Below are 72,089 nucleotides of genomic sequence, written 5' to 3'. Positions count from 1 at the left end.
TGCTTATGGTCATATGACCGCAAGAGTAGCTTCTTGTCTCTGTTACTAACAACATTTTACTTTTACATTAAACATGATCTTAAGGGAAAAAATCTACTTAAGGAACATCTCTTGGCTGTTGCTGTTCTGAACATAGTTTAACACCAAAAGAAAGCATTTGTGGGCTGTTTATAGTTGCTGTGTCAGAAGAATGCTCTTTATCACAGTAATTTGGAGAGTGTAAGATGGTGGCCCCTGGGAAAATTTGACTCAAAATAAATCTTTGAGAGCATATATCAAAGGTGCTTGGAAAGACTATCTCTGAACAACTGGTTAAGTGTCAGATTTTTTTCCCCCCTCAGATGAACTTTGAGGGTAAAATGCCTGAAAGAACAAGCATAGTCTAGATTTAATTCTACACTAGTGATGTTCCCTCAGGAGATAATGAATAGTGAATAGTGAAGTTCTAACTCCATTTCCAGAGCTTTCAGTGAAAGGCTAAACTGTCTTTTTTTTCCAATATCCACATTAGCATCTTCAAAAGTACCCTAAAATATGGACACTATGCCCCAAAAGAAATTTTTCCCCCCTAATACTGCCTATAATAAGCATCAGACTGCTTGGCTGTTCTTTCTCAATAAATTCCAAAGCTTGCACCTGGCTGAAAATAGGTAACAAAGGCCTGGGGGACCTGGGAAGGACTCCAAATATTATCTGCAAAGCAAATTAATACTGTATGTTTCATAGTAATCCGTTTTAATGTGGCAAGAGATTTCCCCTCCCAAATCGCAGTACTTAAGCATTGCCACAAGAGGGAACCATTGTTTAAATGTTGGAAGGATTGGGCCTTAAGGGATTCATCCAGTTCAAATCTCTCTTTAATATAAGAACCTGGTCCAAAGGGTTGAACAAAAAAGTAAAGGGACAGATACAATCATCGATGCAATTCTGTTTTTGAGACCTGAAGTATCTCAGCTTTTAAACATTCAAACAATCAAAGGGACTCCCAGGGCGGTAACCTGGTTAACAGAAACCCAAGTCCAGAGTCAAGCACCTGATAGAAATTCATGTAATCCAGAAAGCACTGACGAGTCTTTATTTTTACTACGAACAAGGCAAACTTTTTTGGATGCAAACAGAGAATATCGGAATATAAGGACACAAAGACAAATCCAAACCTTTCGCTCCAAGTATTGTGTATTAAATAGCAAATAATAACCGTGATGGATAACTAGAAAAGGGGAACATATGTTGTAAAGAATTCTTGCTTACAGTCTTTTGAACCAGCACAGTTGTGAAATCCAGATTAATGTGATAAAAGACATATAGAATGGCCTCTTGGAGTTCGCATGGCCCCAGGCTGGCCCTGGTCCAGTTTCTGCACCAACAGAACTGCAAAACAAACTGGAAAATATTTGATGCCAGTAGGGCTCTTATAGGAAAACAGATGACAGCTGAGATTATTAATCTTGACAGTTTCCTGATTTATTAGGACGTTGTCATCCTCTTCTTTTGTATAATTTGGCAAATGATCACAGTGTTAGACTTGGTGGAAGCAGAGCTAAGGGTTTCCCCCTCTAACAGTGGCAGCAGGTATAAAACATTAGGGCTTGGGTTGAGGCAAGACGTGGATGAAATGAATTTTCCATTACATACCGTCATTCGAGAAGCACTCAATCGGTGTTTCCTAATGACTGTCAACCTAGATATAGCTATGTAACTAAAATGCAGGAATTATCTCAGAGAAATAAACCTGCTTATTTGGTAAATCTGAAGCAAGGGTGACTAAATTTAAAACCAAGGTCTCTGGCAGTCAGGAATTATTATTGTTTACCAGGCAGGCAAGGAAAAACAAAGACAACAATTAGAAAATAGTAGTCATCTTTAAAAGCCATTCTTCTAAATTGTGATACTCTGCAAAACAAAACGGTATGGAATTTCTCACTCTGAATCATTCATGCGAAATCACTAAAACAATCTTGGGTGACTTCATAATAGACTCAAAATTAGAAAGCGTTGGCATATTTTATTAGTGATCTCCTTCGCCAAGATATCTTTACATTCTGTTTTTCATAATACCTTGCATTTAAAATAACTGCAACAGAAATTAAGCCTCAATAAAATACATCACAATTATAGATATTTCCAACTAAACGATGTTATCCTCACGACAGTTTTATCAAAATATAAAATCCCAAACTTGAAATGCTATAATTGAACACTTTTTTTATTAAGAAAAGCCATGTCTGCACCTATGTTTCAAGACTGACATATTGTGCAATAAACAGCAATCAGCCTAAAGATGCTATATTAAACAAACCAAGTTTTGTTTTGCTAAACTAAGCAAAATTAGTTGAATGCCCTAAGTAATAGTTGCTGGTATTTTTTTTTCTAAATTATTTCTCCACTTGTTTTTGTGTCTATGCATAAATTAAAAATCTGCTGAAATTTATTATTCATCTGAGATGTAATTAATATGCAAAATTATGCAAATTAAGATGCAATTAGGCTTCAATTCTCTAGTGGAATTTTCCATTATAATTTAATACAAAGTAATAGAGTAATTGGTGTCACGTGTAATTACGGTTACTCACGTGTACTTGCAGACGTGCAAATGATGTGGTATATGTTAGTTATCCTATGCAAATGGTTCATGCAATCTCTTCATACTTGGGAATGAAGTAAACAAAGATGGATCTTCAAAAAAAAGGGGAGAGGGACCCCTCTTTCTTTTCATGTGCTACCATTTTGAAGAACTATGTGAATAATTGTAACTAATTTCCCTGCATTTATTTCTAAGAATTTTTAAGTTGGTGTTATGCAGTGTATTGTTTATTACTTTAGAGAAATTATTTCCAATAAAAATGAATCTTTAAACAGAGACCTAATAGCGATTCAGATGCCACATGGGTGAATAATCCAGGACGAGAGCCGGCAAACCAAAGCACTGTTGAACCCGGCAGAGACTGTTTTTGCATCAGGCTCAAAAGGTCTTGTCTTTAAAAGAAATAACATAGCCGGCTTTGCCAAAGAAATCATTGTAACAATGTTGTCTTATTTCCTGATTACAAAGTTGATCAAATTTGCTGCCCGGTCTCTTCAGAAGCCAGGCAGTTTGATTTTTCCAAACCAAAATTTCTTCCCTCCTACTTTTCAGAATTCTAGGAGAATTCTATGTCATTTCTTTCTGAATGAATAAAGCACTGAGCAAATTAAACGATATAATTCCCTCCGTCACTAACTCTGCCATTTGGTTCAAGGGACTCAGCCGCTAACTACGGAGTGTCTCCTTGTGTCTCCCTGGAGAAATGAAAAGAACGAGTCTCCCATGTGCTTGTCCTGAGCCTGGAGCTGCAGCTTATAATTTCTCCATGAGAAATGATTACCACTTGTTTTAAAACACCCATGCTGTGTTGAATCCTGCACAGAAAACATTATGATCTCGACACTTTCCTTCTCGTAACTGAAGCACACACTTTAAGACGAGTATTTTATATTCTCAGCTCCAATTAACCTGAAGTGTTTCTTTTCCCCATGTCTCCCCCTCACCCTTACCCCCCTCACCTGAGCCTGTGCCTCTATCCTTTTGTAACAGATTTTTCTGAGGGGGGAGGGGATATGTGATATACTTGGTTGCAATTAATAAGAGTGGGCACCGAAAGAGGCAAACAGGCTTGCTATGGAACAGCAGATAAAGAGCTTCTCTCTTTCCCCACTGCCTTCCCACTTCTTATCCCTTTTCCTCCACCTCCTCTGGCTGGTTATTTGAGAAAACAGACATGGATAAGAGAAAATAAGCACCACCGTTAGTCTCTCATGCTGCACCCTTTCAAAGGCCCACCCATCCATCCATATGTGGCTTTCCCATTCATTCCGATAATAATACCAATTACTATGCAGGCAGGGCCATTCTTATTCACATTTGCAGCTCACTGTGGACATTTATGCTGCACTCTGAGCAACACTCCTATCTTCAACAACATCGATTATACAGCTGTTGTACAATCATTGTAAACGAAATATACAATGCCCCTGTTCAGCTTGTGGAAACATTTGTAACTGTGGAAGGTGGGATAGGAGAGGGGTGGCCCTTCCTCTGCCTGATTTCTCTCCAGCACTGCCTCATTCTCCAAGACCTGATATGTCCCCGGGGCTTGGCAGGGGAAAGGGGCCGAACTGATATAATTTAAGAACCAAAAGGCCGAAGCAATGTTGTTTTTCTCTCAGAAGAGGGACTTTGGGATTCAGGTGCAATGGACAAATGGGGCCCCAGGACCTCGGCATCACAAACAATGGCTCTTCTGGGACTTGCTGTGGCCAGACGTCCTAGGTCAGATGGAACAACTGGGACTCAAGCCATCTAAGACCTCCCAGTCAGAATGTCTGACTTAGGCAAATGTTGTCTCTACTATTTCCTCTCTTCCCAGATAAAGTTTTTCTTTCTGTTCTTGCCTTCAACAAGTTACGTTTGTGGTCAAAACCAATGTTATGGGTAAGGGCACCTGGCAGGCTAAGTTGGTAGAGCATGCGATTCTTGATCTTGGGGTCATGTGTTTGAACCCCACGTTGGGCATAGAGATTTTTTTTTTTTAAGATTTTTTATTTATTTGACACAGAGAGAGAAGCACAAGCAGGGGGAGTGGCAGGCAGAGGGAGAGGGAGAAGCAGACTCCCTGAAGAACAGGGGAAACCCGATGTGGGACTCGATCCCAGGACCCCAGGATCATGACCTGAGCCAAAGGCAGTCTCTCGACCAACTGAGCCACCCAGGCATCCCCTGGAGATTACTTTAAACAATCCCAATATTATGGGTCTTTTATTTTTACTTTTCACAGAACTTTATTCAGTCTGCTCTTCCCAAAGAGACCTAATCAGTGAACCCTTTTTTGCTCCTTCGTTTCTCCAAGTTTGTCTCTTCCAACCCTCAGACTCTGACCCACTGAATTGACATAACCATGACATTCTACACATGACCATCCATTCACCTAGGTACTGTCACATGCGATCAATACAACTCAGATTACAACTACTTTCTAGATCAAAAGATTAGTGTTTTAAGGAAGGCCATACAAGTAATTCAAGATAGAACTCAGACTCAAGTAGTAATGCTAGCTTTTCCCCTGTGTTTAGATTTTATTTACCTTTATTTATCAAACACTCTCCTATAAGCTTTGCAAAAGACTCTATTGGATGAAATTTAGTACACTTTTTTTTTTTTTTACATTTTAATATGTGGGGAGATATCTTACAATCAATGCCACTTTGACAGTCACTCTCAGCCAAACAACAGTTATTGTGTGGCTGCCAATGTCTGTAGATGCACAAAATTTTTTTGTTATTCCTGGTGAATGACTAAAAACTGAAATCCTTTGAATGTTTAGCCAACAATCTTTAACTTAAGGACCATTTAAAAAAAATAACACACACCTTTCCATTGTCTGAAAATTCTGCATTTGACATCTTCTGGCTAGATCAAATTCTCTGGTGTCAGCAACTTGGAAGAAATTTCTGGAGACAATGATGGAGTGCTCTTTTAAGAAATGCTACATCACTAACCTTCTTAATAGCAGCAAGGATGACACTTTGTGGAAAAAAGCACAAAGTTGAAAGCTAATTCTTAGTTGTCAGCCTCATAATGTGGAGGGTTTAGGAAGACTAAACCTGATTATTTCACTTATATTTCCTTTATATATGTGCCCTTTATATATGGATAAATGATAAAAATTGATGTCAAAATAACTCTGAAAGAGCTCCTTCAATAATTATAAAACAACAATTCTAAGTGATAAGAAGACATTGTGTCATAGGTTAATTAGCCATCTTTTCTTTCTTGGAAACACGTAAAATAATGTTCATCCTACATTCAGTAGTGTCTTAGAAACAAAGAAATATATTAGTAACTCATTTGATCCTTGTAGACGTCCTATGCGATTAGTGCTATTGGCCTTATTTTCTAGTTTTTTTTTTTTTAGCTTTTTATTTATTTATTTGACAGAGAGAGAGACAGCGAGAGACGGAAAACAAGACAGGGGACTGGGTGAGGGAGAAGCAGGCTTCCCAGTGAGCGGGGAGCCTGACGAGGGGCTCAATCCATCCCAGGACCCTGGGATCAGGACCCAAGCCAAAGGCAGACGCTTGATGACTGAGCCACCCAGGCACCCCTATAGTTTAAAGATACAAGGTACAGAAGTAACTTGGCCAAGGTTCCATATGTCATAAGTGATTAAACATGGATTTGCAACCAGGAAATTTGGCTGTGGAATTCACGCTTAATCTGGGCTAAATCTGATTTATAGATAGGGTTTGTTATGTTTAAATGTTGATTTTTTAAAAAAGTCATTAGCTTTTGGTTTTGTTGCAAACGTTTAAAACTGGGAAACTTTAAAGAATTTGAATTTCCAGCTTTTTAGGAAAATCAAATCTAGCAATACTGGGTGTCTATTCTCACCTGATAAGAATCAGCTTGAGGGATTTGCTACTTCCCCTATGGAACTGCATGCTCTCTTATCTCTACCTTGCCTGCTCCATTCATTCTCTTCCCTGCTTCTTCCCTGTGCAGATTTGATGTTGTGACTTCAGCTCTGCTGTTGTGTTAAAACTGGGGACATCCTCAGGAGAACTCTCTTGCGAACCACTGTCCCCACCCCGATCTCCCTGTTTCCCACCCATATTGTACATAGCACAAGTGAAATCAGGCCAAAACAGGTTGAAACACCTCTGGCCCAATGTCGTAAAACAGAAATCTTTGTGTTTGGCCGTGGTTTTAGGCAGTGTTTGATCAGAAGCAAATTGACTCAGAGTGATATCCAATAAGGAGCTTATCGTAGGGATTTTACTGTGTAAAATCCTGGTGACTGGTAAGACAGTTTATGTAGGGCTATTGCTTTTTGCCAGGCTATTGCCTGGCATAAGCCGAGCTGACACGGGAAAAGGAAAGATGGCTGCGAAACGGGCGAGGGCAAGTGCAAGTTGGAATCCACTTGGACAAGTCAGAACCCACACAGGTGTCACATTATCTCGAACCTCTGACTTTGTTAATGTGAGTCACCTGCAGAAGAAGCTGCCAGCCCATTATTGAGGAAGTAGACACGTTCTTGGCCAGGAGTCAGAGAAGCCAAAGGAGGAGACCTGGTAGGCGGTGGTAGAGAATGGGCTGGGTTACTGCTGCCCACCAACCAGGTGAGAACCCATACCAGCCTTCTGGCGTGACCACGGCTGCATCTTCACTGCCACCTTCCCAGCTTCGTGGAAATTTCTGATGGCCAACGGTGGTCTGGAGCCATAAAGGGAGGGGGATTCTGGGGAATGTAGTTCCAGCTTAGCTAAGCTAACACAGCACAAAACCACAATAGCCCAGAGTCAAGAAATCTAAACCCTCACAAAGCTGCCGCTTAAACAGATTCAGGCTCCCATCTTTGAGGGACCAGAAGGATGAGAAACCTGCCAGGAATCCATAGCACTTGGGTCATGAGATATCTTCAACCATGGTGCTGCCTTGTCTGCCATTCCTACTTAAGGCCTAAAAGACTCATTTTGCAAATCCCACTTCCATCTTGGCTATCACAAACAAGTCTCTCTTCTTCCTGGATCAGTTCTACCTTAATCTAAAATTCCAGTGCTCTGTCACCCTGGCTCATGTGAATTCCCCCCTTTGGGGTAAGGATGCTCCCATCCGCACGGCAGCAATTCTAATATTGCTGTTGACACAGTCTGTTCTGTTCTCAGGCCCAGGTCTAGTTTCAAGAATCTCTGACAGAAAGAACTGCAGAATCTGGGGTTATACACAGCACAGGCCTTAGGAAATCCTGCCCATTGTCTGATGACTAACATTCACTGACTCTGATACTGCTGCTCAGTGGTGGCTTACAGGGCAGGCAGGAAACAGAAGTGCCTTTCCTTGGGGGTAACACTCATCTATCATGGCCCACACTGCCTTATGACTGGGATCCCATTTTTACAGTTGCCTAGTTGCCCTCATATGCACAGCTAGCCCATCTCAAGCAAGTTCACAAAGTCCATGTTAGATGACATTTCCAACTTCACCTTTACACTGTGCTCAATCCTGGCCCAAGTCAACAGCCAGGACCCACCTCTACACTTATGAAAAAATTCACTTTAGGGATCCTGAGTGTCTTCTGCTGCTGACCAACTTAGTTTGGGCCATCTTGATGCATCAGCCATTCTAATAACCTTGAACCCTAAGAGGAAGGACATTTCAATCTTTTCTTTTCAGAGTCTCATTGACCCCTTATACAACTGCTCACTAAAATGGTTCTGGTGCCAGTTCCAACATGGGGGGATGGTTTCCCTCACACCACCCAAGCATTTCCCTGACACCAGCTTGGTGTCCTACAGTTTAACTGAATTCACCTCAATTCTGACACTACCTGGAGATAGCATAAAATCCCCCACGTTAAAGGGTCCTATAGGATTCCCTGCCCCCCCCCTTCAGATGCCAGTTGCAAGCCCAGGTTGTTACCTATGCTTCTGACCAACTGGCTACAAATTAGAGATTCCAAAGATTCTCTCATCACTTAGGAAATTCCAAGGATTTTAGGAACTCTGTGCCAGAAATGGGGATGCAGACCAAATATATATTTCTTATTACAAATCAAAATACCAGACCCACCCCTTACCAGTCTACTATATTAAGTATTATTGAGTACAGAGCAGTTTCAAGCTTTAAAAATTGTCCTATTATACTCAGTCTTAGCCCAGGTTCCCCCTAATGTAATATGAGGAAACAAGAATGGGCGGTAGGCAGAGTGAAACAGGAAAGGTGGAAAAGCTAAGACAAGGATGCATGAACAAGCTGGTGTCTACTATGTGACTGTTGCTCATCCCATGGGACTTTCTGAGGAGCCTAATGAAATGCATTTCAGACCTATCTTCCTGGGAAATGAAAGAGGAAACAATTTGTCTATTAATCCCTTACTTCATTTTCATTTCTGGGTTACGAGTGGGATCCTGTAGGTATCATATGCTACAGCATCAGAGAATCCAAGGCACAGTGAACAGTCTATGACAAAGCCCCAAAGTGAGGTTGCATCTGAGTGAAGCTGATCAAAGCCCACGTGGGACTGGTTATTGCAGCAGTGGCTGGAGAAAGAAATCTGGCTGAACAGAATTAAGTGGGCCACAAGACGGACCCAGTAATGTCCATCCTTGCAATACTTAGATTCACTCATGCCGTCCATTCAGGCCATGTCCCCTGGCTTATGGTTATGGAAGACAATGGTCTTCCTAAAATTTAAGGAGACTTATTCATTTTTACTGGAAAGGGTATACCAAGACATCAGATTTTTACAGAGAATGCATCAGACTTTCCTTTGTGATATTCCCACTGAATTATATAGTAATAAAGCACCAATTTCTGGTCATTTTTTTCTTTCTGGACATAGGAGAGTCAAAGTTTCCCAGTCTTTTTGCAGTAAGACAGGACTATGTGACTACTAATGGCCAATGAAACATAAGCAGAACTAACATGTGTCCCTCTGAAATGGAGGCAGGAAACAAGCCCCTACATAATTTTCAGTCTCTTCCCTCTCTCCTTGAGTAGAAAGCATGGAGGCTATTTGTTGAGATGACAGAAAAACAGTCTGGATCTTTGAATCATCACACGTAAGACAGCTGCCTGGAAGCATCACCAGCATATAACAGACTTTGCAGGAGCAAGTAATAAACCTTATCTGTTTAGCTGCTGAGATTTTGGGACTGTGTATTCTAATATCATCACATATTCTGTCTAAAACACCCTTGAACATTTGCACATTTCTTGTGCATTGTGATCAAAAGTCAGGAGAATGGGTTATGTATTAATGTTGTAAATTATTTGTAATATGCTGTAAGTTGAATTGATGCTTAGGAGTAATTAAAATCCTAAGTGAGGGAATGTATTAACATTCAGAGCTGATAGAAAACTTTCTAACATCTGTCAAGTCAGAACTCCTCATTGGAATTGTGAAGTCTTGGTTAAGATCCTAATACCTGCCACAGTGATATGTGTCTTAGTGAGTTTTCTGAACACCTAATGTGTTCATAGGCATGGAATCTCCAAATATCCTTTCACTTTTTGTTCCATACTAAATGCATCTGTATCATGGTCCATTACAACCTCATTCCTTAATCAAATTACACATATTTTCCTAGGGATAAAGTTTTGAATTGCAGAGCCTTTTCAGAAGCCCACATTTGCAATGATGCTATCATAATTCATTGTTATGTCTCAGCATTGTAGTAGATAAATAGTTGATGTTTGTTGAATTAAGTCAAATTGAACTGACATGAATTGAAGGAGGAGGAAGATGATATGATCATTGTGCTGGGGACTTTATATCTGTTATGAGGTGGCTAATATTATCCCCTTTTTGCAGATGAGGAAATTAAGGTTTACAGAGATTGGGTAAATTGCCAAATGTCATACTAACTGTGGTCTACATTGAAGTCTGTGAATTCTAAGGTCTGAGATAAAGCCGACCTTCCTTCTACAATATCATCATGCTACCTTGAATTGAAACAAATGTAAATTGAATCAAAGTGAATTGCATTAAACTGTATTGAACTGAACTGGAAAATCCATCACAATGTAGAGATGTGGGGCTTAAGACCCCGTAGTACTCATATTATTTATGGTGTATCCTTACACCAACACCAATCACTACATGCCTATTTCTGAGAAGTGATTCTTTAAAATACTGAACTCTTAATATGTTTTAAATCTACTTTTATTAATAGAAGTTTTAGCTAACAAAAAAAGTCTTGAATGAAACTCTTGGGTAACTTATGTTGCCATAATCACCCCTACCTCCTTCTTTGCCAGAATGGCTCCTTTGGTCTCAGAGTGCAGGGGACAGGCCTGATAGGCACTGGTTCCTAAGACTTCTGGTCCCATTGCACCGTATGGTGCAAAGCTATCCAGAATGATAATCACACCAGGGATACTCACTAGTGTATCAGCCACCAAGAGAAGCTTTCGAAGAAGCAGGTTCTATCCCTGGGTTTTAAGTCACTTCACACTTTGAGCCATCATCCTTCAGGAAAAAGCAACAACTTGCAAGCATGTCATTGTGGAATGCTACTTTGTACAGGCCATTTAAAAAAACAACAACAAAAAAACCCCAAACAAACAGATCAGGTTCAACTGCCTCATTTCTCAGAAGAGGAAACAATGCTAATACCTCAAACTGATCTTACAGTTTATACTTTGTATAAAGAGTTTTCACACATGCATTATCTCATCTGTTATGTCGTTCGAGGCCTCAGCCCTAGGAGGTTAAGTAAATTGCTTAAGGTCACATGGTTACTTAGTGACAGAATAAATATGAAGGGTTAGAAACCCGAGATTTGTTATCTGTGTGTTTTTCATTGAGTTACCTTCTTAACAAATATATAGTGTCATACCCAATAGACATTGTACTTAGAACTTTGGGTTGGCATTGCAAAAGAGGGTGTGAAATAGTCAATAAAAGCTGAATTGCCCTCAACTGAAGACAATCTAAAGCAATGAGAAAAAGTTGCCAGGACAGGGTAGAAAGTGACAAGTAGCTGTGAGTGGTTCTAATCATTTTCTAGGGGAGTTCATGTGGGAGTGATTACATCGGACTCAGTAAAGAGAAAGGTTTTCAAGGAATTCTAAGAGAGAGGATATTTGAATAGATCTTTAGATTGCTAGAATTTGACTATGCAGACCTAGGGTACATAAAGCAGAGGGACAAGAAGCAGGAAACATGAGACACATGGAAAACAATGAGGTTTCTTACCTTAAATCTCAGCTATATTTTTATATTTTAATGTCTAGAATATCATGAATTATCTTAGAATCAATTTCAAAAAAGACTTCCCATCCAGTAGGCTATGAAGTAAGATGTGTATTAAATGAATGATGGACTATTCAATCAGTGGTGTCTCATCAATGAGTTAGGATACCATCACTCATCTTGACAAAATTGAGGGTGATGGAGAAAAATAGCAGAAACTTAGATTCAAATTTTAAGTTGTGGAGAAATCACAAAAGGCCTTGAATACCAGATTAAAGTTGTTGAGACTTTTTTTACACAGGCAATCAGGATCCAATGAACATTTTTTGAGTAAGAAGTAATAGAATAAGAACAGTGTTTAGGAAATTAAGTTGACAGTAACGTGTGGGTAGACTGAGAGTAGAAAGACAGTAGAAAGGTAGAATACAGAGAAGTGATTAAATGGTTAAGGAGAGAAACAATCTGAACCATTAAAATAGTTATTGAGTAACAAACCACCACAAAATTTAGTGCTTAAAACAACAACCATTTATTTATTCTAAAATTCTACAGAGTAGCAGTTTGGGCTGGGCCTATCCAGGCAGTTCTGGTCTTAGCTGGTCTCTAATTGTCACTGTGTTTATTTAAATGAAGCATAGCAACGTGGTTTTGTTTTCAGTTAAGAAATCACCATTTCTATTCTAATGATTCAGTTCTATTCTATTAAGCCTGAAATATTTGCAGTGTTTTATACCATATTTAATAATATCAATTAATGTGGTTTATGACTAAATTTGTCTTTTCCTTCCTTTGTTCAAATTACATTACAATAAACACGTTGTACTAGGCTTATAAAGTGGAAAGTATGTATCAGTGGAGGCCCATGAAGGATATTCCAACATGTTGTTAAAAAAAATATGTGGTGCCTAAAATATTGAAATTGCTTTGGATACAGAATTTTACTGAACTGCTCATTTGGTAATTTTTTTTTTTTTTTTTAGTCTTTCTTATTCCATTGGTATGTCTGGTTTCAGAAGTCTTAAGTCAAAGGGAAACTTCCTAGTATATTTCATGCACTAAGAGGGGCAGAATAAAACAAATTGGGCATCTTAGGAAAATTTCCATTCAAGGTCAACCCAAAGGAAATATGTTTTCTTTCCACATCTACTTCGTAAACATCTATTTCATATAGATATGCCTCTGGTTTTCATCGAGGTGCTTTCGTGAAATTTGAAAATTTACAAAACATATTGTTAGATAGAAATCGCTAGGATTCTATCTATTAGAGTAAATATTCTCACCAGATCATGTAATTTCATTTTCTAAATACTTATGGAACCTGTCCAGGCTCACGGTTACTGCCATTTCTCCAGTTCAGATCTTCATCATTTCTCTTCTGGACAAATGAAGTAGCCTCTTAACTAGCATCCCTGGTTCCAGTTTTTCCTTTGCAATGTATCTTTTTGGACCTCAGAGTATTTCTTTTTTTTTTTTTTTTAAAGATTTTATTTATTTATTCTGACAGAGAGACACAGCGAGAGAGGGAACACAAGCAAGGGGAGTGGGAGAGGGAGAAGCAGGCTTCCCACTGAGCAGGGAGCCCAGTGCAGGGCTCAACCTTCCAGGACCCTGGGATCATGACCTGAACCTAAGGCAGACACTTAACCGACCGAACCACCTAGGTGGCCCCAGACCTCAGAGTATTTCTGATGGAGTATTAGTCTGGCCAGATGTTCTCTAAAGAAAAATGATCTGTGTTCAAATAAGTTGCAAATGCTATAGGCCATACCCTTCATGTTTGTAGAGCCAAAAACTCAGCACATTGAAAGCTTTGAGTAGTCCTCAGTAACAGGAAGATAGTAACGTGCTTTTCTCTTCTGCATTACCCATGATCACCATGCTGTTTAATTTATAGTACCTAGTGCTTTAGGCAAAATTAGAATAATTACAGGATAGTAGGAATTTGAAGAGAAAGAGTTAATATTTAACACTGAACTTCCAAAAGGGGACCGTGAACACCAAGACTAGAAAAATTCTTGAAATCCCAGCTTTATTGAGACAGTATGGATTTATAAATTCCAAAAGATCTTTTACATTTCAAAATCCAGACTTCATGGAATCATAGATCACTAAATTTTACAAAAAAAAAATGTTGAGAAGTTAATCAGAAAACAGTAGTGTATGAAGAATGCCTACCAGGCCGAGAAAGGAACATGAGAGTTTTCATGAGGGGGAGAGGAGATATTTGGGAGGGATAGGTAGAGGATTAAGAAGCAGCCTGGATCCTTCAGAGACCCAGTGCCTCCACCTCCATGGGTCTTCATCCAAGGGATTCCAGAGAAGTGAGATAAAAACCCCAGGCAAGTTAAAAGGGACGTTGAAACCCTAGGATGTGTGCATTCCCTTTACCAACTGTAACTCTGAAAGGACGCAAGATCCTCATGTGCCAATATGGGACGGTCACAATGGAATAGAAAAGATGGTACACAGATTTAGGCACAAAACAGCAGGGAATTTTGCCAAGTAAATTTCCTTGACAGATATTTGGTGTGGAAGGAATTAAAAATTTCTTCCATGCTCCCACTGAGGCAAATGAAAATAGTTGAGAAATAAGACTGGATCTGCTATGGGTGACCATAGTAAGTGGCAAGGCGATCTCATATGAAAAACAGTAAAGCAGAAAGATGTGGCTGAAAAGCAGAGGATTTAGAGTGCTAATGGAAGCCAAGGAAACATATAATATCCAGAAGTGAGAATGAGGATGAGGTTCTCAAGACTTTCGATTTTGCTGAGAGAACAGGCAAGGAGTTATACCTAAGAAGTAGATGCAGTTAGAAAAAAGGCCACTGCCCAGAGTTAGGTGAGACAAGCTACACCTCAACAGCTGTTGAATCAGAATTCAACAAGAGAAAGCCCAGAAGTCATTTTACCCCAATTCCGGACATTGTTTTGGAAAGAAAATTGTGCAAGATCATCTGGAGGTGAAAATTTGCCTGAAGGAGAGTTTAAACTTTAAATTGAGTGAACATGTACCTAAGTGAGAAGATCTTAAACTGGAAAAGATTGAGTTACCTGTAACTGGAAAGTTCACATTATTACTTTCTACCCATTGTTAGAAATGGGGATTATAAGAGAATTTAGTTACACAGAAATATCATAAAATTTTATACAAATGAGATGTAGGTATAAATTGTCTACTCTATTTCATAGACAAAAATCCCCCAAATGTATTTGTCATTTTTTTTTTTTTAATTAACAAGTGGTGTCTTCTCTCAGAACTAGTATTGAATGGAACATGCTCTGGGAAATAAGGTCCTATGTTCTTATTAGAGTTACCTCTTAAAAACAGTCTTCTTTTTTTTTAATTAATCCTTTTTGAATGCTTTTTGGAATTCTTACATGTTTGAAGCATTATGCTAGGTACCTGAATTAAAATGATGTCTCTATCATAAGTTCTGACCTCAAGGAAGCCACAGGCTTAGAGAGGAAATATGTGCTTGTTATGGCAACATATATACTATTTTTTTTTAAATTTAAATTTTGTTAGTTAACATGCAGTGTCATATTGGTTTCTGGAGTAGCATTCAGTAATTCATCACTTACATACAACACCCAGTGCTCATCACAACAAATGCCCTCTTGAATACCCATCACCCATCTGCCCATCCCCCACCTTGTTAAGAGTCACTTATGGCTTGTTTTCCTCCTTTTTTTCTTTCCCCCCTTCCCATATGTTCATCTGTTTTCTTTCTTAAATTCCACATATGAGTGAGGTCATGTGGTATTTATCTTTCTCTGACTGACTTATTTCACTTAGCATAATACCTTCTAGTTCCATCCACATCATTGCAAATGGCAAGATTTCATTCTTTTTGATGGCTAATATTTCACTGTATATATATACCACTTCTTTATCCATTCATCAGTCATTGGACATTTGGACCCTCTTCATAGTTTGGCTATCATAGATAATCCTGCTGTAAACATCGGGGTGCATGTACCCCTTCAAATCTACATTTTTATATCCTTTGGGTAAATACCTAGTAGTGCAATTGCTGGATTGTAGGGTAGGTTTAACTTTCTGAGGAACCTCCAAACCGTTCTCCAGAGTGGCTACACCAGTTTGCATTCCCACCAACAGTGCAACAGGGTCCCCTTTCTCTTCATCCTCGCCAACACCTGTTGTTTCTTGTGTTGTTAATTTTAGCTATTCTGCTGACAGGTGTGAGGTGGTATCTCATCGTGGTTTTGATTTGTATTTCCCTGATGATGAGTGATGTTGAGCACCTTTTCATGTGTCTGTTAGCCATCTGGATGTCTTCTTTGGAAAAGTGTCTATTCATGTCTTCTGCCCATTTCTTAACTGGATTATTTGTTTTTTGGGTGTTGAGTTTGATAAGTTCTTCATACACTTTGGATACTAACCCTTTATCAGATATGTCATTTGCAAATATCTTTCCCATTCTATGGGCTGCCTTTTAGTTTTGTTGATTGTTTCCTTTGCTGTGCAGAAACTTTTTATCTTGATAACTCCCAATAGTTCATTTTTGCTTTTGTTTCCCTTGCCTCTAGCAACTTGTCTAATAAGAAGTTGCTATGGCCAAGGTCAAAGAGGTTTCTGCCTGTTTTCTCCTCTAGGATTTTAATGGTTTCCTGTCTCACATTTAGGTCTTTCATCCACTTTGAATTTATTTTTGTGTGTGGTGTAAGGAAATGGTCCAGTTTCATTTTTCTGCATGTGGCTGTCCAGTTTTCCCAACACCATTTGTTGAAGAGACTTTTTTCCATCAGATATTCTTTCCTCCTTTGTCAGAGATCAGTTGACCATAGTTGTGGGTCCATTTCTGGGCTCTCTATTCTCTGTTCCTTTGATCTATGAGTCTGTTTTTGTGCCAGTACCATACTGTTTTGATGACTACAGCTTTGTAATGGAGCTTGAAATCCGGAATCGTGACATTTTCAGTTCTGTTTTTCTTTTTCAGAATTGCTTTGGCCATTCGCGTCTTTTGGATTGTTTGTTCCAGCTCTGTGAAAAATGCTGATGGTATTTTGATAGGAATTGCATTAAAGGCAACATATATATTAATAGTAGCACAGTAGAGAGACGACTAGCATGAATTCTGAACAAAGATTGCAGGAAAATTTAGGAGGAGTTCCACATTTTTCTCTTTAAGAAGTTATACTTTCTCTTTAAGAAAATGATCAAGGCTAGGATATTCTCTCATCACTTCTATTGTACATTGCAGTAAAAGTTTAAGAAAGTGCAATAGGCAAGGAACAGACATAGAGATTAGAAAAGAAGAATTAAAACTGCCAATATTTGCAGATGACATGATTGTCTGGGTAGACAATTATTATCCTAAATAATATACAAAACATTTACTAGACCTAATGGTGAATTTAGCAAGGTCACAGTATACAAAGTTAACATACTAAGAGCAAAGATTTGGAAAATAAAAATTTTAAAGTTGCATTTAAAATAGCATCAAAACCATGAAATACTTAAGGATAAGTTTAGCAATACATAAAAAAAAAAACCTTGTACACTGAATCCACAACATATTAATGAGAGAAATTAAAGAAACTATATAAAAGACAAAGTTGTCAAGATACCAGTTCTCCCCCAAATTGTTGTATAGATTCAAAACAAACCAAATCACAATTCCAGAAATTTTTTTTATTTTATAAATTGATAAGTTATTCTAAAATCTATATGGAAGTGCAAATAACCTGGAATAGTCAAAACAGTCTTGAAAGGGATTATAATATAATATAGGAGGGCCTCCCTGACTTCAGGACTTATTATAAGAGGTGCCTGGGTGGCTCAGTTGGTTAAGCATCTGTCTTTGATCCCTCTGGCATGGAGCCCCGCATCGCATTGGGCTTCCTGGTCAGTGGGGAGCCAGCTTCTCCCTCTCTCTCTGCAGATCCCCCTGCTTGTGCTCTCTCACTCACTCTCTCTGTCAAATAAATAAATAAATAAATAAATATTTTTAAAAAAGATTACTTATTATGAAGCTACATTTAAAGACAGTGTGGTATTTATGAAAAGATAGTTAAATAAAACAGAACAGAGAATTAGAAATACACCCACACTTGCACGGTCAATTGATTTTTCATAACAGCACTGAAGGATTTCAATAAATGGTGCTTGAGCAACTTGATATCCACATGGAAAGAAATGAACTTTAACCTCTACATCCTGCTGTGTGGTCATTTGAGATGGACCACAGACCTAATTTTAAAAACTAAACTTATAAAACTTATAAAAGAAAACTTATGAAAATATCTTCATAAGATGAGAGTGGGCTGGGACAAATCATCTGCAAAAACATATACCTGGCAAAGGACAGAGAACTTATATCCAACAATTAAATAATAAAAAGATAAACAATTCAATGAAAAATGACCTGAACAGGGACTTCACAGAGGAAGAAATACATGTGGCCAAAAAATAAATGTAAAAAGGATTCAACATCGTTAATCAGCAGGAAAATGCAATGAAATCACAAAGTGGTACCACTCCATGTTTAGTAGAATGGTTAAGTTGAAAAAGAACAATACTAAATGTTGTCAAGGATATGGAGCAACTGGAATTCTGACACATTGACGATGGAGTATAATATAGAACAATCAAATTTGGAGGGGGGGAAAGATGACAGAGGAGTAGGGGACCATATTTCAACTGATCCCCGGAATTGAGCTGGATATCTACCAGACCACTCTGAGCACCCACCAAACCAGCCTGAGATGTAAGAAGATCTGGGTCTCTACAAACAGAATATCGCAGGCAGTTGGTTTTGAGGTACGAAGCGGAGAGCCGTGATTCTGCGGGCAGATATCGGAGGATAAACGGCAGCGGGAAGGTGCCTGGTCATGGGGATCCTACACCGCCGGTGAGTGACAGCCTCACACGCTGCGGAGGGGCACAGACTCGCAGACCGGTAGCGTTGGGAAAGGACTTTAGGGCAGCCCCTGGGGTGGAAAACCAGACCGGCGGGGTCGCGCGCACGTGAACCGCAGCCCGCCAGACAGAAACCGGAGCGACGGTCATGCGCACGCGAACTGCAGCCTCCGAGACGGAAACCCGGTGCGCTGGGGTCGGGCCAGTGAACTGCAACCTCCGCGGTGGAAACCCCGAGCGGCGGAGTCGCGTGCGTGCGAACTGGGAGCGGCTGGCGGTTTTAGAAGCACAAAGGGCAGAGACGTGCCCCGACCTGGAGGCAGGACTGGGAGCGCTGCGGAGGGGCGCACAACCCAGGACGCTGCAGTTTATAGCAGCACAGACAGAAACGGAGACGGTGTAGCCTGGAGAGCTCACTGAAGAACAGACTGAGGTCTCTCTGCTCTGAGGCAGAGGGTTGGAAACGGCCTCTTCTGCTCTGACTCGCGGAAGAGACGCGGAAAGCCGCCAGGGAAAGGCGCCAGAGAACAAAAGCCCCAAAGACTGATTCCCACTGACCCCATGCCCCGCCACAGGGGTGCAGGGCAACTCCGCCCAAACAGAGTTGCCTGAGTAACAGCGCGGCAGGCCCCTCCTGCAGAAGACAGGCTGGGAAAACAAGAGGCCAGCAACCCTAAGGTCCCAAGAAAACAGGTGCATCTTGCTTGGGTTCTGGTCAATAATTTGGACTCTATACATTCCCTCAAACACCCATCAACAGAATGACTAGGAGGAGGAGCCCCCAAAACAGAAAAGACTCAGAGATTATGACTTATGCTGCAGATTTACAAGTGGATGCAGATATAACCAAGATGTCGGAGATGGAATTCAGGCTAGTAATTGTGAAGACAATGGCTAGAATGGAGAAATCAATTAATGGCAACATAGAGTCTCTAAGGGCAGAAATGAAAGCTGCATTGGCAGAACTTAAAAATGTTATCAATGAGATCCAATCCAATCTAGATAATCTAACAGCTAGGGTAACTGAGACAGAAGAGAGAATAAGCGATCTGGAAGACAGTATAATAGATAAAAAGGGAAAAGAGGAGGCCAGGGAAAAACAACTCAGAATCCATGAAAATAGAATCAGAGAAATCAGTGACACCATGAGGCGTTCCAATGTCAGAATAATGGGAATCCCGGAGGGAGTGGAGAGAGAGAGAGGGCTAGAAGATGTATTTGAGCAAATCGTAGCTGAGAACTTCCCTAATCTGGGGAATGAAACAAACATTCGAGTCCTAGAGGCAGAGAGGACCCCTCCTAAGATCAAGGAAAACAGGCCGATACCCCGGCATGTAATAATAAAACTTGCAAATCTTAGAACCAAGGAAACCATCTTAAGGGCAGTGAGGGGGAAGAGATTCCTTACGTAAAGAGGGAGGAACATCAGAATAACATCAGACCTATCCACAGAGACCTGGCAAGCCAGAAAGGCCTGGCAAGACATATTCGGGGTACTAAATGAGAAGAACATGCAGCCAAGAATACTTTATCCGGCAAGGCTTTCATTTAGAATGGATGGAGAGATGCAGAGCTTCCACGACCAGCAGAAGGTGAAAGAATATGTGACCACTAAGCCGGCCCTGCAAGAAATATTAAGGGGGGTTCTATAAAAGGAGAAAGACCCCAAGAGTGATCTACAACAGAAATTTACAGGGACAATCTATAAAAACAACGTCTTCACAGGCAACATGATGACAATTAATTCATATCTTTCAATAATCACTCTCAACATGAATGGCCTAAATGCTCCCATAAAATGGCACAGGGTTGCAGATTGGATAAAAAGACAGGTCCCATCCATATGCTGTCTACAAGAGACTCATTTTGAACCTAAAGATACATCCAGACTGAAAGTGAAGGGATGAAGATCTATCTTCCATGCCAGCGGACCTCAAAAGAAAGCTGGGGTAGCAATTCTTATATCAGACAAATTAGATTTTAAACTAAAGTCTGTAATAAGAGACACAGAAGGACACTCTATCATTCTTAAAGGGTCTATCCAACAAGAAGATCTAACAATTGTAAATATCTATGCCCCCAACATGGGAGCAGCCATCTACATAAGCCAACTGTTAACCAAAATAGAGAGTCATATTGATAACAATACGTTAATTGTAGGAGACCTCAATACTCCACTCTCAGCAATGGACAGATCATCTAAGCAGAAAATCAACAAGGAAACAAGAGCTTTGAATGATACATTGGACCAGATGGACCTCATAGATATTTACAGAACATTCCACCCTAAAACAACAGAATACTCATTCTTCTCGAGCGCACATGGAACTTTCTCCAGAATAGACCATATACTGGGTCACAAATCAGGTCTGAACCGATACCAAAAGATTGAGATTATTCCCTGCATATTCTCAGACCACAATGCTCTAAAACTGGAACTCGATCACAAAAAAAAATTTGGCAGAAATTCAAACACTTGGAAGCTAAAGACCACTCTGCTCAAGAATGTTTGGGTCAACCAAGAAATCAAAGAAGAACTTAAACAATTCATGGAAATCAATGAGAATGAAAACACATTGGTCCAAAACCTATGGGATACTGCAAAGGTGGTCCTAAGGGGGAAATACATAGCCATCCAAGCCTCACTCAAAAAAATAGAAAAATCCCGAATTCACCAATTAACTCTACACCTTAAAGAACTAGAGAAAAAGCAACAAACGACGCCTAAGCCACGCATTAGAAGAGAAATAATTAAAATTAGAGCAGAAATCAATGAATTAGAAACCAGAAACACAGTAGATCAGATCAACGAAACTAGAAGTTAGTTCTTTGAAAGAATTAATAAGATTGATAAACCACTGGCCAGACTTATCCAAAAGAAGAAAGGACCCAAATTAATAAAATATGAATGAAAGGGGAGAGATCATGACTAACACCAAGGAAATAGAAACAATTATTAGAAATTATTATCAACAACTATATGCCAATAAACTGAGCAATCTGGATGAAATGGAGGCCTTCCTAGAAATCTATAAGCTGCCAAGACTGAAACAGGAAGAAATTGACAACCTGAATAGGCCAATAACCAGTAACGAGATTGAAGCAGTGATCAAAAACCTCCCAAAAAACAAGAGTCCAAGGCCTGATGGATTCCCTGGGGAATTCTACCAAACATTCAAAGAAGAAATAATACCTATTCTACTGAAGCTGTTTCAAAAAATAGAAACAGAAGGAAAACTTCCAAACTCATTCTATGAGGCCAGCATTACCTTAATCCCCAAACCAGGCAAAGACTCCATCAAAAAGGAGAATTTCAGACCGATATCCCTGATGAATATGGATTCCAAAATCCTCAACAAAATCCTAGCTAATAGGATCCAACAATACATTAAAAGGATCATCCACCACGACCATGTGGGATTTATCCCCGGGATGCAAGGGTGGTTCAACATTCGCAAATCAATCAGTGTGATAGAACACATTAATAAGAGGAGGGAGAAGAACCATATGGTCCTCTCAATTGATGCAGAAAAAACATTTGACAAAATGCAACATCCTTTCCTGATTAAAACTCTCCAGAGTATAGGGATAGAGGGAACATTCCTCAAGCTCATAAAATCCATCTATGAAAAACCCACAGCGAATATCATCCTCAATGGGGAAAAGCTGAGAGCCTTTCCCTTAAGATCAGGAACACGTCAAGGGTGCCCACTCTCACCACTGTTATTCAACATAGTACCAGAAGTCCTAGCAACAGCAATCAGGCAACAAAAAGAAATAAAAGGTATTCAAATTGGCAAAGAAGTCAAACTCTCTTTTCGCAGGCGACATGATACTTTATGTGGAAAACCCAAAAGACTCCACCCCCAAATTACTAGAACTCATCCAGCAATTCAGTAATATGGTAGGATACAAAATCAATGCACAGAAATCAGTTGCTTTCTTATACACTAACAACGCAACTGTAGAAAGAGAAATTAAAGAAACAATTCCATTTACAATAGCACCAAAAACCATAAGATACCTCGGAATAAACCTAACCAAAGAGGTAAAGGATCTATACTCTAGGAACTACAGAACACTCATGAAAGAAATTGAAGAAGACACAAAAAGATGGAAAAATATTCCATGCTCATGGACCGGAAGAATAAATATTGTTAAAATGTCTATGCTACCCAGAGCAATCTATACCTTCAATGCCATCCCGATCAAAATTCCAATGACATTTTTCAAAGTGCTGGAACAAACAATCCTAAAATTTGTATGGAATCAGAAAAGACCCTGAATTGCCAAGGAGATGTTGAAAAAGAAAAACAAAGCTGGGGGCATCACGTTCCCCGATTTCAAGCTATATTACAAATCAGTGATCACCAAGACAGCATGGTACTGGCACAAAAACAGACATATAGACAAATGTAATGGAATAGAGAACCCAGATATGGACCCTCAACTCTATGGTCAAATAATCTTTGACAAAGCAGGAAAAAACATGCAATGGAAAAAAGTCTCTTCAATAAATGGTGCTGGGAAAATTGGACAGCCACATGCAGAAGAATGAAACTCAACCATTCTCTAACACCATTCGCAAACATAAATTCAAAGTGGATGAAAGACCTCAATGTGAGACAGGAATCCATCAAAATCCTGGAGGAGAACATAGGCAGTAACCTCTTTGACATCGGCCACAGCAACTTCTTTCAAGATACATCTCCAAAAGCTAGTGAGACAAAAGCAAAAATGAACTTTTGGGGCTTCATCAAGATAAAAAGCTTCTGCACAGCAAAGGAAGCAGTCAACAAAACAAAGAGGCAACCCACAGAATGGGAGAAGATATTTGCAAATGACACCACAGATAAAGGGCTGGTATCCAAAATCTATAAAGAACTTCTCAAACTCAACAACCAAAAAACAAATAATCAGTCAAAAAGTGGGCAGAAGCGATGAACAGACACTTCTCTGAAGAAGACATACAAATGGCTAACAGACGCATGGAAAGATGTTCATCATCATTAGCCATCAGGGAAATCCAAATCAAAACCACACTGAGATACCACTTTACACCAGTTAGAATGGCCAAAATGGACGGGGAAAGGAACAACAAATGTTGGAGAGGTTGTGGAGAAAGGGGAACCCTCTTACACTGTTGGTGGGAATGCAAGTTGGTACAGCCACTTTGGAAAACAGTGTGGAGGTTCCTCAAAAATATAAAAATAGAGCTACCCTATGACCCACCAATTGCACTACTGGGTATTTACCCCAAAGACACAGATGTAGTGAAAAGAAGGGCCATATGCACCCCAATGTTCATAGCAGCAATGTCCGCAATAGCCAAATGGTGGAAAGAGCCGAGATGCCCTTCAACAGATGAATGGATAAAGAAGATGTGGTCCATATATACAATGGAATATTACTCAGCCATCAGAAAGGATGAATACCCAATTTTTACATCAACATGGATGGGACTGGAGGAGATTATGCTAAGTGAAATAAGTCAAGCAGAGAAAGTCAATTATCATATGGTTTCACTTATTTGTGGAACATAAGGAATAACATGGAGGACATTAGGAGAAGGAAGTGAAAAATGGGGGGGGGAATTGGAGGGAGAGATGAACCATGAGAGACTATGGACCTGAGAAACAAACAGGGTTCTAGAGGGGAGGGGGGAGGGGGGATTGGTTAGCCCGGTGATGGGTATTAAGGAGGGCACGTACTGCATGGAGCACTGGGTGTTATACGAAAACAATGGATTGTGGATCACTACATCAAAAACTAATGATGTATTGTATGGTGACTAACATAACATAATAAAATTAAAAACTACAAAAAAAATTACAGTACAATCAAGTAAGAAGGCTGTTCATTGTCATTTTTTTTTAAGTTGAACATATATCTTCCCTATTATCTAATAATATCACTCCTAGGAATTTATCCAAGAGAAATGAGAATATATGTCCACATAAGACTTTATGATAAATATTCATAGCAGCTTTATTCATATTCAAAATTAGAAACAACCCAAATGCCTATCAAAGAGTAGATAAATAATTTTGATATATTCTACAATGAAATAATATTAAGCCATGAAAATGAAAAAATATTGACTCCTACAACAACATGGATAAACCTTCATATGGAGCAAATGAATCCAGACACAAGAGAATGAACATTATATGATTTCATATGTATGAATTTTTAGAATAGAAATAACCTACTGGGGCAAGGGATATCCCTGGAAGAGTCCATAGAACTTTCTACAATGGTGAAACTTCCTATTGTCTTTTTTTTTTTTAAAGATTTTATTTGTTTATTTGACAGACAGAAAGAGCACAAGCAGGGGGAGTGAGGGAGAGGGAGAAGCAGGCTCCCCGCTGAGCACAGAGCCTGATGCAGGACTCTATCCCAAAACCCTGGGATCATGACCTGAGCTGAAGGCAGAAGCTTAACTGACTGAGCCACCCAGGTGCCCCGATATTTCCTATATCTTAATAGCAGTGTGAATTACATGGATGCAGGCATTTACCAAAATTTATTGAATTGTACACTCAACATGTGCATATTTTAGTGATTATAAATTTTACTCTAAAAAAAAAAAAAGGAATACTGAACTCTACTTAGTAGGAATGATTTTCACAGTAGTATGGACAAACAATTCCGAAATGATCATGTGTTCTCTGAGCAAATAAGTAAATATATTGATGATAATGGGTGCCAGATTTCCCTCTGTTGCAGTTATAATTATGGGAGTGAGACAGCTAGAATGAACACAGGAGTGTTGAAGTGGAATTAGAATCACCAGGTAAATTCATTGTTTTTAATATGTAAATAGGTAGATACAGAAATAAATGTGTGTGTGTGTGTGTTTTATTGTTTTTCCTAGTTCTGAACACTGAGAGAGGTTGAAAGCAATGGAAAACTAGTAACAATGACCGCAGCTAGGACTCAGATATTGGCTCCTAAATATCATTCTCCACTAAAAAGGACCAGGGCCTCCTGGAGAAAGATGAATTCCAGGGCTTAAGCTAAAAAAATACAAAATGAGTTGTTCAAGCAAGTCAGAGACTACTCAAGGAATGTTGGGGACCTGACAAAAGGACACCAAAACCAGACTGAAGGGGTTACTGATGTCTACAGCCTGGACGATTGGAGCATCAATACAAATAATGCTAGAAAAGGATTATAAGCCATTTAATTAGATAGAAATATGTGGGTCCAAATTGATATAAAACTAAAGGAATGAATGAAGACATCACGTAGTAGGGTGGTGGTGGGGAAACGCCAGGGTGGTGAAAGCAGGTGTCAGATCGTGGGGCCTGGCTCGTGTCTTCACAGCCCTCTGCGCCTGCCCGGACGTCCCCCTGCGCTTAGAATAGCCTTCCCGTTCCCTACCAGCTTGGTGTCCTCCTTCCCACACTTCTCATGGCCCAACTTTTATGTTACCTCCTTTGGAAAGGTTTCTTGAATTTTAAGAATCATCTTAGTGTAGTAATTATCGATCATTTGTCGTCTTATTTTTCATAATCCCTTTCTCAGCATAGGCAGCAGACATTCTTTTTATATTCCTTAGAGCTCTCTTTTTTTCCTCAGGGTCATGTGGTCTTCTATATTTCCTATGTCCATTCCTCCACCCCCTCTGGTGGGCACTTTAAGATTTTGTCTCATTTTTTTTTTTTTTGATGCTTTGTTACGGAGGACGCTGTAACATTAATTGCATTGTATTAAATTGTATCCCATCAATTGGTTGCAAGCTATGAAAATGAAAGTAATAGGGGTCAATTTAGTAAAAAATTAGTTTATCTTGATGCCGGCTGTGAAAAATGCCTAAGACTGGCTGAGAGCCAATCACAGAAGCCCTGTAAGGTACATCCTTCCTCCTGCTTGCAGGAAAAACCTTATTAAAAAAAAACAAAAACCAGCAGATAACTGCAGCTCTCCTTCTGTCCTTTGATTTAGAGATGTGTTTTGTTTTGCTCCCTGACTAGACAGTCCTGAATCGGGTTCCCTGACAACAGATGGCTCTGTCGGCCAGTTGGGCCAAATGAGTTAGCGATCTGCCACAACGATGGACATGAAACAGCCATGGAGGTATCAGGATGCCCACTCGCCCAGGATCAGGAAGAAACCTCATGCTGATTTCCAGGCTTCCCTTGCCCTTTCCTCAGCTCCTGCTGAAAATAAACTTACAGAAGCCATAACAAAACAACTCCTCCACCCACCAATCATTCTTTCTGAAGCTTAGATGCAAAAGTAAGAGCCAGTTCAAGAAGCAGCAGGTCCTCTCCGAGGAGGCTGGGAATTTCCCATTAGACTTCAGGGGGCAGGTCCGTTCAAACAGCAGATGTAACGCGGTACGGTGCTAACCTTACCTCGGCTGCTCATTGAGCTACAAGTCATTTGACAGTTTTGCTTTGCTGCATACAGACGTCACAGCCCTAACTACTTCAGCCAGCGGAGCCTGATCACATTATTGCAATGATAATTGAGTTGCAAAGTGAGGCTCCATGTGTACCTGTTTGAGACAGAATTCTGGAATATGGTGTGTACAGCCCCAGGGAAGGGAGGGCAGCATCCCTCCCTTTGCAAATGAACCTTGCAAATTTTCCAGTGTTTTTCTTTGTATTTTTAGAGGTTTCCTCAGACCTGTTTGCAAACATTTCTATAATCATGGGAATTACTGTATATTGTATACAGTTATAACTGATATCGATATGGTCATTTCTGATTTTCACAATGTTATCAGATTATCAGATCTTCAGTCTCACCATATTCTCATGATAGGGTCATACATATGACACCCATAAAGGAAATATAATAATCCCCATTTTATAGATGAAGACAGAGACTTGGAGAGGTAAAGACATTTTCTATTTTAAAAGGAAGAGGATTATGCAGTTCTGGGTTGAAAATGAGCTATTAATAGAAAATGGAGTGTCCAGTAAGCTGTATCGTAGGTATCTGAAGAACATAAAAAAGGATGGTGAGAAGAGAATAATTGGTTATTATCGGGCCAGATGTTCTCAGTAGAAGATGGTAACAAAGGGATCAGGGATAGGTTCACCTCATACCTTACTGCCTATAAAACTTGGATTTGAGATGTTCAAGGATGTTGCTGGGAGACACCCCTCCCTAGACTCACCCAGATGTTTCAAGATTTGTATTACCTGGAGGAATAGGGATTGATGAGACTGTAGATGACTCAAGGCACTTCTATTATGTAAATGAAGACACTTCCCAACTCACAGCCACATAGGATACTATTCTGTTTTTCCCTCTGTCATTCCTGCTTCCTACTTCCTTACTTCACGTGCAGGCATTGGTGACTCCTCATCAGTACTGATTAGTTCAAAAGAGGATAATGCAGTAAAGCTAGAGAAAGAAAAACGTTTTGATTTTCAAAAGTCTTGTTTTAGGTTTGAGATAAAAGATGAAGAGATCAGTCAGATTGTTGTTCTTACCATTGAGGAAAAATAAAAATTTCTTGAAATGGGAGAATAGCAAAGAATGAGTGGAGAGTACACAAGGAAACTGGATAAAGATGGACCCCAGCAAAGGGACCCTCAGTTTTTCACTATGCTTTCTCCATGCTTCATCCCTTCTGTGTTTAATCCCAGGGGACAAAATTGCATACCAGGGAATTTGAGGATTTGAATGTAAAAATGAACCTTGCAAATTTTCACAAGTAGCACCTAGGATGAAGGCAAGACTTAAAAGTTTTCCTGTGAAGGAGCAGAAATATCTATGATGTATTGTAGACAATACATCAAAGGATATTTTACCCTGAGGTCAGTCTATTGTCTGGCACACCATTAAAGAGGGATTATGCAGAGGATGGGTCAAAGTTCAGATACGTGGGGGGAAGGAGAGAAAGTTAGCCAGGGTTTAGTTAGCAGATATTTTGTTCATCACTGATCAGTGAGGACAAAACAGTCCAGCTAATCATTTATGAGGCAATGGGAATTTTGAGGATGGGAATTTTGGAGGTCTGCGTTGCCCTGTCACAGGTAGGTAAGGAGGAATCTGTGCATCTTATCTAAGTCATGCCTGGAATGGTGGTTCTTTGCCATAAGCAGTTTCCTAGAACACAACAGTGGGGGGATTTTTTTAACATTGCTCTTTTCTTTCTTTCTTTTTTATTTTATTATGTTATGTTAGTCACCATACAATACATCATTAGTTTTTGATGTGGTGATCCATGATCCATTGTTTTCGTATAACACCCAGTGCTCCATGCAGTATGCGCCCTTCTTAATACCCATTACCGGGTTAACCCATTCCCCCACCCCCTTCCTTCTAAAACCCTGTTTGTTTCTCAGAGTCCATAGTCTCTCATGGTTCATCTCTCCCTCCGATTCCCACCCCCCTTCATTTTTCCCTTCCTTCTCCTAATGTCCTCCATGCTATTCCTTATGTTCCACAAATAAGTGAAACCACATGATAACTGACTTTCTCTGCTTGACTTATTTCACTTAGCATAATCTCCTCCAGTCCCATCCATGTTGATGTAAAAGTTAGGTATTCATCCTTCCTGATGGCTGAGTAATATTCCATTGTATATATGAACCACATCTTCTTTATCCATTCATCTGTTGAAGGGCATCTTGGCTCTTTCCACAGTTTGGCTATTGCGGACATTGCTGCTATGAACATTGGGGTGCATACGGCCCTTCTTTTCACTACATCCATGTGTTTGGGGTAAATACCCAGTAGTGCAATTGGTGGGTCATAGGGTAGCTCTATTTTTAATTTTTTGAGGAACCTCCACACTGTTTTCCAAAGTGGCTGTTTTCTAGGATCATAGGGCTTAAGTAAAGTTTAAGATTTTAAATGGATACCAGTAAACCAGGAAAATGGATTCAGTATGGTCAACTCTAAGATGTGTACTTGGACTCTAAAAACGAAGAAGGAAGGCGCCACCTCTGCAACAGTATCCAGGAACAAAACAAAAATTCCTAGAATAAAATACTAGTCTCATGTATCTTCTGATCAGTGTTTCAATACAAGATGCTGGAGAGCAACAAGATACTTAAGTAAAGAATGTAAGCTGAAGATTGTTTAACCAACCACATCTTATTTGAATTATAAAGTCTATTCTACGAACAGTTTTGAAAATGCAAGAGCTCAGAGAATACTGTGCCATTGAGTCCTAGAAGGAATGATTAGACAATGAATTTTGGCCAACTAAGTGACTAGGTAAATAGTAGCAAAAGGACTGGGAATAAATATTGAATGTATTTGCCTGTAGAAAAAAAAAATACAGGGATTGAGATGTCAGAACGAAATATATATGTTATATGTCTTTACTATGTAGAAATGATATACCTAACAAAAATTGGATAAGCAAGGGGGAAAGGAGGTCAGAATTTAGATAATTTTATTGTCTCATTTATTAAAAATAAACACTATTAGTAACTAAAGTCAGGTGAGAAGAGATGAGGGAAGAGAAGGAAAAGAAAGAAGAAATATCCTAATTTTTAATCATTATTTATAGTATGTAACTTAGAGATGCAGTTAAAAGAAGTACATGACTAAGGGTCTAATATAGAATTATTATTATAAAGGTAACAACTAAAGAAAAAACACATACTTGGATAGCAGACAAACAACACATAAAAAGCAAAGAAAATAGAACTTATAATAAGAGAGTATCTTTAAAATGACACAGAAAATGCAATATAATAATATGATGGAACAAAGTTGAAATATAACTTTTATATCAATAAGTCACCTGTTAACACGCTTATCTTAGCTTGTTTAACTTTTTATATATTTTTTAAAGGCTTAACTTAGGTTTTTTTTTTTCTAGACTTAACTTACTTATTTTTTTTAAGATTTATTTTATTTATTTTAGAGAGTGAACATGCACATGCATGTGGGAAGAAGAGAGCAAGTGCACAAGCAGAGAGGGGTAAGAGGGAAAGGATCTTAAGTGGATTCTGAGCTGAGTGCAAAGCCTGATGCAGGGCTTGACCTCATGACTCTGAGATCAGGACCTGAGCTAAAATCAAGTGTCCAACGCTTAACCAACTGAGCCGCTCAGGTGCCCTTTAACTTAGTTTTTAAAAGAAATGAATCTCCAGGATGGATTATACAACCTAATTCTATGGCACAGACTTATCTAAAACAAGGTACTTCAGTAAGGTTGAACATAAAAGAATTAAAAAGCGCAGACCAGCAAATACAAGTAAAAATAAACCAGGGACTCCAACCAAACAGAATTTAAGAAAGAAAACCTAATAGTGCGGACGTATGTAACTCAACAATGGACATATTACAGTTATGAGTATCTGTGCACAAACATTCATAAAGCATAAATTAAAGGTGATAAAAGCAGAAACAGACATAAAAACACTAGTGGGAGACATGAATTCACCTCTCTTGGTCCATGTCAGATCAAGTGGATGAAAATAATTAAGCATATTTAATATTGAAATAACATAAATAATAAGATAGAGCTAATTGATAAGGTAATTCTGTACTTTATTAATTTTGAATAAGCCTTGGAATATTTAGAAAAATTGGCCATATATTAGGCCACCAGAAAATCCTTAATCTACTCTGAATTAAAAATAAACAGGAATCTTAGGTACAACCTTCTCTAATCACCATGCAATGAAACTAGACAACCAAAAGGCCCTTTTACCTGGAATTTGTAATAACATTTTCTTAAAATCTAAGTTGAAGAGGAAATAAAGAATGAAATTGCATCGTATGGAGAAAAAAATGTAATAAAAACACTTTTGAATCTATGGGATGTAGTTAAAACGGGCTTTAGAGGAAAATTCATCTTAAAATACTTGCTCAGCAAAAAACGGAGTCGTGGGGCTTGCGCACCCTTGTTGACCAGAGCAGACCTAGGGGAAAGCGGTTGAGTGCAGGCCTGGTGTGTGCTTCTGTCCGGTCAGAGTGAGAGAGAACAATGCAGAAGGACTCTGGCCCCCTAGTGCCTTTACTTTGGATTGGCTTGGCTATGCAGCGCTGGGTGCTTCTGGTGGGATCATTGGCTATGCAAAAGCGGATAGTGTCCCATCACTGGCTGCCGGACTTCTCGGGGGCGTAGTAGGCCCAGGTGCTTATCAACTATCTCAGGATCCGAGGAACATTTGGGTTTTCCTAGCTATATCTGGAACCTTAGCTGGCATCACGGGAATGAGATTCCACCACTCTGGATGGGTTATGCCTGTGGGCTTAATCGCGGGTGCCAGTTTGTTGACGGTCACCAAACTTGGAATTAATGTGTTGAATAGACCCCGTCAGTAGTCATGTCCCAGCCTGGACTTACGAAGAATTTAAAACTTCCACTATTTTTAGTGTGTTAAGAGAAATAAGTGCAGCATTTTCACATATTCTGACATTTTACTTAAACTAAACCAAACAAAATGTCATTAATGTTCCAGGAGAAAAAAAATCAGTCATTATCATTACAACCTTAAAGAGGTGGGTGGTATATAACCCAAGAGCTTATTGTTATTCTCTCATTCAATTTGATTTTTATATATTGATGTTATTTCTTTTTTCTGCATCTATAGGTAAAGTCTAAGGGGTAAAATGTTAGGTATCAACATTGGGCGTGCTGAAACCCCATGCCCTACTCAGAACAATGTGAAAAAATTCTTTTATGAGATTTAGGATTTCTGTTCTTTGCCTCATCCTAGAGCACAGATCTACTTTGAAATCATGTCAAGTAATGTATCAATGAAAATAAAGTTTACTGTAAATTTAAAAAAAAAAAGGAATCATGAATAGGCAGCCAATTCAAAATTTAGAGGAGAGAAAATGAAATTAACTCAAGGAAAGCAGAAGTTTGGTAGATTGAATATCGGTCCCACTTTTTCAGCTCTCTCTGTGTATGTCCCCTGCCTCTTGCCCTTGTGCTCCGCCAAGTGGATTTCTTTGGCAGATGAGATGCCAGTAGATGGGATTCAGCAGAGGCTTGCAGTGCGCATGTGCAGCAGTGTAAACTCTTGTGTGTCTGCAATTGCCCTGAGACTAACATGCGTCAGCTAGCCTGCTGGTTCTGGAGGAGGACAAGAGACACAGAGAGGAGAGCTGTACAAGCAATCCAGAGCATGACACAGAACTGCTTCAACCACCACGGCCTGGAGAGAGCCCCAGCCGACATCGAAGTTCAAATGTGACAGTGCCGTGGAGATTTTGCTCTGTGGCATTACTATGACAACGTGAATGTATTAATTAGAAAATAGAATAATGGTAAATTTTATTTTTAAGTTTTTATTTTTAAAATGTCTATAGCTTTCATTTATAAACTTCTAATTTTAAAAAACAAATTGTTAATCTCATCACAGAGAGAGAGAACCTCAATAGCAAAAGTAAGAAATGTTAAAAGAGGGGTGATATTCTGAGAAACAGAGAACACTTAAAGCTCAATAAAATAATTTTGCTGAAATATCTGAATAAATTTGAAAATGTGTATGAAGTGTTTTATTTTCAGAAATACAAAATATTCTAAAATTTAGATGAAATAGAAAATTTAAACTGAGTGTTTCCATCGAAAAGAGCCACTTCCAAAAAACACCAGGCCCAGATAGGTTCAGAAAAGAGGCCTACTAAACCTTAATGAGTAGATAAGTTAATAATATTTAAACTTTTTCAGAGCATTAAAAAAAAACTGAATTATTTTTGTAACAAATACAGATATCAAAATCTAACAAATATTGTACAAAAAAGAATACCAAAGGACAATATCACTTATGCACATCAATGAAAACATTATAAATAAAATATTAGCTAATGGAATCTAGCAACAATTAAAATACACCAGAAACAACTGGGTTTAATTGAAGAAATGCAAGGAGGGTTTTATATTAGGGCCTCTATTAATAACCTTCGTCATGTTAATACATTTAAGGGGAAAAATAATACGAACATAACTAAGACTGAAAAGGCATTTGATGGAGGTCAACATTCATTTTGGATTGAAAAACAACAAACACAATAAGAATAGGTACAAGTTTCCTTAACCTGATTATCTTACATCTGTATATCTACCTATTTTTCCCTGTATCTATCTCAGCCCCAAAGCCACATGTTACTTATTATGGAAATAAATTGCTTTTGTATGCAATTTATAAAAATTATGTAAAAGAAAAAAAAACTTATCTGCCAAAGAAATATTAATAGAAAGTGAAATAACTAAAAATAAATCTCATGGGAAATGTGTAGTATGTATATAAAGAACATATTAAAAATCTCCTGAAGGACATACACAAAAAAAGCCTGAAGAAATGGAAAGAGAGGGGCACCTGGGTGGCTCAGATTGTTAAATGTCTGCCTTCAGCTCAGGTCATGATCTCCAGGACCTAGGATCGAGCCCCACGTAGGGCTCCTGGCTCAGTGGGGAGTCTGCTTCTCCCTTTCCCCCTGCCTCTCTCCCCTGCTCATGTTCTCTTTCTTTCTCTCTCTGAATAAATGAATAAATAAAAAAAATCTTAAAAAAAGAAATGGAAAGAGAGACTATGTTCTTGGTAGGATACTCTATATCATAAATATATCCAGTCTTCCCATATTAATTAACTTTTTATGATACCAATAAAAATCCAATTATAAAAAAAGCTAGAAAAGCTGATAAAGTTCATTTGGAGAAAACAAAAACCAGGATAACCAAGGAAAATTTTCATAAGGGAAAGCATTAGGGGTGGACTAAACCCTTCCATATATGAAAACATCATTAAAACACTCTGGTATTTATGATTAATAGAAAAACAAACCAGTTGGATAGAATTCCAGAAATAGATCCAAGTGCATGCACAAATGCATTATATAATAAGGATGGTGTCTTAAATCTATAAAAAAAATGGGTGAAATATCCCTGAAAATTGAATCTATATGTGATATATACCATAGCAAATTCAAAAAGGATCAGAGATTTGGATGTAAAAATATATCATAATAAAAATAATAGAAGAAAACATAGATTAATTCCATTATAACCTAGGCATGAAGTCCTTTGTTGCCTCAAAATCCAGAAGCCATAAAATAAAAGGTTGATAAATTCAATTGCATTAACAACAAACAAAAAAAGACCCATGCATGGAAAATGAAATCACCAATCACCATTAGCAACAATAAAAGATAAACAGTAAAGTGGGACTTACATACATAAATATCTAACTGACCTTACAGACAAAGGACTAATATCTCAAATTTATTACACACTAGAAATAACCTTATTAAAGGATAAGCCGAAGATATATACAGATATTTCATGGGGAAGGAAATATAAAAGGCTTTAAAACATGAGAAGATACTCAATCTTATAAAAAGTTCACATTAAGGGGCTCCTGGGTGGCTCAGTCGTTAAGCATCTGCCTTTGGCTCAGGTCATGATCCCAGGGTTCTGGGATCGAGTCCTGCATCGGGCTGCCTGCTCAACAGGGAGTCTACTTCTCCCTCTCCCCTCTCTGTTGCACTCTCTCTCTCTGTGTCAAATAAATAAATAAAATCTTAAAAAAATAAAAGTTCACATTAAAACCACACTAGAATATAATTTTTTAACCATTAAATTGACAAATATTCAAAAGTTTGATAGCACCTTTGTTTGCAGAGGTGGTGGGACTGGATACTGTGAGAATGGATATTGACTCAAACCAGTATGGTTTCTAAGGGTAATTGGCAATATTTGTCAAAATTATAGTTTCATCTGCCTTTGACCCAGCTATCCTATCTCTACTATTTATTTCACAGATATGTTTGTACATATGCAAAATAATGCACACAGATTATTATTCATGCAAAAATAATACATGCAGCGATTTTTATAATATACAATGTTTGGAAATTATTTGAATATCCACTAGTATTGGACCGATTAAATAAATTATCTATATATCTAGGTCTATATCTCCTTTCAAAGGAATACAATACAGCTATAAAAAAGGAATGAGGAAACACACTATTGGGGGGCTTAGGTGGTTCAGTTGGTTAAGCATCTGCCTTCGACTCAGGTCCTGATCCCAGCGTCCTGGGATTGAGCCCCGCGTCAGGCTCCCTGTTCATGGGAAGCCTGCTTCTCCCTCTCCTCCCCGTTCATGCTCTCTCTCGCTATCTCTCTCTCTCTCAAATAAATAAATAAAATCTTAAAAAAAAAAAGGAAACACACTATTCATAGATCTATATAAAGGTCACCAGGGTAGATAGATGCTAAGGGTGTGTGTGTGTGTGTGTATTTATTTGTATTCATATATTTGTTTTTAAGTTAAGTGATTCTTAAATGATTAGCTTAAAAAAAAGGAAAATGTAGGTATAGCATGCAATATTTTGTCTGTAATTGGGAGCATAAGACCGTATGTGCCCGTGTGCTTGTTTAGCTTAATACAAAGATAATGACATTGGTGGAAGCCCAGAAACCAGTAACAGAAGTTGTCTGTGAGGGAATGGGAATCAGGATGGGAACTGGGCACACACAGTGGGAGTAGGAGCGAGGCTTTCACTGTGTATCACTTTATATTTTCTTTTCATTTTGAACCATGTGAATGTATTATCTATTTAGAAAAAAAAAAAAACCCACCCCAGTGAAAGAATAAACATAATAGCCAGAAAAAAATTGTTGGGGAGGGGAAATACGTCAGACGACAACCAGCAGACTAATGGATGAATGTGGGAGAGAAGGGATAGAATCAGTCCCCTAAACTTTGTCATATTGTGTAGTTTGGGAATCAAAATCTGGGGCCCCACGGGCCGAATTTAGCACACAGATGTGTTTTTTTCTGGCCAATACAATATTGTTTTAAAATGAAAATCTTAGTGTCTGTGTGAGCCTGTACTTTCCCATTCGCTGCGGTCACCAACCATCTATTATTTTATACCAGATGCTGAGAAGCCTTTGAGTTATAATCTCTGATGGAGAGTCGCCTGTGGCTATGTATTTTCATCATTGGCTGGAGGAACCATTACCTTCTCCAGATCCATCTTTAAGAGCTTTTTCCCTGGACGAGAGCTATTAGCTTCAAAACTCAAAGTTTTAGATGATCCTCTAACCACGGTGAGAGATAATCCTTTTGAAGCCACTTCCTCAGGAGTTAGGGGACCTAGACGGGGTACAAAGGAGCATGTGTGGTTCTGCCACCTGTAACATATTTGACCTGTTTGTGAAAAGCTTTTCAGAAGAGAACCAAATGTTCCTCTTAACATTTACTTAAAAAATTAGAAAATGCGTTAGTAACAGCCTTATCTCCCAGATTTGCACAGGAAAGGACAACATGACCTTTTAAATATTCTTTTTTAGTTAATTCTTAGGATCAAGATTGAGGAAAGAAATTGAGAATAAATATTGGAAAAAATATGACTGTTAAACAGCCAAACCTGGAAGGGTGAGCCCCACAAAAGGGAAAGTAATTGATAGATGAATAATACAATGTGTAAAGATGTATTAGTGTTTTCATTATTTTGTACTATTTCTATTCAGTTGGAGCTGATTTCCATAGTAATATAGTTAGCTAAAAATCTGCCTTTGTATATAAGGTCTCCACAGAAAAAGCAAATATGAAAATGGCAATTTTTAAAACAATATTCTGTTTTTTGTTTAATAAAACTAATGTTTCCAAATCTGCTTTTATTAAAGCACAATAAATACCATCAATTTTTGACATGAAATCTCATTATATACTGTAAATATTTATTCCTTTCTAGGGGGAAGATTATGCAGTAGATGACTTCTCATTGATTTGCTCATAAGGCTGAGTTAGAAGTGAAGCTTCTTTTTATTTTCATAAAAATAAAAGGAACTCAGAATTTGACATCCATTCCATTTGGACCAGCTAATCAGACAAAGCACAGATGGTGCACTTTTCAAGAGCATTTCTTTTAGCATTAGAAAAATTATAAAAGTATTGTTAATATAAAAACCTTCAAGGTAAAATAGAAAACAGACAATGCTATTGCAGAGATCACTTCCTCTCCTTTCTGGGATTTATTATCTTACTAAATCTAAAGTTTTGGCATCAAATATTACATTTAAAGATGGGTAGAACAGCATAATTTATATTGTTCTATGTTTATAAATCTGAAAAAGAAAATCTTTAGACTCAAGACGGTGGCTTAAAGTAGAATACAAGGCAATGTATGGTCTTGATGTCAAGAAGCCCAGGGCTCCTTGGGGACCAGTGTAGCTCAGTCATGAGTAAAATTTCTACAGACTTATAGGTTCTTGGTCATTGATCATTGAAATCAACAAAGCTATAGATTTGTGAGCTCTGACATGGCTTTTGGGAGTCTGATGGAAGCTACCTATGCCTATGCATCTAGAAAATTTTGGATATACATTCAAGTGGATCACAAAACTTCAGAGAAATTTCTCATTAAGGATCCGTGGACCGCTAGTTAAGGGCCCATGAAATAAACAGTCTCTAAAAACATACCCCAAACATTTTTATCCATTTATTATTTGCTCTCTTACATTCCCTTTCTCTTTTCTAGAAATGTATGAATCATGGCCCACTTGCAAGTATTCTGATATTCAAAATCTAAGTTTGATTCTGTCATTAAGAGTCTTTTACATACAACCCTACCTTTTAGCTCTAGTCATAAATCTGTAATTTCAGTCCCACTCCTTGGAACAAAAGAGAGCTGGATTTTATTCAATTTACCTCTTCTTCCTTCTGTGCTAATGATGATGGGGAGGAAAGGAAGGTGAGATTCTACCATTTTTACTGAATAAAAAAAAGTCAACTCATGTAAGACCTGGCATGTTAAGTTTTGGATATTTGCTTTTCCCCACAGTGCACTAAGTTATCCTCCTCCAGACTGTGACACATAATAGTTTGGTGTTTTTTAACTGTACCTAGAAAACAATTTTTTTTATTGAATAACATAAGATCAAACCATCAAAAGAATAAACGAGGTAGGTTTAGAATATTGTTTTTTTATTTTGACCGTTAAATACTTAATTCATGTTTTTGAAAAGTATAATCACTTGGCAGAGAAAACTTAACATCTCAGAGTTCTCAAAATGATTCTGACTTTTATGATCCCTTTTGAAGATCAGAATTCTTTTTGTGGACGCAACTTGCTGATGCAACTACTCGCGTGCAATCAAACAATTTCTCCTTTAAAGATAGTGACTTTTCAATACTCAATTGATGTATTTTTAAAGGGGACTAACTATCCACTTTATGAAAGCAATTATTTAGTTGTTCTGGACAAAAAGAAATAATAGCAAGCATAACATCCCAGACTCAGCCAAAGTCAATTTCAAATGCTGGCCTTCTCTATTCTTGGCTATCATGATTATAGTGTTACAGTCAGGCTCCAGGACTAAAAATAATGAAATGTGTTGATCTTGAACTTGGTGCCTAGAATATCATTCTTCTTTTTTTTTTTTTAAAGATTTTATTTATTCATTTGAGACACAGAGATACAGATACAGAGAGAGAGCATGAGCAGGGAGAGAGGCAGAGGGAGAGGGAGAAGCAGGCTCCTCGCTGAGCCAGGAGCCCGATGTGGGGCTCGATCCCAGGACCCTGGGATCATGACCTGAGCTGAAGGCAGATGCTTAACCGACTGAGCCACTCAGGCGCCCTGAGAATATCATTCTTAAAAGACAGTCTCCTTGAACATGTTCTGGGGAAACTGGGTTAAGATAGCAAATTGAGAGCAGGTAGCTAACTTTCCTTTTGCTCAACATTTCTAAAAATAATAAAGATATTTTTAAAAGAATTAAATAATTCTGTGTTAAAATTTTTTAAGAAGTCATCAGTGAAGCAGAAATATTAAGAAACTCCTGAATAAATGGAAAAAAGATACTGGATGGCAGTAACTGAAGGTGACATATTCAGAAGCTTGGACAGTTGTTTTATGGAAATTCAAAGCTAAGAGTCAAAGATTCAGTAGGAAGAGGGGTCACAAGGACAATTGTGAAGGTGATAAACTAGGAAAATATGTTCTGAACATATGGGTAGCTTAACTCTTCCTTCTGACCTGATTCAGTAGGACAAGTTAAAATAGCAAATGATTGGGAGAAGCTGATGCATATCCAGGTAAATGGCAACATTTAGGAGGGCTTTATTTTATTTTTTTTTTAAGATTTTATTTATTTATTTGACAGAGAGAGAGAGACAGCGAGAGAGGGAACACAAGCAGGGGGAGTGGGAGCGGGAGAAGCAGGCTTCCCGCCAAGCAGGGAGCCCGATGCAGGGCTCGATCCCAGGGATCATGACCTGAGCCGAAGGCAGACACTTAACAACTGAGCCACCCAGGTGCCCCTTCAGAGGGCTTTAGCATCTTCCACAATTAGAACACCAATTCCAGGCACTCTCTAGCTAGGAGTACATCCTGCCCCCATCCTAATATCACTGCTGGATTGATATTTATGAATCAGGGTAATTGAACAGGGTAATTCTCCCCAAAAAACTCTTTATATATATATATATATGTCATATGTTTGATATTTTAGAAAAGTCATATTTGTCATAGAATAGATATAAAAAAATTTCAAGAGCAATCCCACCTAAATTTCAAAATTCTAATAGAAGAGAAAAGAAAGAATGGAGGAAAGGAAATTATTAAGAAAAACAAAGAAAGTAATTCTGAAGAAAGAAAGAAATGAGTTTTTAGTTTTTAAGATACACTTCATATTAAGCAGAATACATGCAGTAATTTTACTTCATGTATAAAATTTTAAAAACATTGAGGATGAGAAAATTTAAACTTCTGGAAAGATAAAAACTGGTTTTCTACAAAGAAATGAAAATCTAATTGACATCACACTTTTCATCAAAAAAAATGTATATTAGAAACACTGGAGCAAAATGTTAACTAGTACTATTTTCATCTAAAAACCCTGAGGTATGCATACCTAAAAGTGAATGATATGGAAAGATTTTATAACAAGATGCTAAAATAGTTTTGGATAAATCATGAAGATCGTGGATATTACATTCCAAGGTGAGGTTCTAGGTCAGAATGAAATTTTCAAAGGAGGTGACCCAAATCCAGTTATATGACCCTTACATCCCCTGCCCTTAAGAAAGATATAAAAGGGTTGGATTTAGAGACAAAACTAGTAGAAGATTTTTGGAGAACCCCACCCCACAAAAGAAAAAGTCTTCCAGAAAGACAACTTGAAGAGCTTACTAGGTGAAACTCTGAGAATTTTGGGGAAACAGGGTGTCTGATTCCATTCTAAGAAATCTAAAAGACAAAATGAGGTTTGAGGATGGAGTAAAGGAAAAGCTTTGTAGTATGGCCTATATGAGAGAAAAAGGATGCAGAAGTATATCCTGTGGGTCCAACTAGGAGCCACGTAAAAGAGAGCTGGCATGGAGTCATCTTAGGTCCTATCCACCTTAAGTCCCTGGAGGTATGACAGATCATATACAGAGAAACTGTAGATATCACTGAATGCCTATGGATCCAAGAAAGGGGAAGTAAGAAGCTAGAATAAGATGGATTTGCCCACATCAAAGAAAGTGTACTTGAGATTCTCAACCATGCTCTAGAAGAGAAAGAAGCAGATTCAAACATCTTCTGAGTCAGCAGAGTTCTACTGGTAGATCACTACAACAGTATTAGTTAAGTCAAAAATTTCCTGCCCCCTTACCTTTGTTCTCTACTTCAAGTCAGAGATCATCAATAGCAAGGTAGAGGACCATGAGTAGAAGGGCTAGCAAGAGAAAAATTAAAGAAAGCCCACCTTCTGATCATAGGCTTCCCATTAATCCAAGGACTGAGCTGGATGAGAAGTAACTTCAGGAGTTGAAAAGTTGTCTCCTACACAGGGATGAACATTTAAGTTATTAAACTCAGCCTGTGTTTGAGACTTGAGGTGCCAAAGATTCTACTACTGAAGAAAAATAAAAAAACTATATGGTGTGTTTAGGCTTTGTCTGAAAGCAAGGGACACTCTAAGACAGATTTAAAGGCATAGACAGAAAGAAAAAAAGTTGTGTGGTAATTACATCTCCAGAGCTGTGTTTGTTTTCAATATTGCTATTACAATTATAAAAGGGAACAGGAAAAATATGTATTTCACAACTACTAAAAGGAGGTAGATACCGATTTTAATACCAGAGAAAATAGAATTTAAGGTGAGAAGTATTAAGTGAGATAAAATCATATTGGTAAAAAGTAGAATTCATCAGGAAAATATGAGTTACAAACCTCAAGGCACCAACAGTGTAACTTTGATACATATTAAACTAAAACTAATAGAAATTCAAGAAGCAATTGAAATAGATGTATAGGATTTTATACATGCAAAATAATTTATATTCCATTCAAAATTCAGTGAAACATTCACCAACATTAACTCTCTATTAGTCCTTAAAGTTTACTTCAAGAAGTTTCTCAATTTAAAAGTCATGTAAGCCATATTTTCTGGACACAAACAATATAATTATTCTTATTCTAAGTAACTATGATTATAGAGGAAATCCAACAGGAAATTACAAATATTTAGAAATAAATAATGAAAGCAGTGTGTGTGTGCATGCATGCACATGCGTGCCCATGCGTGTACATAGACATATCCTGTAAAGTGGTACTTAGATGAAAATTTCAATATTAAATATATTTGTTAGGAAGCCATAAAGAAATGAATTATGCATTCATTTAAAGAAGATAGAAAACAATAACAATAAAATATACAAAAAAGTAAAGGGAATAAATTAAGAGAGAAAAGGGAAAATTAACCATATAAAAAACAAAAGTATAAACCAGGTCATTAAACCAAAAGCCAATTCTTGGGAAAGACCAGTAAATACAAAGTCTTCGGTAAATCTGATCAAAGAAATAAGAATAAATTTCACAGTTTTTGACAAATGCATAGTCTCACGCATCCACCATTACCGTATCATACAGAATAAAATCACCTTCCTAAAAATTTCCCCTGTTCCACTTATTTATCCCTTCATCCCCTAGAAACCCGTGAGCCATCATTATAATACCATTTAGAGAATTTTCACCATCCTACAAATCTTCTGTGCTCTACCTATTCATCTCTCCCCACCCTAACCTCTCCCTACCCTAACCACCCTAATCTTTTCATTTTATCCGTAGTTTTGCCTTTCCAGAATGTCATATAATTGGTATCATATAGTGTGTAGCCTTTGCAGGCTCTCTTCTTTCACTTGGCAATATGCATTTAAGTTTCCTCCAAATCTTTTGGTGGCTTGAGAGCTTATTTCTTTATATGCTGAATACTATTCCATTGCATGGGTATACCACAGTTTGCTTATCCAGTCATCTGTTAAAGGACTTGGCTGTTTCCAGTTTTGGCAATTATGCATAAAGCTGCTATAGGCATTTGTGTACATATTTTGTGCTAACATGTTTTCAACTCATTTGGATAAATGCCTGAGAATGCAATTGCTGGATTGTATGGTAAGCCTATGTTTACCTTTGTAAGAAAATGTTAACTTTCTTCCAGAGTGGCTGTGTCATTTTGCATTCCCATGAGAGTTCCTCTTGCTCCATATCCTTGCTACCATTTGTTGTCGACAGTGTTTGGATTGTAGCCATTCTAATGGCTGTGGAATGGTGTCTCATTGTTGTTTTAATTTGCAACTCCTTAATGATATGTGACGTTGAACATCTTTTCATACGCTTACTTGACATCTATGTATCTCTTTTGGTGAGGTGTCTATTCAGATCTTTTGTCCATGTTTTAATTGGGTTGTTTGTTTTGTTATTGCTTGAGTTTTAAGAGTTCTTTGTAGATTTTAGATACAAATTCTTCATAGGATGTAGGTTTTACAAATATATTTTTTCCAATTTGTGGCTTGTCTTTTTGTTCTCTTAACAGTGTCTTTCACAGAGCAGAAAATTTTCTCTTAAATGAAATTTAAAAACCCAATGTAGATTTTCTCCTGTGTTATCCTGTAGAAATTTTAGAATTTTTTATTTTACATTTAGGTCTATGATTAATTTTGAGTTCATTTTTGTAAAGGTATAAGGTCTGTGTCACTTTTTTTCCATGTGGATATCCAATAGTTCCAGTGTCATTTGCTAAAAAGATTATCCTTTTCCACCTGAACTGCTTTTATTCCTTGTTAAAGATCATTGGCCATATTTGTGTGGGTCTATTTCTGGGCTTTTTATTCTATTCTGTTGATCTATTTGTCTATTACTTTGCCAATACCATACTGTCTTAATTACTGTGGTTTTATAGTAAGTCTTGAAGTCAGGTAGTATGAGTCTGCTAACTTTGTTCTTCTTCAATATTGTGTTTATTATTTTGTGTCTTTTACCTTTTAATATAAACAGTAGAATCATTTTGTCAATATTCACAAAATAATTTTCTGGGATTTTGTTTGACATTACACTGAATCTTTAGAGCATACTGGGAAGAACCGATACTTTAACAATATTGAATTTCCCTTTGTTTGCTGGATCTGTCAATTACTGATACAGGAATTTTGAAGTCTCCAACCATAATAATGGATTTGTCTATTTCTCTTTAAAATTCTATCAGTTTTTGCCTCATATATTTTGATGCTCTATTGTTAGGTGCATACACATTAAGGATTGTTAAGTCTTGGAGAATTGACCCCTTTATCATATGTATGACTCTCTTTATCCCTGAAAATTATCCTTGCTTCTGAAGTCTGCTTCATCTGCCATTAATATAGGCACTTCAGCTTTCTTGATTAATATTAGCATGGCATACCTTTTTTCATCCTTTATTTCTTTTTTTCACAGCACTATGAATTATAATGTCTAGACCTTTGGGGGAGGGGAAGTCATACAATCACTTTGGAGACACCTCCAAGGGGTTGCCAGGCACTTTGGTACAGAAGGGATTTGGTCCAGTTTCTTGCTAGCTTAAGATACAAAAAGGCACATAATGTTGGTGGATCAAACCGCCCTGGGCTGGGGTGGGGCAGAAGGTAGACAGGGAGGTGGTTTGGGGCAGATGGGCAGAGCATGGGTGTGGGCTCAAGTTCTTGTCAACAGAGCTAGTTGGTCCTAGGTGAATACTGGGGTGACAGAGGGCAGCCTGAAGGCTCAAGCTGGGTAGATGTTTATGTGGTGGCCTTCTTTTGCCCAGTCCACCAGCTCACTGCTCTGGAATCACAGCTGGATTTCCTTTTGGGTCCCCTCCAGGAGGCTGGCATGAATGACGTTCCCACAGCTTCATGGACCAGTCCAGGCTGTTTCTGGGAGCCTCATTTTCCCACCAGTCTTCCTGTGCCAACCCCTCAGGTTGTGCTCTGATGTGACTGTTGAAGTCTCCTGTGAAGGTCAGGGGCAGCCTCAGCCAAGTTGCTGCAGACTTCACTGGGGTCTTCCCAGACCATGGCCACCAGGGTGCCAGTACCTGATGAGGACTGGGTAGAAGGTCTTCTTCTGCAAGTCATGGTAGAGCTCAGCAAGAATGCTTTCTGGCACCTTCAGCATCTTCACCCCACTAGCTTGTAGCCCTTCCTCTCAAAGCACCGGATTTACATCCCTGCCCCAGTGAGTCACTGCTGCAACCCATCTGCTCACCAGAGTCTGCTCCAGGTCCAGGAGGGCCCTCCTGAGCTGGGGTGCACAGGCAGTCTCTCCCAGGGGCAGTAGGCTCCACAGCAGGCCCCAAAGCACTGTGCACCTGAAGAGAGGCCACTTATGTCACCCACCTGGGGGCACCTTGCAGACCTGGACTGACCCAGCTGCCTGAGGCCTCCTTTATCCCTTCACTTTTAATCTATTACTTTATAGTTAAAATGAGTTTCTTGCTGAGCTGAGTCTGGTTTTTGTTTATTTGTTTTTAATCCACACTGATAGTTTCTATCTTTTAATTGGTGAATTTAGACCATTCATATTTAAAGTGATTATTCATACAGTTGGATGAATTAACTGCCCTATTTTTACCATTTTCTACTCATCACTCTTTGTTACTTTGTTACCTTCATGTCGTTTTCCATCTTCTTTGATATTAATTCTGCTTTTTTTTTTTTTTAGTAATCTCTATACCCAATGTGGGGCTTGAGCTCACCATCCCCAAATCAAGAGTCACCTGTTCCTCTGACTGAGATAGCAGGTGCCCAAATTCAGCTTTTTATATGATTCCATTTTCTCTTCTTCTTCCTTAGCATACCAATCACAAGTTTTTTTTTTAATTGCTGTTACTCATTTCATATTTTCTTTTACTTTCATTTATTCCTATTCTATTACCCTTCCTTTCTTCATGTAGATTGGATTTTCTTATCTATCATTTCCATCTCTGTGAAGAACTTTTGTTTAATATTTTCTGCAAGTCAAGTCTACTGGCAACAAATTTCCTCAATTTTTGTTTGTTTGAGAATGTCTTTATTTTTCCTTCACTTTTGAAGGATAATTTCACTGAATATAGAAATCTAGGCAGATAGGATTTTTTCCCCCCCAATGATCTAAATATTTCATTTATTCTCTTACTGCTTGCAAGGTTTCTGAAGAGAAGTCTGATATAATTCTTACACTTTTTCTTCTATAAGTAAGAATTTTTTTTAGATTGCTTTCAAAACTTTTTTCTGTTTGTTTTTGTTTTCTGCAGTTTGAATATAATATGCCTAGGCATTGTTTGTTTGTTTGTTTTTAATTGCTATTTATCCTGCTTGGTGTCCTCTGATCTTTGATCAGAGGTTTGGTGTTTGTTGCTAATTTTAGAAAATCTTTGGTCACTATTACTTCGGATATTTTTTCTGTTCCTTTCTCTCTTTTCTTTCTGGTATTCCCATTATAGGTGTCTTACAACCTTTGTAATTGTCCCACGATTCATGGATATCTGCTCCTTTTTAAAAGCACTATATTCCCTTTGCTTTTCAGTTTGGGAAGTTTCTATTGACACATCTTTAAATCTTATGCCATTGATCAGCTGTGTTTACTGTTTGCTGTTTCTGCAGGTGTCAGAGGTTAAAATTTCCTCTAGTGTCTTTGTTTTTGTGTCCTATGTTGACTTTGGGTTTCTCTAAAGACTCCTTTTTAAATAGAATCCAAGTATTGCAGTTCTTTCTGCTATACTTCCCTGTTCTTATAAAGGAGGACGGTTGATGTGGCAGTAAGGTGTGAAGGGGAAGTGTTCTCTGAACCTACTATGATTAGATCTCAGTCTTTTAGTGGGCCTGTGCCTGGCCAGTGATCTTTACAATTATTTGTCAGCTTTTTCTCACCCTTAGGTGAGACAGGAAGGCTTGACTGTCCTGGAATTGTGCATTTCCCCCTGCCATCTGAGAAGCTAGAGGGAACTGGTTCTGGACATTTCCCTTGCTCCATATCAGTTACAGTCTGGTAAAATTGTTTCTCTTGAAAGATGGTTTCCTTGTTAAAGAGAACAGAATGATCTGGGCATATTTCATAATGGTTACTCTCCCCCTTCCTCTGGTAGAGCACTGGAGAATTTGTCTCTGATCTTCACTGTAAGAGGCTGGTGGGGCTTATGAGTGTAAAACTCACAATAGTGTGGAGAGATCCTTAATGCTGGGCTTCCAGGAGTTTTTATCTCTTAAGCTAGTTCATACTCAGCCTCCAGCAACTGATCAATTGCCATTTTTATGTTCTTACCAGTTCCTGGCTCTAATGGCTTCTGTTCCCAGTAAGCTGTGATTCTCTCTATCCATCTGTCTCTTCAGTTTTGGGGGCATTGGTTTACCTTGTGGTCTCAATACTCTGATGGATCTAAGAACAGTTGTTGATTTTCAGTTTGTTCAGCTTTTTTTTGTTGTGAGGACCTGAGTGATGGGTTCCAAGCTCTTTACATGTTAGACCAAGACAGTTTTATTGATAAATTCTACTAAGCTTAAAAGAACAGATTTTGATGATGTAAAAATTATTGATAATCATAAAAATTCAATGATTTCAAATTACTATACAAATTTATTATAACTCTTATATAAATACCAAAGTTACACAAAAACTGAACATTGCAAGTCCATCTCTCTTAGGAACATAGAGGAAAATGTCCTAAATAAAATCTTTAAAGGTGATCAGATTTATTTTCATTTTTATTTATTTATTTATTTTGAGAGAGAGAGAGAGAGAGAGAGCCAGCATGAGCGGGGGTGGGGGGGGGTGGGAACGGGCAGAGAGAGAGGGAGAGAGAGAATCTTAGGCAGGTTCCATGCCTAGTGTGGAACCCAACATGGGGCTTGATCTCACAACCCTGAGGTCATGAGCTGAGCTGAAGTCAAGTCAGACACTTAACCATGTCTGACGCAAGCCCTCCCTGCTTGCCTCCCAGGCACCTCCAGAGAAACTTTTTTATGACTACTTTTCCTTTAAAAAATGTTTTTGGAGAAACATCTTGGCTTTCCTAATGGCTTAGTTACCACAAAGGAGAAGCTTTTCATTTTCAGTTCCCTGAAGCTTTTATTGAGCACAGTGCTGGGCACAGAACAGATATCCTATAAATTCGTTTTCAACGAATGAACGAATGAATATTGAACACAGTGCTCTACAAGAGGAATTGTGAGAGGCACATAATGAAAAGTATAAGGTCACTGCTTTTCCAGAGCTCACAATCTTGTGAGGAGTCAGCCACAAACATAACAGACTAACCCAAATCAGATTGTGATAATTGCTACTCTAAGGAAAGAAGCACACTTCTATTAGTGTATGTGGGAAAGAGAGATTAATTCTAAAAGGCAGTGCTTATTTAGATCATGGCTTAAGAAATAGAGGGAAATGAAGCTTTCTGACTAAACTTAATTTCACAATTACCCAGAATCATAGAATTAGATTTGCACAGTGGTCTATCAGAGGCTTAGTTATTGCCAATTAGATCATAGAATCATTTTAGAATGCATTCTAGATTAAAAAAAATGATTTTGGAACCTGAGTTTTCCAAGACTTTATCACTTTAAAGGTAATATCATGTCATTTTTATGGCAAATATAAAAGATCCTTGGTATCTTGTCTCAACGTGCATACCTTAAAAACTCCAGCCCCTAAATGTTTCTGGAGATCTTCTGGAAAATTTCATATGAACAACCGAATAGTCTTTCGTGAATCTTCTGCCCCGTTCTGCCCTCTTTTTGTCGTCCACAGCTCTAGAAGCTGCCGGGTGCTGCCTCAACTGTCACTGCCGCTAGGGCCTCCTGCCCTTCGGCAGTGCGGCCTCCCTCTTCTTTTCGGCAGCAAAGTTGTTTCATCCACATAAGAGGGAAAAGGTCTCTGTGCCCCACAATGTGTGGTCCTTTGTAAAATGGGGACTAGCGTAGCTTGTGTTTTCATGTCCCGTAATCACACACGCGCACGCACGCACGCGCACACACCCTCCTTTCTTTTTTGCCCTCACCTAAACCTACGTGGTTTGGCAAGGGAACCATCTTCAAAAACGCCCTCTGTTTTCTTTTCCTCCATTCCCCATGAACTTTCCTCATTATCCTCTCCTTTAGGAAAAACACTCTCTCCTCTCCCAAACCAGGCAAAAAACTTCTCCAAATCCTGGAAGCTCAACTCATCAGTTCTTGAAATATCTCTGATCACTCCTAACTCCCAGTGTAGGATATGAATCACCCTTCACAGACTCAGGAAGACAAGAAAAATCACATCTCTTCATTTTTTATATGTCAACTTATTTTGATTTTCAGGTTCTTCCTGCTTGGTAATTCTCTGGGGCTTCATGCCATGTTTGGGACATGGGGCTCTATTTCAAGTCCTCCCAGAATCCTACTGTCCAGACATAATCATTCTTCTCTGCAGATTTACTGCTTCTTCAGGCTGCTGCCAAGGAGATGCACACAGCCCTCCCTGCTTGCATGAACTTCAGATCTTTCTTTCCTTTCTCTCCACCTCAACCTCAGTCCAGAGGAATCTCCTTCTAGTTGTGAGGGGGGTGGTTTGTCTCTCTCCCGCTCCTATATTTTTTTACAAACTACTCTGCTTCTTCCTGTATGCTACTTTACTTCCTTTCTTCCATCTCTCGAAAATGCATGTGATTTCCTAAAGGCTTGGGTTTGGGAGACAAAGAGCTAAGACACCCCAGGTTTTAGTCATATGACATTCCTCCCCAGGCCCTGCCAGACAGAGAAGTCTGTAATTTTTTTAAAGATTTATTTAGCCATTCGAGAAGGGGAGAGAGAGAGAGAGAGCAGGAGGAGGGGCAGAGGGAGGGAGAGAATCCCAAGCAGACTCCCAACATGGGGCTCGATCCCACCACCCTGAGATCATTACCTGAACCGAAACCAAGGGTCAGACACTTGACCGACTGAGCCACCCAGGCTCATTGAAGGAAAGAAAAGAGGCAGAATATGGGGTTAACCTAATCCCCAAATTTACCCCAAATACTATCTATTCACATCAGCTTTGACTTCAGCTTAGATTCTCCACTATGTTTTAGAATTGTAAAGACATTTAGAGATGGCCTACTCCTATTCATGAAGAGAAAGAGGTTCAGAAAAAAAAAAATGGATTTAAAAGTTCAATTCTGGTTATCTATTAATTATGTAACAAAGCATCCCAAAACTTAGTGGCTTAAAACAACGACGGTATTTATTATGATGATCGTTATTTTCTCTGATGGTCCTGGAGTTGACTGAACTCAGTTGGCAGTTCTCGCTTGGAGTCTGCAAAGTTGAATCAGACAGTGGTGACTGGGACACCTGCAGGCTTGTTCACTCAAATGTCTGAAGGCTGATGTTGCCTGGGGGCAGAGTCAAGTGAGGGCTGAACAGATGGGGCTCCTTCAGCTTCTTCCTCTATCTTTATGTAGTCTTTTGACATAATCTCTCCAGCATAATATCTTAGCTTGTGGCTCAGGTTTCCAAACATACACGTTGAGAGAGAGAGTGAGAGTGAGCTGGATCCCTTCTCATGAGCTAGCCTCTGACAGTAAGTCTTAATGACATGACTAAGACCAGCCACTGTTCAATGGTCAATGATTAGACTCTAACTTATGATGGAAGTGTTAGGTAATTTGCAGACATGTTTTATTTTATTTTTTAAAGATTTTTATTTATTTATTTGACAGACAGAGAGAGAGGAAGAGAGAGAGAGAGCATAAGTAGGGGGAATGGCAGGCAGAGGGAGAAGCAGGCTCCCCACCAAGGAGTAAGTAGCCTGATGCAGGACTCCATACCAGGACCCCGGGATCATGACTTGAGCCAAAGGCAGATGCTTAACTGACTGAGCCACCCAGGCATCCCTGCAGACATGTTTTAAAACCACGACAATTTATATATCTTCTTCCATGATGTTGATCAACTCCATTTCCTTAATGTCTCATATCTAGCCTCCCCTCCCCAGCATATAATTTATTCCTTTAATATGAGTGATGGTTAATTTTATGTGTCAACTTGACTGGGTTGTGAGGTGCCCAGATATTTGGCTGAACACTATTTCTGGGAGTGTTTGTGAGGATGTCTCCAAATGAGATTAACCTTTGAATTAGACTGAATAAAGAAGATATCCTTCTTAATGTGGTGAGTATCATTTGACCTGTTTAGGGCCTGAATAGAACAAAAAGGCAGAGGGAGTGAAAATTTGCTTTCTCTGCGTGAATGCTTGAGCTGAAACACTGATCTCTTCCTACCTTTGGACTAGGATTTACACCATCAGTTCTTCTGGTTCTTAGACCTTCAGGCTCAGACTGGAATGACACCAATAGTTTTTATGGGTCTTTGGCTGGCAGATGGCAGATTTTGGGACTTCTCAGCCTCTATATCTGCATGAGCCAATTCCTTATATTCATTCTCTCTTTCTTTCTGTATGTGTAAACACACACACACACACACACACACGTGCGGTTTCTTTGAAGAACCCTGACTAATATAATATATCTTTCAAATTGGAAATTTTCTCTTCACTTTTAGAGTCAAATTCCTTATTGGCTTCCTTGTCACTTAACATGTAAAGTTCAGCCAACTCCTCTCTCACTTTCTTGCCTTTTCCACTTTTCTGCCATTTTTTTTCCCAGCTCTAGTTAGGCTTAAACGTTAGAGTTAAAATTATTTTCCAGACTCTTAGATGATTTCATTCATTTATTTTCAGACTAATTTTAAAGATACATTATCACATTTCACATTCCTCTAGAAACTGATTTTTGTAGTTTGAATGAGGCACAGTAATTATGGAGCACTGAGGGTTTGACCCAGAGGAAGCAGTCCTGCTGATGAGATTCTGAGCTCCATCTTACTTGCAGGAGAAAGAGAGATTCACAATCAGATGTTATGTACCAAAGTAAACCTTGAGAAGGAGATAGCAAGGACCCAACGACAGGTATTTTAGAAAGTGAAAAGCGTGGAGTTTAGGACAAGGCTGGCAAACACCCAGAGAATATGTCACAATGCTCGTTTTCCTTACCCATGTCAGGCATGGCTAATCAGGCATAGCTCTGCAGCTGGAAGTGGCCTCAACACAGGGCCCTAGGAGCAACTACAAATAAAACTATCTGGATTGACACAAAAGATAAAGATCTTTTGCCCTCTTGGGTCCGCAATCTAGAGAAAAAGAGCTGAAGTCAAGCTAATGTTAAGAAGACTGTGGGTGTGGATTTTTGCTTCCAAAACTTACTGATGACAGAAGGCATATTTACAGCGATGTGAACATGGTGGTTTTCTGACTGGCATGAGAGTCCTGCCAGAGTCCATCCAAGCAATTATAGTCAATAATCACTTGTGTTGATTGTGATGTGTGGTACCTTCAAATTACTGTGTCCTCAGCCTCTAAGAGACTAATCACCTTGGGTACACATGGGGACATAGTTTTCTGTTGTTCATTGGTTTTCTCAAGCCTATACAACTTATCATCATAAGTGACACAAGAATCTTCTAGCAGAAATAAATTGATGTAATTGTGGTAAATATGATTCTGTCCTCAAGATACTTCCTTTTCAGACTTCCTTCACTTCTTGGATTTCTTTTACTTCCCCCCCCATATCCCTACCTCTGTGTAGACTTTAGCACACTGAAGAGGTACAAGAATCAGTGATGAGGATGTGACACAATGATTTTTAATTTTGTACCTTTCTACATGCTCCAGAAAAATCAAAAGAGAAATTAAGAAATTTTTACAAAGCATATCACATATGTCATTCTGGATACATATATAGTGTCCTGATGCTGCAGACAACTGCTTAGTTGTTCATTTTATTTTAAAAAATATGAAAAAAAACCCTGAGCCTCTTAAGAGCTAAAACTGAACCACATTTTGATTTTAATGTTTAGAAAATAGAAAAGAACATTTTGGCAAGCCTGTGATTATTTCTAATTGCCTTAGAGAACTCGTGTTCTGGGGATGGGTTTGATAAGAAACAAAGCATAGAGAATTGATTTTGTATGCTATTAATTGGATGCCAATGCCACACTCAATAAATGACCATTCTGTTTCATACCAGCTCCTCCTAGAGGGCAGAGTGGAAGAGAAGAAATTCCTGGGCAACCTCTGGGTCAGTCTCTGTGCAAGGCCTCAGAAACACATGCTATGTGGGTATGCACATTTATCAAACAATTTACACAATTTTTTTTCCTCGTCTATTTTCCCAACATGACACAATTACTAGATTTATTAATTCCTTGTTGCTGGGACTAGAGTTTTCCCAATGTGATGGACTAATGCATATTGCTTTAGCTCTAACATCTGGGGCTCTACACCCACCAACATCAAGAGATTAACTGAAATACAACAATACAACTTTTCCCTTTGTCTCAATGTGAGTCTTCTCCCTTCCTCCCTCCCTCTCACATCTTGCTCTTTCCCTTGCTCTCTTAAGCACTCAACAAGCTTTTCTGAGCAAGGAAAGTAAGAAAGTGTTTGATTTACAATCTCATTTCGTCTCTGCTTGTATTTCACCTTGCATCTTCACATTTCTTATTGAAACCAAGATGAGTGGGGGGAGACGAATAGACTATCTATTTTCCTCTCAATCTTTCAAATCTTTGGAGAAGCACCAATCACCATTCAGGTTGTCAAGAATTCTATCAAGATCTAGGAGCAGGGCTCAAAAGAGCACAACAGCATATGGTTCTTACATTAGACCTGGGGCCTGGGGGCCACTTCATCTTTTGGTGGGGCTAAGAGAACAGGCAGAGAATATGATGGTCATATGCCTACTGGGATCATTGTCCTCTCATCACACCTTCTCATATAAATGCCTTCTGCCATCACAATTCTTGTTGCCTGAGATCCCTCTGTTGGCAATACTGCCGTCTCTTATTATCTCCCACTTCCTTTTGTTCTTGCTGTTCAACCCTTGTGCCCTAGGATCTTGCCCCGAAAGCAAATGTCTAAGTCAGGTGTTCCAATATCTTAGGTAGGGCTTTCAATCTCAGTTATTTGTAAGATTGCCTATGGAAGCAGGCCAAGTTTTTAAAAAGCAAGAAAGCAAGCACTGTGATATAGATGGCAATTGACAAATAACCTCAATGTCAGAGAGACAATTTCATAGTCATCATGAACTGGTTACTCATGTCCTGACTAAAAGGGGCAGCCATGGTTCCATATATGCCATAATTTTCCAGATCTTTCTATTTTTCAAAAGAAGCCAGAAACATAGATTTCCATGTAAACTCTATGAATATTTGCGACTAATTCACATTTTTAAAAAAGCATAGTGCAAGCCAAAAAAAAGAAAAAAAGAAAAACCCATCTGTAGATGTGATTAGACCCATGGGATTACAGAGGGATTCTTTTGGGTTATGACTATATTTCCCAATTGGTATGCCTGGCAATGCCAGGAAATCTTGTCGAGAAGTTTAGACTTCTTAAATAGCTTTTCTTCATCAGTGGATTGCCCCTTAATATACTTTTGCCTAAATACCCTTTATCTTCTCACACTGTCTCCTCATGCACCCCATGTCAATTCACCACATGTTCAATTGAGTATCTCTGATAAGTGAGATACCATAAAAGACACTATGAGAAGTGCAAAAATGTTATTGAGAATGGACTAGACTGCTACAAAATTGACCCAAATTAGTGGTGGCTTAAACAGATAGGTATTTATTTCCCACATAAATCTTAGGAGTAAATAATTCCAAGGTGGTATGTTATCTCCACAATGTCAGGGACCCAGATCCTCCTATCATGGCTCTATTACCCCTGAGGTGTTGAGCTTGACTGCATGGCCTCAAGGTGGTTCATTATCTACTCTAGTCAAATACCACCAGGCTATGCTGCATTAAGAAACTTGCTCCAAATCTCAGTTGCCTTATATGGGTCCAGTGGCCCTTCTCATTGCTCTATGTCTAGCACTAGGGGTCTCCAAGGTCACTGTGGAAAAAAGAGAAATGGAAAAGACACCTTGGGTCTTAGCTGACTCTTTCTGGAAGTGACATAACTCATGCTCCAATCACATGGTAAGAGATAGTCCCATGATCCCAACTTACTGACATAGGAGAATGGTAAATGTAGAGGATCACATACACAATTGGTGATTAATAGTATTCTTTGCTATACCATCAAATTCATGTGCCTCCTAGCAGGAATATGAATTGGCAAAGGGGAAAGGAATGCCAAAAAATTGCATGCATAACTAACAACTCTTACTTCATTGTATGCATTTTTATCACATGGTTATTCCTAGCTACAAAAGTGGCTGGCTGAGAAATACAGTTTTAATTCTGGGTGGCCATGTGCTTAGCTAAAACTTGAGGTTCTATCATGATAGAAAAAGGAGAAAACAGATATTTGGAGGCAATTGGAATATTTTGCTATAATGAAGTTGATATGGTCTTTGCCCCAAAGGAGCTTACTATTTAGTGGAAAAGATAGATGTGTACATAAAGGATTATATTGAGGTTAATTGTGTTCTGCTTTAAAAGAATGAAAGTGTTGTGGGAAGCAAAAACAAAGTTAGGAGAGAGATAATTCATTAATAATAACTCAAGGAATCAAACAAGTATAATGAGTTAGAGAAAAATTTATTCTTTGGAATGCCCTAGGGTCCTGGGAAAGTTTACCAGACCAATTAGGGAAGCCCTCAAAGATGAGGAGACAGAACTACATTTCCTATAGGTCTGCTCACAGTGGGTAAGGGTCACATATTGGTGAGAAAACCTCTCTCTTATTTTCTCCTGCATAGTCCAAATTTACACTTATCATTCCAGTGTATTATTAGTAGTGTCCTCTTTTAATTTCAGAATGTTCTAATTTGGGCAATAATAAATTATTTGGTCACTATAGTGATTGGAGGCTGGGCTTTAGGAAGGGAGGAGAGAATGTGAGGAGGGGAGCTGGGAAATGGTAGAATGCTATGTGGTGTTAATGTGATTTCTTCCCCAAATCTTGTAAATGTTCATTAAAGTTACTAACTTCATGAAATCATGAGTATGACTGAGTTTCTTTTTTTTCTTTTTTATTCTATTTTATTTTTTTTATGACTGAGTTTCTTAAGGAAAAAAATGAGTGGGATAAAGTCAGTATACTAGCTGGAATGGAATCATTTCTACGAGGAAGTGATTTTAGAAGTTGGCAGAAATCTTGGGGAAGGTACTAGATTCCATAGCTGTGAAATTGAAGTTTAGCTCGGTGTCCAAAGGATGAGGACATTCCACACATCATCACATCATCAGTGTTATATCTTACACTTTATAGGAGGTACCATCTGAGCAGAGTCCTGAAGGACAGTTTATTGATTTGGAATTCCACTTGGGGTCTGCATTTCCATGTACTATCTAAGTCCCCTCTCACACCCTCTAATAAATTAGTAACTACCCTACAACTTTTCTTTTTATACTCATGATCATTTTAAGGGCATGCCCTAAAGCCTTCCCAACTTCTTCCTTCACCCCCTAGAATTATACGAGCCACCCCACACCAATGCTCACCACTAATAACTTTTCTACTCCTCATTCATATCATAGCTGATTTAGACAAATGGAATGAAAATGAGAAAGCACTGGTTTAAGGCAGGCTTGCCCACATGCCACTCAATGAAAATATGTCAACAAACAATGAACTGACACACACAGGAGACCTGAGTTGAGTTTAATTTGTAATCATCCACAGGTTTTGGGAAAGTCACTTCACCTCTTCGAATTTGAATTTACTTATTCATAAAATGATGTTTGGAGACCAGATCAGTTCTTGACTAAATGCATTCCACAAAACGCTTATTCTATGAGATGCTGTTCTTTAAGCAGAAAAACATTTCCATTGGAGTGCATGATGAACCCACCTCACACATTGGAATTCCTGGAGAGAGTTTCTCCCTTAAGAATTCCTTTTTAATTATGTTCAGATTTACCAAATCCCAAACAAAGAATGTCTCTATTGGTATTTCACATTGATAGAACAAAGCTGGCTCCATGATTTGGATGCTTGCATGAATCAAATATATCTTCCCTTCATCCACTTTCACCCATCTATGTCTATACTGGTTTATTTTCAGCTCTTGCTTCTCCTGGTTATGCCTAGGATAAGTTATGTCCAAATATAGTTACCCTGGGGCAGTTTCATCCAACTTCATTAGGTTTCTCCCTTCCCAAGGTCACCTCTACTCTGGGTCTTCTTCAACTTAGCATTTACAGTATGCTTCTGCATTTTCAACTTTCTTTTCTGAATTATACTTTCTCATATTAAAATAGGATTTGCCTATTTTTGATTTTGTCTCTTAGTATTTTCTGAAGGGGTCAACCTATTCTGAGCTTATTGTTTAGGCAGTATTTTTTCTTTTAGTATTTCCTTCCAGCTCTTTTTTCTTTCAATATTTTTTTTCTCTTTCGCTTAAATGGAGCTCCTATTTGGTTCTATTACCCAACTGTGGTTGACATTTTTATGTTTTGTTGCTTTATTTGGGCGTTTTTTGGGGGGGGAGGGGCAGGGGGTGTAGACTTTGAACTTCATAGATTATCATACTACTTTTCCCACCCAAGCAGTGTCTCAAAGTCATTTTTGTAAAAAAGCAGGTGAAAAATTCTTGAAAACTTATCTGGTCTTTATTTATAATACATTTATTATAATTAAATGTTTTGTTTTTGTTTATGAACTTTATTAATAGCTAAGCTATTGACTAGGAGTATGTCAAACAGTTTTTGTCGTTGGTTTTTTTTTTTAAGATTTTTATTCTTTTAGAGGGAGAGAGCGCAGAGGGTCAGAGAGGGGAATGGAGAGGGACATGCAGACTCTATGCTCAGTGCAGAGCCCGGTGCGGGGCTCAGATCCTATGACCCTGAGAACATGACCCCAAGACCATGACTCCAGTGGAAACCAAGAGTTGGGTGTTCAACCGAGTCACCCACGTGCCCCTGTCGAAGTTCTTAATCGCCTTGTGCATCTGGGGGTCTTCCACCATCTTAGATATGTAGACAAAGATTTTCTAGGATGAAATGTGTAAACTTTTGGTTTGTGAAGATGTCCCATATGCATATGTAGAAGATCTCTGCCTCATGGTGGTCTAAGGGAAAACTTTGAAGGAAGGAAAATCTGTTTTAGAAAGAGCATGGACTTGTGTTACTGTAAGCAAGTTATTTAACCTTTGATCTTCATTTCCTTAACTATGCGCATAATAATGTCTGTTATATTAAATGAGTTATTCAACATGAATTGCTGATGCTCATCCACTCCTGACTTACAAAAATGACAATTTCGTATTTTTAACCCTGCATCTAATAAATGAGCCAGCATCAGTCCTTAATAAAATCTGATTCTCTTAGCCTCTCCTCTATCATATGATTTCTCCAGTGCCCCAGTAATGCTCTGCTCTTCCTCTTCTCTTCTTAGGCTCACATGTTCTCTCTAGTCTCTTTTATCAAAGCTCAGGAATAAAAGACTGAAAAAAAAAATCTGAACGTCACAATTTATCTACCACACCTCGTAAACATTTTTTTTTCTGATAAAATTAATGCATTTTCTGTAGAAAATTAGGAAAATACAAAAGATTCTTAAAAACACTAATAATAAACTATTGTCCACCAGCCCCCCAAATTCATTTCTAACATTTCCAGACATAGAGAAAGAAATAGAAATAGAGCATGTAAATATATGGGGAGGAGAGAATTTTCATTTTAGTTTTTCAAAATAAGTTTATTTGATAGGTACTGTTTTGTATCATTTTTAAATTTAATATATTATTAACATTTTCAATGCCATCAATGATTCTTTTTCGAATCTTAATGTATTGTTAATGGTTGCATGATAGTCCATCTTAAGGGGATACTAAAATTTATTTAAATGATTCCCTGGATGTTTACAGGTGTTTTTTGGTCTTATAGAATGTACCATGATGAAAATTCTGATAAATAAATGTCTGTTCCAATCTACAGCTCTTTGTTAAGGATTAAGTACTAGAGGTGGAAATTGTTGGTCACAGTTACCCAAATTTTAATAGTTTTGGTAAATTGCCCTGCAGAAAGGTTGTACCAGTTTACACATTCAAGGGCATTTCTTACAACTGTTTACTTCCTTAGACCAGCAGTTCTCAAACTTTTGTTGTTAGATGCTTGTACTCTCTCAAAAACTACTGAGATCCCCAAAGACTTATGTGGGTATTATGTATGTATTAATATTTACCATATAAGAAATTAAAACTGAGAATATTATGAAAGTTTATATATTAATTGATTTTAAAACTAATAAACTCATTATAAATTAATAAAAGTTCACATTTTTATGAAAAATAATTGTATTTTCCAAACTAAAAAATCTCTTTAATATCTGGCTTAATAGAAGGCTGTTGGATTTGCTTCTACATTCAATCCACCTTTGGTTGAAATATATATGAAAAAGGTTCTGACTCACACAAAAATGTAACTGAAATAGGGAAAAGCATTTGAACAGCCTTTCTCATATAACTATAGATATTTTTCTTTGATACTACCTAAAATTCAACACGTGTTAGTTTCTTTTTCTTTTTTTAAAAAAATTTTATTTATTTATTTGACAGAGAGAGACACAGCGAGAGAGGGAACGCAAGCAGGGGGAGTGGGAGAGGGAGAAGCAGGCTTCCCGCTGAGCAGGGAGCCCGATGCGGGGCTTGATCTAGGACCCTGGGATCATGACCTGAGCCAAGGCAGACACTTAATTACTGAGCCATCCAGGCACCCCAACAAGTGTTAGTTTCTTAAAGGTTATTTGCAATATAGAATCAGAAGTCAATGTTTTGTATTCTGTTGAGTTAAAATCCAATGGTCTATGTTGCACTTAAATGGTTCTTTTACTCATCCATGATTACATAAAATCATGTGTAGGTCATGCGTTGAAAAATATTGTTTTTCAGGGTTATGTATATCTATCAATCTTTGGCACATTTCACTATCAAATATCAAAACCCCACGTTTATTAGTATTATCATCAGTCTCATCAGAAAATTCTTTAAGTGCTGGGGAGCTGTCAAGGCACCATTGCTTGAAAGCTTTAATTTTATTATTGCAGTAAATATTGTCAGTTGTTTTCCTTAAAGCCACAAGCTCCCTTCATTTATATTTAAGACAATATCTGCCAAATATACAACTGAGAACACCCATCCTTCATCCCTCATTCTTTTAGGTAAAAGTGGTGGCCCTTGAACACACACAAGTGCTTTTCCTTGAGACAATTGTCATACTTTTGTATGCAGCAGAAGGGCTTTAAATGTTCTTCCCATTTCATCACACAGAATATTAAAAAGCCTTGTACCCAAGGGTTGAGATTTAATGAAATTAATATTTTTACTACTTCACCAAGGACTTTCTTAAATGAAACTGACTTTTTTCCCCCCCCTGCACATGAATATTGGTGAAGAATACAGTTATTATCAGTATAGTTTGTTTTCATGGCCTTAATTTGTGCTACGGTACCCATTGTTTTGGCGCAATCAGTGCAAGTCTCAGTCCAGTGAAAAGGCAAAGCGTATTTTAGGATTACTGTGAAAATAATTTTGGTCTCACGACCCCCTGAAAAGGAAAGAGTGGCTCTCCGCACTGTGTTATTACTGTGATTATTATAACTGTTCTTCCTATCTATCCCCTCTTCAATGAATGAGGGTGGGGATGAAGTGAGAGATCCCACCTCCTCCGCCCCCCACCAGCACTGTTTACTGTTTAATCCCACATACTAATTCTCAGAAAACAAAGCTGAACTTCTCAACTGATAGTGCAAAGACACCACAAAGACCCAGGTTCTGAAGCAGAAGAGAAGGTAAACACACAATTACTTTAAAAACATTATTATTTATGTGTTTAAAGCAAAAACTAGTTTGGTAGAGAGCATCTTATGTCTGTTTTATTTCCATATCCCTCAGACTGGCCATGGGATGCCTACCAATTAATTCATTTAGAAAGCCATACACCACAAGAAATAAATTATTTGTCCTCTGGAGCTTGTCACAAGGGGATTTTTAAAAAACCATTAAACAGAAAGACAACTGCTCATCTTCAAAAGATGAAAGGCCACCTCTTCCTCCTCAGCGGATAGCTTCTTAGCAATGATACCTACAATGGATGGCGTTTCACATATTATCAAGCATGTCCATATACAAATAACTTAGCCTCTTTGAACCTCCCTTTTCTTATATGTGAAATTGGATTAATAAGAATGCTTTGGGAGTATTTAATAAGACAGTGCGTATGATGTGTTTAGCACTGTGCCTGGCGCCCAGGACGTTTTCAGAATGGTCATAGTGGTGGGAACAGTGGCAGTAAGATCAGTAGTAAGAGTAACAGCTGTGGGGGTTGTTGATTTAGGCGTTAGTAAGGAGGCCTGGCCGAGTGAGTGGGCTCTTTCGTGGTCACCCACAAAGGCAAAGATGGAGCTGTTCTTCAGACCCTGGCTATTTTCGCTCCATGCCCCAAATTCTTCCTGCTGAATCACAGCGGTACTTCTGGGGCTCTCAGAAAGTGTCCTTAGCTCTCCTGTTGGCTTGATCTCCCTCCTGACGGTGGGCTTCTCCTGGGCAACTTCCATGCCCGGCACCTCCAAGCCGGACCCCTCCCCACCCTGACAGTGGTTCAGTATTTCCAGAGCCCTAACAGGAACGGTATATTTACATGGATGCACAGGTAGTAAGGAGTTTACAGCACGCACTTTGGAGTGAGCAAAGCCCGAGTCAGAGACCAGTTTTCTGTTTCTTGTACCCTTGACACTGGGCACATGGAATGGTGCTAATACTTGCTTCGTGGAACTACGGTGAAGGTCGTTATATGAAGTAGCACCTGGAACAGCTGAGCACGAGCACACAATTCCAGGCACACAGTGAGTGACCAATAAATGCCTATTTGAAGACGAAGACTTACAAAAACAGTTGCTCTTCTGGGTCCCTATTTTTAGTCTCCTAGACTAAACATCTTCGCTCTTTTCCTCCCCGCTCAGACCCAGACACATCACAGAATTATAAGAATACTAAAAACTCAGGACTATCCTTACACAGAATTTTCCCTAACCCTCTTTTTTCTTTGAGCTCCTAAAGCTATTTCATGGAAAAGTGACCTTATTTTTAAATAGAGGGGGCAATTGAAAATCAGTGAACGGACCTACCCCCTAATGATTTTTTTCTCAGACATAATTATAATAATTAGCATTATAAAGTGCTAATTATCTTTGGACACAGAGGACCTGCACACCAGAGACAGAGGTCCGCATTAAGTAAGGTGGATTTCACTTTCTTTAGTTACGAGATTTCTCTATTTTTCTCTTTGTAGTGATGCAAAAGATATTTAATCCACCAAGCCTCATTTGAAAACTTTTTCCAGTTAAGGAAACTATCTGCTGGCCATCCACAGCCCAACTGCATATTGAACTTAAGGAGATACAAAGAATTGTTCCAAACTCCTCACTTTTTGTTAGATGACTGTTCTGTAGTTCTTTTTTTTTTTTTTTAAAGATTTTATTTATTTATTCAACAGAGAGAGAGAGAGACAGCGAGAGAGGGAACACAAGCAGGGGGAGTGGGAGAGGGAGAAGCAGGCTTCCTGCCGAGCAGGGAGCCCGATGCGGGGCTCGATCCCAGGACCCTGGGATCATGACCTGAGCCAAAGGCAGACACTTAACGACTGAGCCACCCAGGTGCCCCGACTGTTCTGTGGTTCTAGGCCAACACCTAGAACCTGGGAAGAATCTCAAACCGTAAAGATCATGAGTTTCTTGTTAAGATGACAGATCACTCTTATTAACAAATGGATAGATAAAATCCTACCCTAAGCCTCGGAACTCTGGTGGGCGATTGCTGAATGTGTTAGGTATGTACAAGCTCAGTATGTGGTACATAGAATTTCAAGCTGAATGGCACTGAAGGAATCATCTATTCTAACCGTTTAATTTTACAGAGGAGAAACTGAGAGGCAGAGACCTACTCCCTAAGAGAACCAGAATTGAAACTGTAGATGTGGATGTTTCCAATAGAATTTTTATCACACTGCATTGGGCTTTAAGTCAGAAGGCTTCTTATTAAGTAAAGTCAGGGTCATGTATTAAAGTGTAAAAAAAAAAAATTAGAACAAATAATGAGTCATTGGGGTAAGGCTATGAAGAGTAGAACTCTGGACTCCCCTCTATCATTGGTTGTCTGCAATGAATAATTGTTAATATTATCTAGTCCTCACCTCATTAACACAGACATGGGATACTGAGGCCGATTTTAGAGCAGAATATTAGTAATGCTGAGGTATAGAGAGCCATGGACATTTTCTGAGAGCCCCAGAAAACCGTATAATTAGTCCATTCCCCCCAGTCCAATGTAGGCACTCGTTTTCCACTTCAGCCTAGAGATACCCAGTCATCCCTGAGTGGGTCAGTCTCATCCGCCAACAGCTCTATGCAATTGGAAGTTCTCATCTGTGTCAGGTCAAAATCTACCCCCTTAAATGTCCATTCACAGGACCCGTTCTGTATGTTGAAGCACAAATAAATAAGTAGGTCTCACTTTAAAAAAATACTTTCAATTATTTAAAAATATGAACGTAATCCCCTTGAGTTTTTGCTAAACTGGTGTTTCTCAAACTCAGCTATATCAGAATACCTTGAAGGGCTTGTTAAAACACCTATCACTGGTCAGACTGAGAAAGACAAATACTGGATTTCACTCACATGTCGAATAAAAACAAACAAACAGACACAGAGCAGAATCAGACCTATAAATACAGAAAATGCACTGATGGTTGCCAGAGGGGATGGGAGTGGGAGGATGGGCAGATGGGTGAAAGGGAGCGAGAAGTACAAGGCTTCCAGTTAGGGAATGAGTAAGTCACTGGGATAAAAGGCAGGGCCCAGGGAATAGACTCACTGAGACTGTAACAGCATTGTATGGTGACAGATGGTAGCTACACTTGAGGTGAGCACAGCAGAACATATAGAGAAATTGAACTACTCTGTTGTACACCTCAAACTAATGTAACTTTGTGTGTCAAGAATACTCAAAAAAAAAAAAACCCACTAAATCCCCACCTATTGCTCTCCCCCATCCTCAGAGCTTCTGATTCAGTAGGTCTGGAGCGGTACCTGCGAATTTACATCTCTAACAAGTTCTCAGGCAATGCCCATATGCTGGTCTGCTCACACCTTAAGGTCCAAAGCTCTGTCAATCCTCTCTATTATACCTTTTGAGGCATGTTTCCTAATCTGATGCCATTCCATTTGTCCTTTTTTTAATGCTTTAGAAATTTGGCTGTTATCTTTTTTATACTTTTTTATATTTGTTCAGGCTTTCCTTAGTGGGCATATGTGACTTTTCTTGAGGGAAAAAGGTGCATTTTTCTGGAAAATAAAGTTAAATGAAAGTGTAATTACCAATATAAAGCAAGATGACTAAAAAGAATCTGTCTCATTATTATGTTTTTATAGTTTATATACAGATTATTTGAACTAGAATGCATTTGCTAAGTCATTTATTTCTATTTCCATCACTGCACAGTGTGGTGATTGGGGAAAAAGATGCCTTTTTGGTATTAACTTTATTTTCACATTCTGGAGTTTATGGTAGTATGAGAAGGCCTAAATTTGTAAGCAGAAGGCCTGATTTCACAATCTAGAGATCTGGATTTCATGGACACTGCAATGTAGTTTGACTGCGTGTCTTTGGACAACTTTTCAGTTTCCTCAGTTTTAAACGGCAATAAAATAGCAATGGCTGCCTTTTATTCTCCATACAGAAGTAAGAGAAAACAGAACAGCACTTGTATATCTATGAAGGCTTTGCAGATTTTGTTATTATCGCTAATGTTTATTCACATGGCTACTCCTTTCATTGTTTCATCTGGAATTCCCTTTTGTGAGAAGAAAAGTAGTGTAAGAATTCATTTTGCTTCTAAGTGTCTTTAAGCATGAGCCCCTCCACCCACTGAGCACAGTGCATACCTTATGTCCCCTAACTCAAGTGAACTTCTAGTTAGACCGAGTTAGTGATGGTGCACTGTCTCCAGAGAACGTGAAACCTATGGTCCATGAACACATGTGGTCTGTGCCTCTTAGCTCCTCTGATTAGATAGTTGACTTGAAGATTCCCCCTTGGAGGCCACAGACAGTGCCTGTTTTCACCCAAATTTTAAATGTATACTCTTTGTTAAGAAAGAGTGACAGTGAGGGTGCCTGGGTGGCTCAGTCAACTGAACGTCCGACTCTTGATTTCAGCTCAGGTCATGATCTCGGGGTCGTGAGATTGAGTCCTGAGTGAGCTCAATGGGGTGTCTGTTCGGGATTCTCTCCCTCAGCCTCCCTTTGTCCCTCCCCCTGCTCACGCTCTCTCTCTCTCTCGCAAATAAATAAATAAATCTTAAAAAAGAGAGAGAGAAAGAGAGAGAGTGACATTGACTTGATATAATTCCTCCTCTATGACTGGGGAAAAAAGACTAACTTTCTAAGAATCTGACCTCCAGTTGAAGCTCCGATTCAATAAATCATAGGACAAGTTTTGAGGGACAAGTTTTGGACAGGACTGAGGTTGTTTTTTAATACTCTGTATAGACTTTTACCAATTATTGAAGAAAAGAACACGGGGAGAAAATTTGCTGAATCAACTGAATATTCACAAAGGTGGTACTGACGTATCTCACGTAACAACTTTTCAGGTACCTGCTCTGGGAAAGACCTACCATTTATTTTCAGACAATTCCTTTTTATTTTATATAACCACTTTTTCACCAAAATGACACTAAATACACTATAAGATGTGATATTTTGACATTACTGTTTTAGGGAAAGATACTCTCACCAAACTACTCTGTAAGAGTTTCTACTCTGAGGAACCCATGTGGATTCTTTTGAATTGCTCCATTGCTTGGCTGAGCCCTAAATATTTGCTGTACCCCAAGTGAGAAGGCTGGAGAGATGGCATCTGTGCATCTCTTTATTCTGCTGTGTGTCCCGTTTCCATTTGTTTTGAAAGGCTCTCTTTCTTAGTCTTGTTTTGCCTTGAGATTTTTTTCTTCTCTGTGCTAAAACTTTATTTCTATCTAGTTTGACCTCAAGGAAACCATAAGCTCACAAAAGGTTAAAAAACAATTTATGAAGAAAGCGATGCAGAAAGAAAAATGCATTTTCCAAAAAATAACTCCTTTGGAGCCCTTCCACAGTACCTACTACTTTCTGTTGTCTTTTTTCTAGATTGAATGTCACAAACTTTCAACTCATTACATTCTCAGTACAGGCTGTACTTAATTAACTAAGCTTCATGTTGTTCTTTGTTACTTATATAAGCTTGCTTTCCATGTTCAACTGATGTATTATTCAACTGAATTCTCCTTTTGACTGTTATATTTTGATACAAATTGATCATTGATGTAAAGAACTCAATTGATATATTTTGGATGTAATGGGTTGGGATGGAACACATTTAAAATTAAAAGAGGGGCGCCTGGGTGGCTCAGTTGGTTAAGCGACTGCCTTCGGCTCAGGTCATGATCCTGCAGTCCCGGGATCGAGTCCCGCATCGGGCTTCCTGCTCAGCAGGGAGTCTGCTTCTCCCTCTGACCCTCCTCTCTCTCATGCTCTCTGTCTCTCATTCTCTCTCTCACAAATAAATAAAATCTTTAAAAAAAATAAAATAAAATAAAATAAAATTAAATTAAAAGAAAACTTTTTTCATTTAATAGCTTCTCCCTTGGAGATAAAGTTTTCAGGGATACATGAAAGTCATTAAGCCAAGCATTCATGTACATTTAAAAATTCACAGCAAAAAGAAGTGACGGTATACTCCGGCAGAGGGATGGAAGTTTGAACCTCAGTTGCCTGATTCCTGGGACAAATCAATTCTTTATTCTTGGATATTTTTGCAGGATGCCCCTTTTCCTTTCTAATCTCCAGGTCAATATTTACAGCTGAATGAGTCTCAGCTCTTTAAAAGATGGGCTGGCTGAATCAGTTGCTGTCTCAGACAGACTTTAAATGTATTTTCAGCATGTCTTCAGACAGTTACTTTTCCTCTGTTCAATTTTGTTCATCTTCTTACTTAACTTTTCAAGTGCTACTGTTTCCTTTTTAAATGTGGTATTGAGAAGTGCAAACATTATTGGAAGAGAGAGTCTTACTAGCATAATTGTGCATTATCTTCCTTTTATATTGCAGATGGAAAACATTAAATCTAGGGGGAATAGAAATCTGCTCAATCAGATAATGATAGTACAATTTCCTTTTAAAAATACTTACCTGTGGAGAAGAAAAGTACTGATTTTTTAAGGTGGCAACTTTCCATCATTTTTAAAAAGAGCCAAATGACACAGAGAGTTAAAATTCTGTCTTTTGGGAGCCAAACTTCCTTGCTGATGCTACTCCTTTCCCTCTTGCAATTGGTATTTTAGGTAAGGATTTGGGTGGGGTGGGAGGAGGGAGTACTCCTGTAGAGCAGTATATCATAATTTGGGGATTAGTAGAGTATTTAGAAAGCACACAGTGCTCTGTCCCATGTCTTATATTAAGATTTAGTAACAACAATTCCTTACAAAAATTTTTAACAGCTGTATTAAAGGATAATTGATAAAGAGTAAACTGCCTATATTCAGTGTGCAATATGATAACTTTGATCTATGTAGAAACCCATGAAACCATCATCAAAATCAAGATAATGAACATGGTCATCCCCAATAGTTTCTGCAGTCCTTGACCCCGGTTGGAGATAACTATGTATCTGCTTTCTGTCCTTACAGATTAGTTTATATTTTTTAGAGTTTCATTTAGGTGGAATTATACAGTATATAGTCTTCATTGTCTGGCTTCCTGCACTCTGCATCATTATTTTTAGAATCATCAAGGTTGTTGCTTGTATCAACTGTATTCCATTCATTTTTATTGTTGAATAGTCTTGTGTGGACGTGTGCTTTCATTCATTTTGGGTAAATAAATAGGAGAGGAATTGCTGAATGGTTTGGTAGTTGTCTATTTACTTTTTAAAGAAATCACCAAACTACCTTCTAAAAAACACCTTCTGAAAAAACAAACACAAAGCTGGACAAAGTACTTTAAATAACGGTTTTTAAGACAGTGAACAAGGTGGGCAGGTATTTTGGTCTCTCTTACTCCATTTTGGCCAGAAGCAGAAGAACAATAATTAATTTTAATGAAGAAAAGAAATAGTCAAGGAGGCTTGAGATTTCATTTTTTTTTTCAAAAACAGCATGAAACTTTAGTTAAAAGGGATAATATCTGAAGTATTAGCCAAACTGGAGTTTTACTCCACCGCCATCTTCACAATGGTGCATATAGAAATCTGGAATTTCATATAGCTGCAAAATTTTGTGATTTGACAAATGATAATTTTCATTATAATGATAATTCTGATTAATGCCAATCTTCAGAAATATAAACTTTGCCAGTTAAAAAGGGAAAATTTTCTTTTGTGTAATAATTTCCAATGTAAAGGTATTTTAATATACTAACACTTCAATTTCCTAAGTCTTTCTTCCAAACTTGAATCCTTCTAGAAGTCTTTGAAAAATACTTACATCGAGCATTCTCCCTTCTCTGTAAAAATATGGTTCTTACAGAATACATATGTTTCTTAGACATGAAAATAAGTAAGCATAATTTGAGACTCTAGCAGTTAAAAGGAAATAAAATCTAGAGAGCTGGGCTCATCCGAGCTTTAGAGAGAAGTGGCTAGCTTTGAAGACCTCTGACAGGAAATGACTGGATACTGGCTGGAGAAATGGCTGTTACTTAGCTCATCTCTCACAGTGAAAACTCATACATGTGTGCAATAGAAATGCTAAGGATCTCCATTACAGGTGTATATTGTACTACATGACCTCTTATCAGCTCTTTATGATATTGACTCTTCATTGCCCTCCCTAACCCTTCTCACTCCTGCCAAAAAGCCCACAACCAAATCTTTATTTAATTTCCAGGTATCCATATCTTTTCGGATAAGATTTATTTGTCTGACTACTCCTAGAATTATTTATCTAGCCCAACACTGCCACATCCTTCATATTCAATCTTGCCTCTATAAAGGTGGTGATTGTTAATTCAGAATGCAATCTCCAAAGAAATCAGCTCCATCAACCCAAATAGCTGTCTCAAAAATCCCTAAAATCATTTTTGTTCAAGGCTTGACATGTTGTCTTCATTAGCCCAGCCATGTGTCCATCATAAGTCCCATCAAAGAGCTGACTGCTTTCTCCACACTGTTTTGAAAGTCTAATTTAAATGTTAACTAGTCCAGCAATAATACAGTTCGGATTGTTAACAGCAACCTCCAGACTCAGAGACAGTTCAAATGACCATTATCTGGAAAAACGAGACAGAGTGAAGAGCTGTTTCTTATTATGATGCTTAATTTACAAATTAAAAGCTCCTCAAACCCCCATTTCAGAGCTAGCCCTATTTGGGGCAGTGGTGATGGATAACAAACATTGTTCTAAATAATAAAATTGTTTTAAAATATAGGAAGACAAAATAATTATACTTAAATTGACAATTTTTTCAATTCCTTAAAACTTTCACAACTATGAAGTGATCAAAATTGTTAGGGGCATTATATTAGTCTATAAATAAACATGTGAAATAATATAATATGTACTTAATTTACTTTAAAGTTTTCCTTAGCTATCACTGCCTAGAATTTATGCCAAGTCCATCTTTCTAGATTGTGAGAAAACATCTGCCTTTAAACATGTAGAGAAGTAGAGGTATTCAAGATTGGCATCATTAACTCTTATTAAATATTAACATACATGTATTACATATATATGTATGTATTTAAGAACTAAGATCATATGGAATGTCAAAGATTATTAATAATGATTCTTGCGGATTGCTGGTCTACAGAGGCTCAGAATTATTATCATCTGAGGGGAGTTTGTCAGATCAGTACTTTTCAAATTTCAGGGATTGATACATTAATTTTTGTGATAGACAGGATCTAAGGTGCTCCCCCGAGTCCCTTCCTCTTGGTTAACGCCCTTGCATAATTGCTTCTATTTGTGTGTGTAGCGGACCTATGATGTGCTTCTAACAGAGTGTGGTAAATCTCTCAGGGCATTTGTGATTCCGTGTATGTGATCATATTATGCGATTGTAGCACTTGTTTTGCAAGGAGATTTGTTCTCTTGCTGGCTTTAAAGAGCAAGCTGCCATGTTGTGAGCTTCCCTATGTAAAGGGTCACGTGGCAGGAAACTAAGGGTAGCCTCCAGCCAACAGCCAGCAAGAAACCCAGCCCTTAGTCCAACAAGCCCACAAGGAACTAAGTGCTGACAAAAAACCAAATGAGCAAGGACATGAGTCCTTTCCCAGTTGAATCTCATGTGAGATCCCTGCCCTGGCTGACATGTTGATTGCAGCCTTGCAGATGACTCAGCCAGGCTATACACAGATCCCTGACCCACAGAAAGTGTGACAAAATAAGAGTGTGTTTTTATAAGCTGCCAAATTTGTGGCAATATCGTTACACAGCAACAGGTAATTAATATAACGTGTCATAAAATAAATTTGGTAAGTGGCAATCTACAATTTAAAAAATGAAATAGAATGGAATAGATGAATAGAACTGAATGAAGTATAAGCCTATTTCATTAAAATTTTACTTTATTTATATAGTATACATATATATATATTAACATTGGGTCACAATATAAATGTATTCATAATGTGGGTTGTAGTAAAAAAAATTGACAGAAATCTTCTGCAAAAGACCCTTTGTAGTTTTAAAGGTGTATATTCTCAATCTATGAACACTTTACAAGGCCTGTGAATCCTGCTGAAGCAGGAATATAGGAGCGGCCAAGGAGAAAGTACAAGTATTGAAGACGAAGAGTATCTCCTCACATTTAGGGGATTTTCGACTTTGGAGGAGAAGTAAGAAGGTTATATCTGGACTAAATTATAGCATTATTTAATGTTCAGTACTCAATTTATAAACATATAGAGACAGAACTAGGCAAGACTTTAAGTTGTGCTAATTTAGACTTTTTCCCCCAAAGTGTAGCATTCCTCTTGCTGGTAGTAAGGTATGATTTTAGTTTGCACATAGAAAATTCAATTTTTTTAACATTTATGCATTTATCTTCCTGAGTACTCACAATCCAACAACGTTACTGCTTAGGTTGAAGCTGACGTTAAACAGTGCCTCTGTCCTACCTCTGCCTTCTAACAGTCTGTGATCTTGTGACGACATGTGAATAAGGCCATAAAACATCAGGAAAGGAATTTGCAAATGGCCAATGTCTGAAAATTGGGAAACCCTTTTCCAAACCAAACCTTGGTTTACCACAGAACTGGAAACTCAGAGAGGTTAAGTCAGAGAGGTTAAGACTTGCCTTGCTCACTGCCTTGCATGTGGGATCAAACACTGGAGGAAAAGAATGAGCCATGCTCAAGTTTACGTAAACCGTAGACTCTCTTGAGTTAAAGAAGTTACATTGGTAGGGAATGTCTACGTGGTTGTGATGTGGGTAAGTGTCTGAGGGGGAATGTGTGGTGTATGTGTGTTTCCTGGTGGTTCCCGTATCAGACATTGTCCTAGACACAGCCAACAAGACAGTTAAGGCATATCTCTTGTCCTTTCAGAGTTTACAGAGGAACAGATCATCATAGTTAGTCATAAACCCCAATAATCAATAAATTGGTGAAATTATTATTAGAAGCCTCTTTTGAGAGTCATGTAAAAGATGCAAAAGAACGTTGACTTTCACATTAGAAGATGGGAGGTCAGATTTTAGCTCCACTTTTTGCTGGCCTTATGATCTTGGACAATGAAACCTCTGTGAGCTTCATTTTGCTCATGTATGTAATTGAGATCTGAGTCCTTTCTTCACTGAACTATGCATAGTCAGGCTTCTCCAGAGAAACAGAACCCAGAGGGTATATATATATATATAAAGAAATTTATTTTAAGGAATTAACCCACATGATTATGAAGTAGGGCAAGTCTAAAATCTTCAGGGTGGGACGGCAGGCTGGAGATCCAAGGAAGAGCCAGTGTTGCAGTTCGAGTCCAAAGGATGTCTGCTGCACAAATCCCTTTTGCTCAGGGAGGGCCAATCTTTTGTTCTATTCAGGCCTTCAACTGATTGACCAAAGCCCACCCACATCATAGAGAAGAATATGCTTTATTTAAAGTCCACTGATTTAAATGTTAATCTCATCCCAAACAACTCTCACAGAAATATCTAGAATAATATTTGGCCACATCTCTGAGTACCATGGCCCACCCAAGTTGACACATTAAAATTAACCATCACACATTCACCCCCTGTTAACTTGGCCCCCATACGCATCTCCTTAAACAGAA

The 72,089-nt window shown here is 38.4% G+C and overlaps 2 pseudogenes; one reads left to right on the top strand and one right to left on the bottom strand.

Moving 5' to 3' along the window:
• Positions 1-31,531: 31,531 nt before the first annotated feature.
• Positions 31,532-31,872, top strand: LOC110570758 (annotated as a pseudogene).
• Positions 31,873-44,571: 12,699 nt separating this feature from the next.
• Positions 44,572-45,461, bottom strand: LOC110570663 (annotated as a pseudogene).
• Positions 45,462-72,089: the final 26,628 nt, after the last annotated feature.

This window comes from Neomonachus schauinslandi, chromosome 1, assembly GCF_002201575.2.
Source record: "Neomonachus schauinslandi chromosome 1, ASM220157v2, whole genome shotgun sequence".
In the NCBI taxonomy this organism is placed as follows: domain Eukaryota; kingdom Metazoa; phylum Chordata; class Mammalia; order Carnivora; family Phocidae; genus Neomonachus; species Neomonachus schauinslandi.
Note: the sequence above shows the minus strand (reverse complement) of the source record. Positions and strands in the feature narration are given on the sequence as shown.